General features: G+C 34.5%; 1 pseudogene; it reads left to right on the top strand.

Annotated features, from left to right (window-relative positions):
* The first annotated feature begins 44,953 nt into the window (after positions 1-44,953).
* LOC131148106 (G-type lectin S-receptor-like serine/threonine-protein kinase At2g19130) lies at positions 44,954-55,821 on the top strand (annotated as a pseudogene).
* The last annotated feature ends 16,268 nt before the right edge of the window (positions 55,822-72,089 follow it).

The raw sequence follows: 72,089 nt of genomic DNA, 5'->3' as shown, positions 1-72,089 counted from the left end.
CGGAGGAGATGGCTCGACGGATGTAGATGGTGGAAATGGAGAACGCGCAATTGAAAGAAACGGTCTCCACCTTTCAAGCCCAGCTGCAAGCCATGATGAATAGGCAAGCACAGTTTGAGAAATGATGCTCCAATCTCGACTAGATGATGCGGGTGGCTGCTCTGATTAGAATGTATGTATGGTAGTTATAACTTAACATACTACTTGTGCGAAAGTATTTTATGATTTTGTTTGTGTTATAATATAGCGAATTTTTCAATGATTATTGAATACTCATACTAGCTTCTCCAAAAGAGCTTTATACGTTATTCTAACTTGGACACTAAAAACCATTAAGCTAAGTGTTAGGGGGTGATAGTAATGGGATAAATTTTTTTCTTTGGGGGGGGGGGGGGAGATAGCATTACATGTATTATTTAGGAAAAGTACAAATTCAGGGAAGAACTAAAGTCTCATATTTGGGGCAATTTTTTATATTATGTAGTTATAGATAGTTTGCATGAATACTACAAAAAATTAATATTACAAACAGATATGACTTGAGAAAATTACTATAATAAACAAAAAATAACACGTAAACGTTTTATGTGAGAATGATAGATGTCTGTCACATCCAATAGTAATGTATGTGTGTGTGTGTGTAAATATATATATATATATAGAGAGAGAGAGAGGGAGGGGGAGAGAGAGAGAGAGAGAGAGAGAGGCACATATATTTTCAATTCAAGTTTAATCTATCCATTAAATTCAATGACATGACACTTATATTTTCAATTAAAGTTTATAATTAATTGTTTTTTCATTGAATAATATTTTTTTTTTTATCTTTGTTGTTTCAGAAAGTCCCATCAGTGTTACACTTTTTGGATGCATCATCCTTGTGAAAGCATCCTCCTTGTGGATGTGCCTATGCATCCTCTCTACGGATTCAACCTCCTTTTGGATGCATCCTCCTTGTGGATGCATCTTCGTTTTTGATGCAGTTTGAACAAATAGTCATTTTGGATGTGTGCTCCTTTTAAATGCATCTTCCTTATGGATCCATCTTGCTTTTGGATGTTGTTATTTCTAATTACTTGATATGGTTGCATAATGCGTACATGATTTTTTTTTATTTATTGTTATCATAGTTGTATATCTTGTTTAGTTGGGAAATTTTCAAATGATAGATATTCATCTTGTACGGATGATAGCTTTACTTGTTGGATATCCTGAATTTAATGGATAGATTATATGTTGTGAATTTTTGATTGCTACATGATTGCATGTTAGTCTAGAATGTCTCCTACATGGCGGATGCAGTTGATGTGTATTGTAAGCTAGTAGTGGATATAAGTTCTCATGTGCCTTAAAATGAATTATAAATGACTTATTTGAACATATCAGGTTCAGGTTTTATGAGAAAAGGTCTAATTTACAGACAACATGCTACCGAAATTTCGTTAAAATTCCCCCCCCCCCCCCCCAAAAAAAGAACCATGTACAACAATAATTATGATAAAATGAATGTTAAAATATTTTTGAAAGGATGAGTGAAAGTTAGGAATTATAAGAAATGAGGTAATATAAGCTTAATTCATTTAAGAAACATTCATTTATATATTTTTGGTCCAATGAGCCTAAAGCATTCATTGTCGAGCGTAAATCATTGAAAATATTAGAAACACTTGGCTAAGGATTTGAAAATTTGAAAAAGGCATAAGTTGAATATATACATAACTCAGAGGGAGCATCATCTTCATAATTCTTTAAATTAAATGCTCTCATCATCTCATAACGTTCATGTCCAAATGCCTAGATGAATACCAATACTACACTGAACTCAATACTATCCACTGTTCTCTACTATTTATATTCTGAATTTAATGGATAGATTATATGTTGTAAATTGTTGATTGCTATATAATTGCATGCTAGTCTAGAATACCTCCTGCATGGCGGATGCAGTTGATTTGTATTGCATGCTAGTAGTAGATATAGGTTCTTGTGTGTCTTAAACTGAATTATAAATGACTTATTTGAACATATCAGGTACTAGTTTTATGAGAAAATGCCCACTTTACAGACAGCATGTTGCTGAAATTTTGTTAAAATTTTCCCAAAAAAAAAAGAACCATGTACAACAATAATTATGATAAAATAAATGTTAAAATATTTTTGAAAGAATGATTGAAAGTTAGGAATCATAAGAAATGAGGCAATGTAGGCTTAGTTCATTTAAAGAAATATTCATTTATATATTTTTGGTCCAATAAGCCTAAAGCATTCATTGCCAAGCGAAAATCATTAAAATTATTAGAAACACTTGGCTAAGGATTTGAAAATTTGAAAAAGGCATAAGTTGAATATATACATAACTCAGAGGGAGCATCATCTTCATAATTCTTTAAATTAAATGCTCTCATCATCTCATAACATTCATGTCCAAATGCCTAGATGAATACCAATACTACACTGTACTCAATACTATACACTATTCTCTGCTATTTATATTCTGAATTTAATGGATAGATTATATGTTGTGAATTGTTGATTGCTACATGATTGCATGCTAGGCTAGAATGCCTCATGCATGGCGGATGCAGTTGATGTGTATTGCATACTGGTAGTGGATATAGGTTCTCGTGTGCTTTAAACTGAATTATAAATGACTTATTTGAACATATCAGGTACAAGTTTTATGGGAAAATATCCAATTTACAGACAGCTTGCTGCCGAAATTTCGTTAAAATTTTTCCAAAAAAAAAACCATGTACAGCAATAATTATGATAAAATGAATGTTAAAGTAATAACGATTGTATTTAGATCTCCATCATTCCTAATTAAAATATTACGCAAATAAGGTCAAATTCTAAGTTGGATTCATCTAACAAGTGGATAGGTAAATGTAATCTACATATCTTTCAATGATTTTATTTGTATTTATTTAGTTTTACTTTTTAATTGAGAGGAAAAAGTCTAGTGTCACAGCAAGAGAGTGGTTGAAGCAGGTGGGGAGCACTCTACTTCCTATATATATATACTCTTCTCCTGCCATGTGTGCCAATGATGGTTACAACCTGTGCATTATAACCTTACTCTTGTTTATATGTACGTTACAAAAGATTGGAGTCATTCTAAGCATTTTCTTTGCAACGAAATTACTAGAAAACTTTATATGTATGTTATTTTGTATGTATATATATAAATATGCACGCGTGGATTATCATTTTCTCCTAAATTATGAGTAACTTATTCTTTCATTTCCTTTCATTTTTCTCAATTCCCTTCAAAACTTTTCAAAATGCATCTATCTAAAAGGAGGAGCATGTAATGAAACATGACTCCTATTTTAAGTCCTCTCCTATTTTAAATCCTCTGCAAAAACTGTTTTATTTTTTAGGATGGCAAACTGATTAAGAAGAATACAAATTAAATAATTAATTAATGAAATTTTTAAAGACGTAATTAAAACCTACTCGTAAGCACCTAAGCTTATAAAAAAGGGCAACAAATGACTCAAATATTAGACATAAATTTATTTAATTGGAGATTAGGATAGAAGGACAGACTAACCTCATGTCCTAAGAAATTAATCAACTATTAGAAAGGTCTTAAACACCATCATAGAAAAAAATTATAAAATAATTTTCATGACTAAACATGCCTAAAAGACTTTAAACACTATCACAAAAAAAAAAAAAAAAAAGACAAAACAACCTCCATAACTAAATGTGTCTCAATCTTAAAATAATAATTACACGTATGGTTAATGACCATTATCAAATTCTCGGTGGCTGATTCAGCTGCTTTGGCATTTTATATTATTGGTGTTCTCTTCAGTTTTTCTATTGATTTGTTGGCTGCTTACAGTCACTTATTGCCTTGTTGGTTTCGTGTTTTGGGTCTTTATGAACTTTTATATTCTCAAGCCTCTGACTTGAGCTTTGGTTATTAATGAATTCACTCAGTTTTACCTTTCAAAAAATTAAAAGGTAATTACACATAATATATATAAGTAGTTGCAAGTATAGTTGTGTGTGTATCTTCTCATGGTTATTCAAAGACCTTTTCATCCCTTCGACTTTATAAACTACCTTTCATGTATACAACTCAATGGAAATATGTGAAATCAGTGTTTAGCTTTTAATACTAACATTATTTTTTTCAATATTGATATTACTACCATACAAATTGTGTAATATACATGATTATGAAATCTTTGCGAATTTGTTATATCATATAATTATTTTTCCTGATTATACAATGCAAAGATCCTTAAGCTAATGAGTTTTTCCCAACACTAGATTTATCAAATAAAAATTTGTGGGAAAACTCTTGCTTGACTCCCCAAAAATAATATCAAATAAATGACCAAACAAATGGGAGTATGGGCAAACTATATTAATCAATACCACAATATAACACTCTCATAAGGATAGGATGTATCAAGAGAATGAAGGTTTGAGAGTATATGGTAGTATTACAGGCAAAATAGGATTTTGAGATTGAGAGGATTTTTACTAATTATTTTTGCTAATCTCATACTAATTATTCCAAATGAGTGGGTATATATAGACTTCCCCTAAAATATAACCGTTAGGGACACAAGTGGAATTATAAAAGTTGTAATACTATTTAATCAAATTAACCTCGTTTAAAAAAGTTAATCGCGGTAAAAAATTCGGAGCAACTCGAGAGTGCTGGTCGACTGAAGTTCTTGAGGTTCAGTCAACAGGGGATTAAATGACCTAGAAGTTCAGTCGACCGGACTTGAAAGTCCGAAGGAGATTTTCCATTTTTGTGAGGTTTGATCGACCAGGATGTTGAGTTTCCATACGCTGGAACACGGTCAACTAGGGCATTGGTATACATTTTAGGCTCAGTCGACTAGGCAGTTAAAGTATTGACTCCTAGGGAGTTCGGTTGACTGGGAAAAAATGAACTGGCAAGTTCGGTCAACTAGGCTGTGGTCAATCTGTTGACCCGGACTAGGCTCGGTCAACCGGGGGCAAAATGAACGTGAGGTGCCGGTCAACCGAAGGTGCACATTTTGTGCATTTCAGTCCTTTTTAAGCATGCAATTGCCCTACTCGAATGACAAACATATATCTGTGCAATAGTGAGTGTCCTAGGGTCATTTCTAGGCCTTTTTCAAGACACCGAAAAAATTTAGTATCGGTCGACCGAAGGGTAATTCCTAAGGTCTTTCTATAGTCCGTGTGGGAACCTAAAGTCCAACTAAGGTATTTGAGCTTGTAGTCCCTACATGCATGATATATATTAAATGTTACAGACCTTTTTCTTCTAATTAAATATTATAGACTTGACTAATAATGAAATACAATAAAAATGATCTTTAGGGTCTTCAAGCTTTACTTCATGTGTCATTAGTGTATCTACTAATATAAACCTGTACATGAACTAGATAGCCATATTAAATACCTGAGTATTTGTCATAATCAAAATAGGGATATAACCTATAAGGTCAACATCATGCTTATGAACATTCATTCATGTTTCATATTTTAACATATGGTTTAACATCCTCAAATTTGTTTCATAATCCATATGTTGTTCAAAATGCATATTAGTTTTCACAATCATCATGTTTCAAAATACTCAAAATTCATATTTGCCACACAATTCATCTTTTCTTACAATATTCTCTCCCCCTTTGACATCATGTAAAAAGAATCGAGGGGTAGAAGCAAAAAGTCATAAGACAAGAAAAAAGTCATTACAAGCACAAAGAAAATAGAAGCATACAAACTAAGTGTTTTACATCAAAAGTACATGAAGAATCTAACTATCAGCATTATTAGCTTCTTCTTCACTTTTCTATTCCTCATTTTCTTCTTCTTCCTCAACACTATCCTCTTCTTCCTTATCTTTCTCTTCTTCATCACTTTTGTCACTCCCTTTCTTAGAGTCCTCGTCATCACTATGAGGGGCTGAGCTGGTGTCCATGGGATCACCACCTCGAGAGGAACTAACCTGATATTCCTTAATATAAGTGAGGTGCTGATCAAGTGAGGATACCTTCTCTTGAAGGCTTTGAAGTATTGTCCTCATATCCCGACTGAAGGATGAGAAGTCATTCTAAAAGGACATAATCCAGGAAGGTGTGTCTATAGGAGGACCCTGGTCATGTGCTGGAGGAGGAGGAGGAGCTACTACTGGTACTCATTGAGGTCTTCCTCCTTTGAAGTACCAACCTTGATCTCCTTTATGATAGCTCATTTGTTTCAAGGTGGTGGAGTTGAAGAGATCATAACATGTGCGTTTGATGAACAATTCAGATGGAGTAGAGATATTGAGCTGAGCAAAAATGAGGTTTAAGGCACCTCCATATGGAAGAGTTACCCTAGACACTTCTAACCTTGACCATATCCATTTCAAAATGAGACTTGACAGATCAAGCTTCTTTGCTTTAAGCAAACCAAAGGACAAAGCACGCAATGTAGGAAAAATGGTCAAAAGAGCTAGTCTTGGGTAGGATGTTGTATAAAACAATTTTGTGAAGGATTTGGGCTTTGAGATTTAGTCGTTTATACAACAGGGGATGTCCAAAATACACTGGTTCATTTTCCATAATTAGGGGTAAAAATGCTTCAGCGGTAAAATCTTGCTCTAAGACCCCAAGATTGAGAAAAAGTAGGGCATTCAAATTCTCCTGGAGTTATGTTCGGAATAGGAGCTAAGATTTGAGGGGTTGAAATAATTTTCTTACCTCGAACCTCTATTGATAAAATACCGTCACCAAAAACCATGTTGGAATAAAAAATTTTGATGAGATTGTGTTAGCCTTACAAGGCTTAAAATCTTTTTTGATGATAACAAATAAGATGAACTTAACATATTTGTTAAAGTGATGATGTTTTAGAATTGATTATAGCACAAAGTTCAAAAACTTCAATAGTTATAAAGGATCAAGACCATTAAAGCATTGAAGTACTTAAAGAGAAGCTCAAAGCAACACCAAAATGATCAAAGGATGAGGAATCTAAAGTTGACTAAAGCTAAAGTCCAAGGAAACTCAAAGTGACCATAGCATAGAAGACTTCAAGCTTAGAGTGTAGGGCTTTATGATATGCAATGTAAGTACTTCATATTAAAATACCATGAGAAAATATTTTAAAGCTCATTAGGGGTATTATGGACTTAGAGACCAAATTTTCAAAACCTCGGAAAATGTTTTATAAAGTAATTAAAGTAAAAGAGCAAGGAGTCTTTGAAAAATAAACTAAAAAAATTATTATTATTTTTTTTTGTCGAGACAACTAAAGGTTCAAAATAGATTTTGAAGAGGCAGTATACCTTCAGACGTCTGAACTGGATCCTCAAAAGACTGAAGTGTCACCTTAGACGTATGAAGAGAATCTTCAGACGGCTGACCCTGTATCAGTTCAAATTCTTCATAATTTTTGAACTGTTTAGACTGAAAAGCAAGGTGTAGTCCCAAGAGGGGGGTGAATTGGATTTTAGAATTTTCTTTTAATTCCTTTTAAGAATCCTTAAACTTCTTTTATTTCTTTTAATCAATTCTTGACTTGTTTTTTTTAATTTGTCAATCACACAAGAACTTAGTTTCTTTTATACAATCAACAACACAACTATGTAAACATCCAATCTTCAACCACAACACAAATGACCAAAAACAAGGTTCAATCAAACAACCAATTGATTTTCCAAGTATAAGTTAACTGTAGTATTATTTAGATTGATGAAAACTTGCAAGATTCAGCACTCTTTTGAATATAAACACAATCTACTTTAAACCATTCAACCACAATATATTCAATTAATATATTAGATTCAACTTTCAACTTTTGTTGTCAACCTTGAGTATAAATTTGAATCAAACCTTGTATATATGAAATCGTTTCTTCAATTCAATCCACAATTCAATTCCCAAACAACTCAGAATTTAAATAACCTCTTGGTTAAATTTTTCTTTTGGTGTTAACCAACCAACGTACTTCCTTTTGAGGTTTCAGCAAAAGTTTAATCAACCAATGTACTCCCTTTTGGTTTCCGCAATCCCAAATCAAAATTGATCCTTAAGTTTATTTAATTTCCAAATATACGTAGTATATATGATTAAGGAATTTAAATCATCCGCGCAATTTATATGTGCTGAAAAAAAAGAGTAAGGGAAAGAGAGAGTGAGACCAGAATTTTATGAGGTTCGACTTATACTCAGCTTACGTCATCGCCTTTTGCACACCACCAAAGGATTACTAAATTCAGTTCCTTTTCTGGGCGGAATAATACCGTTTACACACTCCTTCAGTAGGCTAGAGTTTGTCTCTCCAAATGATGTACCCTCATTCAGTCACTCCTTTACTTAGGCTAGACCTTGCCACTCTAAGCAATATCCCCTTGCTTAGTCAACAATCCGCACCTTGAACCATCCAAGAACTACACAAAGATATGAGGAAAATACTGCATACAAAGCACTCTCAAAGTAGAGTAGATTAGTACAATTTCAGCTCAAGGTACTTCAATAATTTAAATAACAAAGAAATAGAATTGAAGCTCAAGAGTAGAATTCACCAAGGATTCCTTTATGATTTGAAAAAATTCAGTATGCGAATTTTGGGTTGATATTTCAACAGAAATTCAGATGATCTTTCTTTAGCAAGAGTTTGAGCAATTCAAAACTTTGAAAGATGTTGGGAGATTTGATACCAGTGTGCTGTGTAACTGCTTGTGTAGCTTAAATTTTGAGATTAGGGAAATATTTATTGGCATTTTAGGATTAGGTTCCTTTTTTCCCAAGTGACTTTGAGTGTCCTCCAAGTTTTTACAACGTTCTTATTTGAAAAACCAATTTTTGAAATTTTCCCGTTGGAGTTTAAAAATTTAAAACTTGTGGAGTCAGTCAGCTGGACAAGCGACTGGGTAGAACAAATTCACAGGGTCAGCCAGCTGGACAGGCGGCTGACACCTTACCGTCTTTTCAAAAATTAATTCAAGAAATGGTCAATCGGCTGGAAAGACACAGTTCATTTTGGTTTAGTCGGCTGGGTGAATTTACCTTTGCTAAGTCAGTCGGCTGGACATATATTCTTTCTGTTATTTTTAGTTTTTCTCACATGTTTTGATCTTTCATAACATATTTTCTTGGGGTTTTAAAACAGGTCTCTAAGTCCGTAACGATACCCTAAAGAGCTTCAACAATATTTCAAAAGATATTTAAATATTAAAGCACTTACATAAAGACTTCTAAGCTTTTTGCCATTCTTGAACACTTCAAGTCTTCATGCTTTTGGTCTTTCTCTTCAAGCTTTGAGATACTTTAACATACTGAGCTTTTCATTGAGTTTCTCTTTATCTTCAAGCTTTAGTCTTTTGATACTTGATTAATTTGAGAAGCTTTCACTTGACTAGTCTTTAATTTCCAATCGAGCATCCATGACAAATGAGAGTGATGAGATATATATATATATATATATATATATATATATATATATATATATATATATATACCTGAATTAGAATCGCTCAATAACACATGTTAAACCATCTACATTTGTGATCATCAAAACAAGATTTAAAAACCTAGTTAGGCCAACAATCTCTCCCTTTTTGATGATGACAAATGAGAAGCAAAGATAAGCATACAACTCCCCTAACTATATGCATTCCTTAACATGTGCTCAAAGTTATAGATATCAATATGCTCAAGATCCTCAAGATTATAAATATGCCATTTTTTATAAATAATCCATACATCATAGATACACACATTACATAAATGTTTCATATATATCATTTATAAACATTCCATACATCACCATAAACATTCCATACATTTCATATATGTCATTTATAAACATTCCATACATCACCATAAACATTCCATACATCACCATATACATTCCATGCATCACCCATTACATTCATCACCCATTATCACCCATTACATACATCACCCATTATCATAAATGTTTCATATATAGTACTCAAACACTTCTATCTTTTCTTTTCACAAACTCTCCCCCTTTGGACATCAATCAAAAAGAAGAGGAAATAAACAAGTAATATGACCAAGCTAAGTGTTTCATCATTACATACCGAAATACAAGCAAAAAGTTACAAATATTAAATTTTCAAGGAACACATCACATCAGTTATCATCCGCTTCATCTTCTTCTTTTTCTCCCAATTCTTCATCTTCACCTTCTTCAGAACAATGTTCTTCTTCTGTGTTTTCCTCATCATTACCATCGCCATCTTTGGAGTCCTCTTCATTACTTCCAACATTACTATTAAGAGCCGAACAAATATCCATAGGATCAAAGGAACGGGAGGAACTAGCTAGATGTTTTTCAATACGATTCAAGCGGTCATCAAGAGAAGAATAATTCGCTTGAAAAGCGAAGAAGTTAGTTTGAAGGGTTTGGATTCCCATTTGCATGTTCTGGCTAATACTTGTGAATTGTTGATAAAATGGATCAAACCATGCAAGACCAGAAATAGGAGGAGGAGGTGGACGTGCTTGACCTCCGCTACCCTTGAGAATCCATCATCATCATATTTTTCATACCCCATTAATTTAAGAGTAGTAGAATTAAAAATATCGTTGTGGGTACGTTTGACAAAAATATTGGAGGATGAGGATATTTGTAGTTTGGCAAAGAGCATATTTAGGATTCCTCCGTACGACAGGGTAACTCTCCGTGCCTCTACTCGTGAGAGCATCCATTTGAGTATAAGACTCAGTAGATCTAGTTTCTTGCCTTTAAGAAAGCACCAGAGAACAAAGCAATCAGCATATAATATATAAGCATGGGATCCTGCTTGAGGGAGGATATTATACGTGATGATCTTTTGCAGAATTTGTGCCTAAAGATTCAAGTTCTTATATAATGAAGGACTTTCAAAAGAAACAGTTGTGTGATCTAGTACCAATGGAAGAAATTCTTTTGGAGTGAAGTCTTGTTCGTAAATCCAAGATGTGCCAAAATTAGGACATTCAAACTCACCATTAGGAATTCAGAAAATTTTTGCAAGAGATTCCGGAGTAAGAGATATGGATTTTCCCATAATAATTGTGGAAAGCCCATGTGCTTCTTTAACAAGATTTTCATAGAAAATTTTGATAAGGATCAGAAAATGTCCCTCAGCTTGAAATAGTACAAAATTTTTCCAACCTAGGGCTTCAAACAACAAAATGATATACGGGAAATTAGCGGTTCCGTCATGCTTAAATTATTATGGTAGAAGCTCTTGGAGTGTAGGGCCACAAGCCATTTCTCAATAGCCGGATCTTCAGAGTGGTGAGTCGAAATGGAAGCCTTCTTATGTCCAACTGATTTCTTCATTGGCATTTTGAAGTTCTTTAGTGGAAGAATGAAGATAGAAGGGATGAATTTCGTAGAGGGAAGATGGGATTTTGTGGTTTTTGGAGGAGAATAGGCTGAGGAGAGGAAGAGGTCAAAGGTAAGGAAGAGGGGAAACCTTAAGTTAGTTGGCTGACAACTCGAATGACTCGGGTTTTTATAAATAAAGTTAGGATTTTTCCGTTAGTCAGTCGGCTGACTGCATTCTATTTCTGAAATCAGAGCTCAATTAGTCGGCTAGGTTTCGGGCCAGTCGACTAACTATGCAATGAGCTCTATTCTCTTCATATTTTATTTTTCTTTTGATTTCAGTTAAGCATCCAAAATTCATGTATTCTAATGCTTTCTATTTTATGCCTTGTATGCTTCATTTATTGTTTTGAGGCCAAAAATGTCATTTTGAATTTGCTATAATAAGCTCTTTAAACTCGTCTTTTAATTTTTCTATTTCAACTAGTTCGTTTGTTGATAATGAATTAAGTTGCTTTCTCAGTTTTTAAAGGGGAATGACATAATCCATGGAGTTTTTTGTTTATAAACTAGTCTTTTATCTTGGTACCCATACTTTATTGGGTTCGGTAGGTTTCACAAGGGATGTTTCTTTTACTCTCCATATTTGTTTAGTTTTCACACCCTTTCTCTTAAATGGACATTCAAATTTTATATGCCTTTTTTTCTTACATTGATAGCATATGGTGTTAGTGCAGGCATTAGTAGATGTGCTAGCATAATCTTTGGATTCTTTCGAAAAATAACCCATGTAAAGATTCTTTTTCTTTTTGTTTTCAACCCCATTAAATCCAATGCCTTCTTTGTTTAAGGTCATCCTTTGTGAGCCTATCATTTTGTCAAAGTTTGCCTTTCCTTTAGTGAAGTTATAAATGATCTTTTCTTTATCCTCAATTTTATTTTTGAGATCATTTATCTCTCTATCTTTCTTGTTATCAACCTTCTTAAGTGATTTCTTTGATTCTTGAGATAATTTTATGATTTTATCATCTAATTCATAAATATATATATATATCTTTCTCATATTCTATAGAGGAAAGGGATCGAAGGTCTTCTATCATCTTTTCATTTTTGCTTTCAAGTTTCTTGATTTTTAAATCCTTTTCATTTTCAATAAGATTTTTAGATTCTAACTCCTTTGTTATAGCTTCATTCTTACTTTCTATTTTCTTGATTCTTGAATCCTTTTCTCTTTCAGCAGTTCTAAGGAATTCTAATTCTTTCATTATACCTTCATTCTTATTTTTCAATGAAGTATTTTGTTTAGTTACTTTGATTAGCATCTTATAGACTTTGAATAAATCATTTTGAAGATCATCGTAAGATGGCATACACTCATCATTGGATTCATCTCTACAAGAATTATTTAAAGATTTAGATAAGGAGCTTTCCTCATCGTCCCAAGCCATAAAGCACGTATAAGAAACCTCTTGGTCACTTGATTCATTTTCCGAACTACTTGTAGTCATGTTGTCCCAAGTAGTGGCTTTCATAGCCTTTTTATTTTTCTTCTTAGTCTCTTTCTTTAGTAATGGACATTCTGGTTTTATATGTCCAACTTTGTTACAATTATAACACGTAGGAGTTTTATTCTTTGATTTCTTGGTGCTAATATCTTCTTCTTCTAATTCGGAGTCTTGGTTTCTTCTTTTAAATTTGTTTTTCCTTCTAAGGATTTTTGCTAGCTTTTTAGATATAAAGGCTACTTCATCTTCATCCATCTCTTGTTCACTACTAGAGTTCTTTTTTGAGGCTTTGAAGGCTATTGTTTCTTGGGCTTTGGTTTTACCATTCCTTTCATTTATTGCCATTTCGTATGTGAGGGGAGAACCTATTAGCTCATCTAAAGAAGTATTTTTAAGGTTTCTTCCTTCAGTTATCACAGTAGCTTTTGATTCCCATATAGGTGGTAGCCCTCTAAGAATTTTCCTTATCATCTCATAAGTAGTGTAGGCTTTTCTTAGTACATTTAGGGAATTTATTATGTGAGTAAACCTAGTGAACATGCTAGTTATAGATTCATCTGAGTTCATCTTAAAAGCTTCATATTCACTTGTAAGCATATCAATCCTATTATCTCTTACATCTATAGTGTCTTCGTAAATGACTTCTAGCTTGTCCCATATTTCCTTAGCCGTTTTGCAAACCATTACTCTATTAAAGACATTGGCATCTAAAGTACAATATAAAGCATTTATAGCACTTGAATTGATTTGAAGCATTTTATAGTCTGTATCAGTCATATCATTTTTCTCTTTTGGAATTTGTTTTCCATCTACTATCTTTGTAGGAATTAGGTCTCCATCCATAACTACTTCTCATGCTTTCCAATCCATGTGTTGGAGATAGATTTGCATTCTCTTTTTCCAAAAAGTGTAGTTCAAACCACAAAAGATAGGAGGCCTAGTTGAAGATTTTCCCTCTACAAAGGGAGCTACACCTAAGTGTGCCATTAGAACTTTCTATAACTACTTGCTAGAATTTGTTAAAACTTGGCTCTGATACCAATTGAAAAGCAAGGTGTAGTCCCAAAGGGGGGGGGGTGAATTGGATTTTAAAATTTTCTTTAAATTCCTTTTAAGAATCCTTAAACTTCTTTTATTTCTTTTAATCAATTCTTGACTTGTTTGTTTAATTTTTCAATCACACAAGAACTTAGTTTCTTTTATACAATCAACAACACAACTATATGTAAACATCCAATCTTCAACCACAACACAAATGACCAAAAAAAAGGTTTAGTCAAACAACCGATTGATTTTCCAAGTATAAGTTAACTGCAACACTATTTAGATTGATGAAAGCTTGCAAGATTCAGCACCCTTTTGAATATAAACACAATCCACTTTAAACCACTCAACCACAATATATTCAATCAATATATTAGATTCAACTTTTAGCTTTTTTTGTCAACCCTAGGTATAAATTTGAATCAAGCCCTATATATATGAAATTGTTTCTTCAATTCAATCCACAATTCAATTCCCAAACAACTCAGAATTTAAATAACCTCTTGGTTAAATTTTTCTTTGGGTGTTAACCAACCAACGTACTTCCTTTTGAGGTTTCCGCAAAAGTTTAATCAACCAACGTACTCCCTTTCAGTTTCCGCAATCCCAAATCAAAATTGAACCTTAAGTTTATTTAATTTCCAAATATACTTAGTATATATGATTAAGGAATTTAAAGCATCCACACAATTTATATGTGCTGAAAATAAAGAGTAAGGGAAAGAGAGAGTGAGACCAAAATTTTATGAGGTTCGACTTATACCCAGCCTACGTCATCGCCTTTGGCACACCACCAAAGGATTACTAAATTCAGTTCCTTTTCTGGGCGGAATAATACCGTTTACACACTCCTTCAGTAGGCTAGAGTTTGTCTCTCCAAATGATGTACCCTCATTCGGTCACTCCTTTACTTAGGCTAGACCTTGCCACTCTAAGAAATATCCCCTTGCTTAGTCAACAATCCGCACCTTGAACCGTCCAAGAACTACACAAAGATATGAGGAAAATACTGCATACAAAGCACTCTCAAAGTAGAGTAGATTAGTACAATTTCAGCTCTAGGTACTTCAACAATTTAAATACCAAAGAAATAGAATTGAAGCTTAAGAGTAGAATTCACCAATGATTCCTTTATGATTTGAAAAAATTCAGTATGAGAATTTTGGGTTGATATTTCAACAGAAATTCAGATGATCTTTCTTTAGCAAGAGTTTGAGCAATTCAAAACTTTGAAAGATGTTTGGAGATTTGATACCAGTGTGCTGTGTAATTGCTTGTGTAGCTTAAATTTTGAGATTAGGGAAATATTTATTGGCATTTTAGGATTAGGTTCCTTTTTTCCCAAGTGACTTTGAGTGTCCTCCAAGTTTTTACAACGTTCTTATTTGAAAAACCAATTTTTGAAATTTTCCCGTTGGAGTTTAAAAATTTAAAACTTGTGGAGTCAGTCGGTTAGACAGGCAATTGGGTAGAACAAATTCACAGGGTCAGCCAGCTGGACAGGCGGCTGACACCTTACCGTCTTTTCAAAAATTAATTCAAGAAATGGTCAATCGGCTGGAAAGACACAGTTCATTTTGGTTCAGTCGGCTGGGTGAATTTACCTTTGCTAAGTCAGTTGACTGGACATAGATTCTTTCTGTTATTTTTAGTTTTGCTCACATGTTTTGATCTTTCATAACATATTTTCTTGGGGTTTTAAAACAGGTCTCTAAGTCCATAACGATACCCTAAAGAGCTTCAACAATATTTCAAAAGATATTTAAATATTAAAGCACTTACATAAAGACTTCTAAGCTTTTTGCCATTCTTGAACACTTCAAGTCTTCATGCTTTTGGTCTTTCTCTTCAAGCTTTGAGATACTTTAACATACTGAGCTTTTCATTGAGTTTCTCTTTATCTTCAAGCTTTAGTCTTTTGATACTTGATTAATTTGAGATGCTTTCACTTGACTTGTGTTTAATTTCGAATCGAGCATCCATGAAAAATTTCCAATCGAGCATCCATGACATATGAGAGTGATGAGATATATGCGTACATACCTGAATTAAAATCACTCAACAACACATGTTAAACCATCTACATTTGTTATCATCAAAACAAGATTGAAAAACCAAGTTAGGCTAACATAGACGACTAAACCTAAAGGCCCAAACGACTGTACATTGTTAATGGCCATATTTTTTTTAAATATTTTGATTTCAAATTTAAACTTCTTGCACCCTAATCTTTCGATAACCTTGGGGGACACTCCAAGTAAACTTGGGCAGCATGAATGAGAGTATTTCTAAGACTATAAATACATGGTTTATGAAAATCAAACTTACCAAGAATTGAATAATCTCTCAAAGCTCTCTCTCTCTCTCTCTCTCTCTCTCTCTCTCTCTCTCTCTCTCTCTCTCTCTCTCTCTCTCTCTCTCTCTCTCTCTCTCTCTCTCTCTCAGAGAACTCTCTTACTACTACTTTATGCTCTGAATTGCTAGGAATTAAGTAAGTGATTTCTGATTTTATTACAACTTCTTTGAGGCAAACAAACTAAGTTCTTGATTCTATTCAAGAGAAGGAAATTGGTGATAATTTCTTGAGCTTCAATCTAAATTATTTTGATATTTTACATTGAAGTATATAGTGTTGAACTTGTACTAACCTGCTCTTGTTTGAGAGTGTTTCTTGTATACATCTATTTGTTGATTCTCTTGTAGATTGACAATTCCAAGGTTTGTTTGGATCATTGTACCGAGCGTGGGGTATCACTTGGAGAGGTGCAACTCTAACCTATTGAAGGAGTGACCGAGTGAGGGGTATCACTTGGAGAGGCGGTCTCTAGCTTACTGAATTAGTGTGTAATGGTTTTATTCTACTCGGAAAGGAATTGTTTTAGTGAATCCTTTGGTGGTTTTCTAAAGGCGAGGACGTAGGCTGGGGATAAGCTGAACCTCGTCAAAACCCGGTGTCACTCTCTTTCTCTTTACTCTCTTTAATTTTCAGCATACATATAAACTATGTGGATGTTTTAAATTCTTAATAATAAATACTATAAAGTTTGGAAATTAAATAAATTGAAGTTTAAAATGTTTTGGGGCTTTCGAAAAATGAAAGGGAGTACATTGGTTGCTCAATACTTTGCGAAAACCGTAACGAAGTACGTTGATTGGTTAACACCCAAAGACTCTTTAACTAAAAGTTTATTTAAATTCTAAACTTTTGGAAAGAATGTTGGATTTTATATTGCACTTCATTTTGAGAAAGTAAATCCATTAATACAGGGTTTTACATTAGCAAACTTACATTACCAATCTTTACTTTAAGGGCTTGAATCAAATTTTTATACATAGGGCTACAAACAAACAAAAGCTGAATTCTTGTAAAAAGTTGAATCTTATATCTTGGTTTGGATATTGTGGTTGATTGGATAGTTGGTTGGTTACTTGATTGATTAAATAATTGTGTGGTTGTGAATTGTATAAAGACTTAAGTATTGAATAAATCAACAAGAAGTCAAGAATTCATTAAAAGAAGTAAAAGAGGTTAAGGATTCTTAAAAGGAATTAAAAGAAAATTTTTTAAACCCAATTCACCCCCCTCTTGGGACTACACCTTTGTTTTCAATTATTAGAGTGGGGTTATAGAAAATCTTAATTATTAGCTATACAGAGATCTTAGTGGCTCATATAGGCGTAACTCCCTTTGGAGAGGGTCAATCCTCAACTAGGCCTCATATATTTTTTTGGTTTAAACAATACATTTTGGAAACAACGCATGAGAATCTATCTACAAACCATGGATTGGAAAGCTTGGAAGGTTGTCACACATGGTGACTTAATTCCTACTAAAATAGTAGATGGCAAGGAAATACCCAAAAAAAAGAAAAAAGAATGGACCGACAATGATCATAGGATGTTACAAGTAAATTCAAGTGCTATGAATGCATTGTGTTGTGCCCTTGATATGAATGAATTCAATAGGGCCATGACTTGCAAATCAGCCAAAGAGATTTAGGATAAATTAGAAGTAACTTATGAAGGTATTGATGTAAGGGACAGTCGAATCGATATGTTCACTAGAGAGTATGAAGCTTTTAGGATGAACCCGGAAGAATCAATCACTAGCATGTATACAAGGTTTACCCACATAGTAAACTCCCTAAATGCATTAGGAAAAACATACACCACCTATGAAATGATCTGAAAAATACTTAGAGGGTTGCCACCTATATGGGAACCAAAAGCCTGTGCAATAACTGAAGAAAGAAATTTGAAAAATACCTCCTTAGATGAACTTATAGGTTCTCTCCTTACATATGAAATAATAATGAATGAAAGAAGTGGAAAAACTAAAATCCAAGAATCTACAGCCTTCAAAGCTTCAAAAGAAAACTTTAGTAGTGAAGATGAAGAGGATGAACGAGCCTTCATATCTAAGAAACTAGCAAGAATACTAAGAAGGAAAAATAAATTGAAAAGAAGACTCCAAAACTTGGAATCAGATGAAAAAGAAACCAATACAAAGAAATCAAAGAATAAAATCCCCACATGTTATAATTGCAAGAAGGATTGACACATAAAATCAAAATGTCCATTACTTAAGAAAGATTCTAAGAAGAAAAAGAAAAAGACAATGAAAGCCACTACTTGGGACAATATGAGTACAAGTAGTTTCAATAATGAATCAAGTGATCAAGAGGTTGCTTGCTATATGGCTTGGGACTATGACGAAAGTACCTTGTCCAAATCCTTAAATAGTTTTTGTAGTGATTCATCTAATGAATCCAATGATGAAAGCATGCCATCTTATGAAGAACTTCAAAATGATTTATTCAAGGTGCATAAGATGTTAGTTAATGTGACTAAACATATCATTGAAAAACAAGAATGAAGGAGTGATGAAAGAGTTAGAATCCCTTAAACTTGTGGAAATAGAAAAAATTCAAAAATTAAGAAAATAGAAAATAAGAATGAAACTGTGATAAAAGAGTTAGAATCTAAAAATCTTGTTCAAAAAGAAAAATATTTGAAAATCAAGAGATTAGAAAGCAAGAATGAAAAGTTGATGAAAGAACTAGAAGACTTAAGATCCCAATCCTCTATTGAAAATGAGAAAGATCTATATATTTCTGAATTAGAGAATAAAATCAGCAAAATATCTCAAAAATCAAGAAAAAGGGAAAAAGCATAAAAAAATTTAGAAATTTATGATCTAAAGAACGAAATTGAGGATCAAGCCAAAATCATTTACAATTTCATTAAAGGAAAAAAAAGTTTTGATAAAATGATTGGCTCACAAAGAATGTCTTTAAACAAAGAAGGCATAGGATTCAATGGAATTGAAAATAAAAAGAAAAAGAATCTTTACATGGGATACTTTACAAAAGCATCAAAAGACTATGCTAGCACCTCCTCAAATGCCTACACACATACCACATGTTTTCTATGTAAGAAAAATGGGCATGTTAAGTTCGAATGTCCATTAAAGAGGAAAGGTGTGAAAACAAAACAAGTTTGGAGAATTAAAGAAGCATCACTTGTTAAACCATCCGAACCCAAGAAAGTATGGATACCAAGATGAAATACTATATCCTTCAATTTCAATTGATATAAAATTTATGAAAAATCATACAAGGATAATGAACAAAACTGAAATAGAGAATAAAGATAAAATTATTCAAACTTATTAATGCTTATCTTATGGAAACTAATGAAAATTGTTGGTCTTAATCAATGAATGAATCATACAAGACTTAAATTAGAAAGTATTAAGATATATGGATGTTTATATGAAATCAAAAGAAAAGAACAATATAAGCAAAAGTGTAGTACAATATAATGATATATTCCATGCTTATATGATATGCTATATGCTACATGTGTATATCTTGAAATTGGTATCTTGAAATCTCTAAAGACAATGGAAATATTGATAATTTATGACTCTTTATATATTGAAAATTTGAGCATGAAGTTATTAAGCATAATTAAGAAGCATAAATTTTGATATGATATTGATATACGAATATGAAATTAATTCTTGTCCATGTATGTTTATGATGGATCACATGAATAAATTGAAAAATTGGCATCCATGAGCAGTGCATAATGTGACATTAGCATGACAAGCATAATAATATCCATGAGCATGTTATGACATTGATATGATATTGGTATTTGATATTAGTATCCATGAGCACATACATAATATGAATCAATGTTTGAAACATGAGATGATAATTTTAAAAAACATAATTGGTATCAAAACTAAATGTATTAAATTCAAGGGGAGTCATATGACTCATTGCTTATACTATGTTTTGTTTCTCCCTAATTTTTTAATTAATATCATGAATTATTTTTTAATTGGTATCATTAATTAATGAAATGGTCAATTAGTATTATTCTTTAAATGTTTAAATTGGTGTCGCAAATTCAAAAGTTCAATAGGTATCATGAATTAATGAAATTTTCAAAGAAGGATAATGTTGTTAGTAAAGATGTCACAACACATATATGAATTACAAATATGAAATTTTAAATTAGTATCATGACTATTTGATTATTGAAGCACACTACACATGCCATATTAAAAAATAATGAATTGAATATGTACATATGCTTGATATGCATGTTTGATGTTCATATGCTCAAAATGAGATATTATTTGAACTTAATCATTTTTGATATCTTACTCTTTTTGATTGATGTCAAAAGGGGGAGAAGTTTTGAGCAAAAATTGAGCATGATATTACAATTTTTTGCATGATATATGCATCAAAAGGCGGAAAAGTATTTGATATTGAATGATCTCGAACTTGAACAATGTGATGAGCATGATATTATATGATATTGAAATTGGTATTGATATTGATCTTGATATTACAAATATTGTGAAGATGATGCTTATTGTAAGGGGGAGTCTTTTTAAAACTTACTCAATTTTTTACTCATTATTTGTCATAATCAAAAAGGGGGAGATTGTTGGCCTTACAATGCTTAAAATCTTGTTTTCATGATAACAAATAAGATGAACTTAACATATTTGTTAAAGTGATGATGTTTCAGAATTGCTTATAACACAAAGTTCAAAAGCTTCAATAGTTATAAAGGATCAAGACCATTAAAGACATTGAAGTACTTAAAGAGAAACTCAAAGCAACACCAAAATGATCAAAGGATAAAGAATCTAAAGCTGACTCAAGCTAAAGTCCAAGGAAACTCAAAGTGACCATTGCATGGAAGACTTCAAGCTTAGAGTGTAAGGCTTTAGGATATGCAATGTAAGTACTTCATATTAAAATACCATGAGAAAATATTTTGAAGCTCATTAGGGATATTATGGACTTAGAGACCTAATTTTCAAAACCCTGGAAAATGTTTTATAAAGTAATTAAATTAAAAGAGCAAGGAATCTTTGAAAGATAAATTGAAAAAAAACTAGAGCAAGAAGTCTTTGAAAGATAAATTGAAAAAAAAAAAAACTGTTTTTTTTGTCTTTCCAAGTGACTAAAGGTTCACATCAGACGTCTGAAGAATTTCCTCATATGGCTGAAGATTTTATTCAGACAGCTGAAACATTTCCAAAACAAATTCTGAAGAGGCAGTATACCTTCAAACGTCTAAACTGGATCCTCAGACGACTGAAGTGTCATCTCAGATGTCTGAATCTTTAGATGGTTGACCCTCTATCAGTTCAAATTCTTCAGAGTTTTTGAATTGTTCAGACGACTGAACCCGAAGGCCTAGACGGCTGAACGCAGTTAACGACTAGATTTTTTAAATATTCTGGTTTCAAATTTAAACTTCTTGCACCCTAATCTTTCTAAAACCTTGGGGGACACTCCAAGTAAACCTGGGCAGCATGAATGAAAGTATTTCTAATCCTATAAATACATGGTTTATGACAATGAAACTTACCAAGAATTGAATAATCCCTCAAAGTTCTCTCTCTCTCTCTCTCTCTCTCTCTCTCTCTCTCTCTCACAAAACTCTCTTGCTACTGCTTTGTGCTTTGAATTGCTGTGAATTACTGAGTGATTTTTGAGTTTATTACAACTTCTTTGAGGCAAAAAAAAACCAAGTTCTTGATTCTAGTCAAGAGAAGGAAACCGGTGATAAATTTCTTAAGCTTCAATCTAAATTATCTTGATATTTTACATTGAAGTATATAGTGCTGAACTTGTTCTAACTTGCTCTTATTTGAGAGTGTTTCTTGTACACTTCTATTTGTTGATTCTCTTGTAGATTGACGATTCCAAGGTTTGTTTGGATCGTTGTCCCGAGCGTGAGGTATCGTTTGGAGAGGTGCAACTCTAGCCTATTGAAAGAGTGAACGAATGAGGGGTGTCACTTGGAGAGGCAAGCTCTAGCTTACTGAAGGTGTGTGTAATGGTTTTATTCCACCTAGAAAGGAACTGGTTTAATGAATCCTTTGGCGGTTTGCCAAAGGCAATGACGTAGGCTAGGGATAGGCCAAATCTCATAAAAACTCGGTGTCACTCTCTTTCCCTTTACTCTTTTTAATTTCCAGCATACATATAAATTGCGTGGATGCTTTAAATTCGTAATCATAAATACTACAAAGTTTGGAAATTAAATAAATTGAAGTTTAAATTATTTTTGGGATAGCAGAAACCGAAAGGGAGTACGTTGGTTGATCAATACTTTGCGGGAAGTACGTTGATTGGTTAATACCCAAAGACTCTTTAACTGAAAGTTTATTTAAAGTCTAAGCTTCTGGAAAGAGTGTTGGATTTTATCCATTAATACAGGGCTTTATATTAGAAAACTTACATTATCAATCTTTACTTTAAAGGCTTGAATCAAATTCTTAAACATAGGGCTGCAAACAAACAAAAGCCGAATTCTTGTAAAAAGCTGAATCTTATATTTTGGTTTGGATATTGTGGTTGATTGGATAATTGGTTGGTTACTTGATTGATTAAATAATTGTGCGGTTGTGAATTGTATAAAGACTTAAGTATTGGATAAATCATCAAGAAGTCAAGAATTCTTTCAAAGAAGTAAAAGAGGTTAAGGATTCTTAAAAGGAATTAAAAGAAAAATTTTTAAACCCAATTCACCCCCCTTTTGGGACTACACCTTTGTTTTCAGATTGGGAAACATTCCTTTGGGTTGGTAAATTATGAAGTTCAGCCAACTTATATCCCTAAACATGGGGACAATTTCAGGAAATTCTTCATCAAAGAAAGATGTATCGATCACTTTACCCAGAGTAGGATCGATGGAATGGAGGGAAGCTTGATAGCAAAGCTTGGCTTGAGGTGCAACTAACCATCTTTCAATGTTGTTGCGATCTTTTCCAGTAGAAGTACCTTAGTTAGCCATTTTCTTTGTGTGAGGCATTGTGAAGATAAAAAACAAATGAAAACTCAGCTGGGAAACCTTAGAATCTATAGGGGATGATGTATGGTTGAGTTTGAAGCCTTGGATTCAAGAGGTTTGTGGTGAGGATTGAAAGAGACAGAGTGTGGGAGCTTTGGAGGAGTGATGGAATAGTGTTCAGAATCTTGAAGTTAGGGTTTTAAAGTGTTTAAATATATATAACCCGCGACTTTAGTATATATACTAAAGATTCAATTCAATCTTCTGAAGATTTTTAGAATCAAGAAACTAAACAAGTAGTAGCACCTCTATCGTCTGAGCCTTTAGTGCTATAGTGTTCAGTCGTCTGAGCTTTCAAGCTGAATCATCTAAAGTCCTCATCTTCTTAAATTTTCTCTTTTCTAAATTCTTCCCTCTTTTGCTTTATCAAATTATTTGGCTTCAAGCATCCTTTTAGTATTGCCTTTTGTGTCATATAGCTTCCTTGTTCTTAGAAGATAAGCCATGTTCAATTAAGGTTCTCTTGATTTGAGGCCACCAATGACATTTTGTGTTTTGTCAATTATCTCATAAGATTTTCTTTATTTCAACTTGTTCATTATCCTTGTATTGAATTGGATAGATTATGCGCCAAAACTGCGTAATTGGGCATCTTAACCCAGACACTACAGCTTATATTTTTAATTAAATGTCCAATTATATCTAATATTTTAACAAAATTCCAAATTTATCATTCTTGAGTTTTTTTGCACAATTTATGAATTTTTGGTAATTTTTTATTTCAAGAAAATTCCTAGTAATCCAAACCGGCACCTATTTGTGATTCGCACATAACGTTTCCGTTCGAGCTCTGATTGAGAGGATTCAAATTTTTGGAGAAAGAAGAAAGGATTATCTACAACTTCCGTGTTTTACATTTTGAGTGAAACGGGCTTCAAGAAGGTTAAATTTGGTTTTGAACGTGGAGAACAAAAGTGAAGAAAAAAAGAAAAATAAATAAAATTAGTTTTTTTTTTTAAGTGACCCAGCCATGGTAAGCTCCAAAACGGGTCAAGGGCAAAGACCCCCTCCCGTTATATCCTCACTTTTGGCCGTGCGCACAAGCACTTCTCTTCTTCTCCTTTCGCTTTTTTTTTTTTTTTTCCTTTCTTTTGGCTTGTCTTTGTTCTCTCTTCTACCTCCCTTTCTCTTAGCTCTCTCCCTCTCGGATCTCTCTCAATCTCCTCCTTCCTCTCAACCTCTGTCTCTCCCTCAGACTTTCTTGTTCTCCCTTTCTTTGTCCCTTTTCCCTCTACTCCCCCACTCTGTTTTTCAATTCTTCAGCCGGACTCCCTGCAACACCCAACCGTCAGCGACCGAGCAGCTCCACGGCTAGCCAGCAGAGTTGCAAAGCCCCCTGTCCCAATCGGCCATGACACACAGCAGGGAAGCTCCATCGACAACCGCTGCTCCACACCAGCAGTCGAGCCTCCACTCCACGAGCGCTTCACTTCCACACTAGACAGCAGGACTTCCAGCACTCCTCCACCCGAGCCTCCACTCCACAATGGCTTCACTCCCACACCACACTATAGTCATGGCCAGCAGCCTCCTTCAATTTCTTCTGCAGCCAAAGCCATAGAACAGAGCACAACCCTCTCCCTCTCTCTCTCTCTCTCTCTCTCTCTCTCTCTCTCTCTCTCTCTCTCTCTCTCTCTCTCTCTCTCTCTCTCTCTCTCTTTTTCTCTTCTTTCTTCCTTTCTTTTCTTTCTTTTATTTTCAATTGCAGCAGAATATTGCTTTTTACTTTATTTGGTTATTATTTAGAGTTTTGAAAAACTTATATGAATAAGTGTTAAGTGATGTTAATTTATTTTAGTTAAGTTTAATTTTTACTCATTTATGTTGCTTTTAATTAATGTTATTGTTAGATTTGAAGAATTTAGATTAGTTTATTTATCGTTCTCTTAATTTAAATTTGAAGAATTTAGATTAGTTTATTTATCGTTCCCTCAATTTATATTCCGGAAAAGCAAAAAAAGGTGTTCTTGTTTTAACGTTTTTTCCAAAAATCTCATCTTTTTGTTGAAATTCGGGTTAATTAGGGTCTATTTGATTAAAGGTCATGTTTTTATTGTGTTCTGTTATTGTTTAAGTCAACTGATAGTTTAAATTTTGGTTCAAGCTCTTATTTAGTTAAAGATTCGATTTTTATTGCGCGCGCGTGTGTTGGTTGAGCTTTCATTGTGTGTTTTAATTTCATGATCAAAGTTACCATTTTTAGTCAACGCATGTTTCGATGTTTCCTTGAGTAGATTAGGATTTTCATTCTTGCTCTTTAATTCAATGCATGTTAGTTTTAGGATTTTAATTTACGTGTTTATTTAATTGGTCAAAATAAGTCTCCATAATCTTGGAAACACCCGAATCTGAACTGAGTTCAGTAACTTTTTAGTTTCGATTGGAAAAACATGAAATTTGAAATTAAACGCAATCCCTGAGTAGACGATCTAGCCCTTGGGCTGAATATTACACGACAGAACTCCTATACTTAGGATAGCTTCCGAACTGCTTATTTTTCGAGTTAGTCAAGTTTTTGGTGTCGTTGCCGGGGAATGTCGGTCTTAGTCTCAAATTAGCGTTTTTCCTGTCATTTTTATAGTTTTATGAAAAAGAAAAAAAAATAAAAATAGAAAAAAAAAATTAAGTATTGAAAAAATAAAACACATAAATATGGCTCCACCTGCACCGTGCACGATAATAGATTTTTTGTAACTTGAATATGCAACTGCATCCTCTTCTACTGTTTTGCCTAATGAAGAACTTAATTTCATGATGCAGCGCAAAAGGATGTCATTGCTACTTAAGTTCTACGGAATAGAATCTGAGTGCCCTTATCAGCACTTAGTAGAGTTTGAATTAACTGGCAATATATTTTTCCCTCATGCTAGAAATGATGAATCTATTAGACTAAATTTATTTCTTACTACTTTGTAGGATAGGGCACAGATGTGATTTCAGCCCTTGAGACCTCACTCTATCACTAATTGGTCTAATATGGAGCGTGAATTTCTGCATGCATTTTGTTCCTTACAGAAAACTCAATTTTTGAAGGAACAAATTCTTAATTTTGTGTAATAGGATGACGAGACATTTCGGATTTGCTGGGAGCGATTTAAGGATCTGCTAAGTACTTTCTCACATCATGGGTTTGACTTATGGAGGTTAGTTGATTGTTTTTATACTGCTCTTACCCCTGATTGCAAGTACTTTATCCAGGTCATGTCTAATGGAGAGTCCGTCAGCAAGGATCCGTATCAGGTACTATCATTCTTTGACTACCTAACTGAATGTGTACCACAGTGGAATACATGATATGATCAAGCACCCATGACTGCACACCCTACCAGCACAATCGGTGGTGGAGATATATACGAGCCACCAAACTACCCAGATATTCCTCTGCCTCAATACCAACCACAATAGATCCCTCAGAGTTGTACGCCGTCATAATTTCTTGAGGATAGCATGACACAAATTGTGAACTCACCCCAGCAATTCATGTAGCTTCAGGCTACGACCAACGAAGAATTGCAGGACACCGTTAAAGTGATAAGCACGCAGTTGGACATCTTATAAAGAGAAGAATTGCTCGCGGAACCTCAGCCTAGTTCTCAAAAGTACTAGCAACCACAACAACAAATGCACGATGTTCTCTTTGAGACAGCAGAGACCGTCATTACTCTGAGAAGCGAGAAAGAGGTTCCTCAACTTGAGATGCTCATCACCAAACAACTAGTTGTCCCAGCACCAGAAGTTACGGCTAAACCATAAGAGGTTAAAGAAAAATAAGAGGAAAGGGGCCCAAAAGCAGAGCAGTTAGTTAATAAAGAGACTAATACTCATACAGAATACCAACCTTTGGTACCTCATACTTCGAGCTCGAAAACCATGGAACTGTCACTCCCGCCTGAATCAGATGCCAAAGAGCCCAACGTGGACGCAGACCTTTGTAGTGGTGAGATGATATGTACACCCCATAATGAGGGCAACCAGTCTAGTGAGAATCCCATTTTCAAGGAACCAGGTAAAACTTTTAATGTTAATGCTTCTAAAAAACTACAGGTAATTTCTCCAATAACTTTGCATCACACGTTAGTTTGTAAAGAAGCAAAATTCCTGAACACGATGTTGAATAAAGACCCTTTCTTGTCAACACACGAGGGTCAACCTGCACATATATTGTTTGGTATATTAACGCATATTAGTTCATTTGAGGCTGATTTTCGTGTAGATATGAATACTAATCGATTGTGGTGGCTCAAATTTAGAGACCCGCCAGTGCAATTTATAGAACTGCGGCCACCAGAAGAAATTCCTCCTGAGCCTCCGCCAAACAATTGTGATGTTTTCCTTTTCCTTCTTTTCTTTTTATTTTATCTTATTTTTGTTTTAGTTAATTTTCAGGTTTATTTTCTCTTCGTTTAGTTTTTATTTTCCATTACTTCGTCACTCAGGTAAGCCTTAACTTTCCCGTGCATAGTCTTTTCTATTTCCCCTATGCTTTCACATTGGAGACAATGTTCCACTTTAGTTGGGGGGGGGTGGGTGAGCATTCGCATGTTATACTGTGCACGTACACGTACCGAGGTTTATATTATAAAAATAAAAATAAAAAAAATTCAAAAAGAAAGAGAGAAGAAAGGAAGAGCACTAAGGAATTATATTGCATTATGTCATGCTTAACACTGCATATACCCTTCACATACTTGCATATAACTTGAGAATGACACACTTTAGTCAATCATATGTAGTTTCTCCTTATATGATTTTATGACTACATGAAGAATTGATTGGTAGTACATTCGTGTTAATTTGGCTATATAATTTCTTGTATTTATACGGCATCTCACAAGGTTGAATAAACACATTCACGTGATTCATTGCACTTAGGGTTTTCTGTGAGCACTAAGAGAACACCCGTGACGACTATGACACCTTGTGAGGTGTTGTTGAACCATTTATCGTTCTTTTGAGTTTTTGACGTTAGCTCAAAGTTCTCAAAGTTCATGAAACTGAACTTTCCTTTTTTTTTTTTTTTCTCGATATTCTTTATATACCAGTCTAAGTTTTGATTTACTAGCCTAGAGGTGACACCTAGTGGGGAGATAGAAACCTAGGTCTTGTAGCAACTTAGTTCATGGACCACTATTTCGAACTCAATTCCCACTGATGGTATGAAGATTACAAAAGATGTGTAAAGATTGTCCTAATTGCTGAAGAAAATACAGAAAATGAAGAATAAATAGAAGAAAGAATAAGCAATACACATGCGCATGAAATGAAATGCTAATGCCGGCTCCTCATAAATACAACAAAAATTCAAGGACACGACACATATTTTCCATGTATGAAGATTTTTCAACCAGATAATGCCTTAGATGTATTCGTGACAAGTTTGTGAATAAGTTGATCTAGGGTGGTCTCGGTTGGATAAAACAAGTAGGTGAGAAGATGCTAAGGTGAAGGACCCGATACCTTATAGATAGGTTAGATTCTTTCCAGACTAGTCCACTCCATATACTTAGCATTTGTTCCTTTTAATATGTGGGATGTTTGATCATGACCCTCCTCCTCACATATGATGAGTGAACCCATTTTCTTTGAGTGTTTTTGAGGGTGTACCAATTAGGCCAAGTCAAAGTGACTGTTCTGTAGGTGTCCACTGGTATCCTAAGTGTACTGAGTCACACACATTACACACACCTCGAGAGTTTACCTGTTTGTACACGGATTTATAAGACTGCATTAACTCTGAATTGAGCCACTAATTAACTTCATGTGAGTATACTGTTCTTAAATGACATATAAACAATGAAACTTGCATGAGTGATGTGCTTTGGAGTTGTGTGCATTGAATATGAATGAACCCGTGTGACATTCAGTTATATTCTTGTATGTGAAATGGTACTACTGTGTCACATGTGCATTAATTTCATGTTCACTTGAGTTCGTAGTTGTAGGCACCACCCTAAAATTTATTCACATCATTTGCTTGAGACTAACAAAACGTTAGTTAGGGGGTGTGATTACGTGCCAAAACTGCGAATTGGGCATCTTAACCTGGGCTTTATGGTTTATATTTTTAATTAAATGTCCAACTATGTCTAATATTTTAAAAAAGTTCCAAATTTATCATTCTTGAATTTTATTGCGCAATTTATGAATTTTTGGTAATTTTTTATCATAGGAAATTTCCCGAAAATCAAAATCGGTACCTGTTCGTGATTCACACATAACTTTTCCATTCGAGGTTTGATTGAAAGGATTCAAATTTCTAAAAAAAGAGTAAAGGATTATCTACAACTTTCGTGTTTTGAGTTTTGAGCAAATAGGGCTACAAGAAGGTCAAATTTGGCTGTGAACGTGGAGAACAAAAGTGAACAAAATAAATAAATAAATAAATTTAGTTTTTTTTATGTGACCCGATCATGCATGGCCGGGTCGGGTAAGCTCCAAAACGAGTCTAGGGCAAAGACCCCTCCCTTTATATCCTCCCTTTTGGCTGTGCGCATGAGCACTTCTCTTCTTCTCCTTTTTTTTTTTTTTCCTTTCTTTTGGCTTGTCTTTGTTCTCTCTTATACCTCCCTTTCTCTTAGCTCTCTCCCTCTCGGATCTCTCTCAATCTCCTCCTTCCTCTCAACCTCTGTCTCTCCCTTAGACTCTCTTGTTCTCCCTCTCTTTGTCCCTTTTCCCTCTACTCCCCCACTCTATTTTTCAATTCTTTAGCCGGACTCCCTACAACACCCAACCGTCAGCGACCGAGCAGCTCCACGGCTAGCCAGCAGAGTTGCAAAGCCCACTGTCCCAATCGGCCGTGACACACAGCAGGGAAGCTCCATCGACAATCGCTGCTCCATACCAGCAGTCGAGCCTCCACTCCATGAGCGCTTCACTCCCACACCAGACAACAGGACTTCCAGCACTCGTCCACTCGAGCCTCCACTCCACGACGGCTTCACTCCCACACCACACTGCAGTCATGCCCAGTAGCCTCCTTCAATTTCTCCCGCAGCTGAAGCCACAGAATGGAGCACAGCCCTCTCTCTCTCTCTCTCTCTCTCTCTTCTTTTCTTTTCTTTCTTTTATTTTCAATTGTAGCAGAATATTACTTTTTACTTTATTTGGTTATTATTTAGAGTTTTGAAAAACTTATATGAATAAGTGTTAAGTGATGTTAATTTATTTTAGTGAAGTTTAATTTTTACTCATTTATGTTGCTTTTAATTAATGTTATTGTTAGATTTGAAGAATTGAGAATAGTTTATTTATCGTTCTCTTAATTTAAATTTCGTAAAAGCAAAAAAAGGTGTTCTTGTTTTAACGTTTTTTTCCAAAAATCTCATCTTTTTTGTTGAAATTCGGGTTAATAAGGGTCTATTTGATTAAAGGTCATGTTTTTATTGTGTTCTGTTATTGTTTAAGTCAACTGATAGTTTAAATTTTGATCGAGCTCTTATTTAGTTAAAGATTTGATTTTTATTGCGCGCGCGTGTGTTGGTTGAGCTTTCATTGTGTGTTTTAATTCCATGATCAAAGTTACCATTTTTAGTCAACGCATGTTTCGATGTTTCCTTGAGTAGATTAGGATTTCCATTTTTGCTCTTTAATTCAATGCATGTTAGTTTTAGGATTTTAATTTACGTGTTTATTTAATTGGTCAAAATAAGTCTCCACAATCTTAGAAAACACTCGAATCTGAACTGAGTTCAGTAACTTTTTAGTTTTGATTGGAAAAACATGAAATTTGAAATTAAATGCAATCCCTGAGTAGACAATCTAGCCCTTGGGCTGAATATTACACGATAGAACTCCTATACTTGGGATAGCTTCCGAACTGCTCATTTTTCGAGTGAGTCATGGATTAAGTAGCTTTCTTATTTTTTAAAAGGGAATGACTAATCGTAATATCTTTGGAGTCCTTAGTTTGTGAACTAGGCTTTTTATCTAGGTACCCATACTTTATTGGTTCCGGATGATTTAGAAGAAGGTAATTCTTTTATTCTCCAAACTTGTCTAATTTTCGTATCTTTCCTCTTTAATGGACATTCGAACTTAATGTGTCCTTTCTTCTTATATAGAAAACATGTAATGTGAGTATAAGCATTAGAGGAGGTGCCAGCATAGTCTTTGGAGGCTTTTGTAAAGTACGCCATATAGAGGTTCTTTTTCGTTGTATTTTCAACTCCATTGAACCCTATGTCTTCTTTATTCAAAGACATTTGTTGTGCACCAATCATTCTATCAAAGTTCTCTTTTCCTCTTGTGAAATTGTAAATTATTTTATCTTGATCCTTATTTTTCTTCTTAAGATCACTGATTCTTGAGTCTAAAGTATTTTTAACCTTTTCTTGCAGCTTTTCTTGGTTTTGAGACGTCTTGGAAATTTTATTTTCTAGTTCAGAAATATATAAGTCTTTTTCATTATCCATAGAAATTTTGGATTTTAAATTTTCTAGTTCTTTTATCACCTTCTCATTCTTGCTTTCTAGTCTATTGATTTTTAAATCTCTTTCTCTTTCAGTAAGTCTTAGAGATTTCAACTCTTTCATTACACCTTCATTCTTGTTTTTCAATGATGTGTATCGTTTAGTTATATTAACTAGAATCTTATGCACCTTGAATAGTTCCTTTTGAAGTTCTTCATAAGAAGACATACTCTCATCACTAGATTCATTAGATGAATTACTACTACAATCATTAAATGATTTGGATAAGGAGCTTTATCCTTCATTATCATCCCATGCCATATAGCAAGCAACCTCTTGGTCACAAAAACTCGACTCACTCGAAAAATAAGCAGCTCGAAAGCTATCCCAAGTATAGGAGTTCTGTCGTGTAATATTAAGCCCACGGGCTAGATCGTCTCCTCAGGGAATGCGTTTAATCTCAGATTTTACATTCTTCTAATCAAAATTAAATTGCACTGAACTCAGTTCAGATTCGGGGTTTTTCAAGATTTTGGGGATTTAAACAAAAACTTAAATTAAAGTCCTAAAACTAACATGCTTCAATTTAAAGAGTAAGGATGGAAACTCTAATCTACCTAAGGAAACATCAAACCATGCGCTAATTAAAAATGGTAACATTAATCATGGAATTAAAGCACGTAATGGAAAATCAATCACACACACGCACGCAATAAAAATCAAATCTTTTACATTAACCAAAAATTATGAACCAAAATCACAAATTAAATGCAGACAAAATGCTGAATTTTTAACATGAGCCAAGAATTCAAACCCAAAGATCAAAATACAACAAAAACCTAAATTTAACGAACACACTAAAACTTTTCCTTGTTCTTTTTTTTTTTTTGTATTTTAATTTTTTTTTCAAGAAACCGGACTAAACCTTAATCAATAATAATAACAATAATAATAATAATAATAATAATAATAATAATAATAATAATAATAATAATAATAATAATAATAATAAAATTAAAAGAAATAACTCAAACAAATAAAAAAAATAAGTATAAATCTAATGCTAATATCAATTGAGAAGAGAAAGAAAGTAAATAGAATTTAATACTAATCATCCAAAGATTCAAAACTTAAAAACATGAATAGAAATTTTACTAAAATTTAACAATAACTAATTAAAAACAAGAGTAAATAAAGAGAAAAGGAAAGAAGAGAGAGAGAGAGAGAGAGAGAGAGAGAGAGAGAGAGAGAGAGAGAGAGAGAGAGAGAGAGAGAGCAAGAGCAGAGAAAGGAAGCCATGGCAGTTGCAGGAGTGGTCTGCTGCTTTGGTGGTCTTCAATGGCAGCAGGAAACTACAGCAGCTATGCTATTAGCAGTGGCTGTGATGGAGGGCTCAGAGAGTTGGTAATCTGCTGTAGGGGCTGAGTAGTAGTGGTGGCCGAGAGGGGCTGATGTGTTGCAATTGGAACAGAGGAGCTCCACGGCTGCTGCAGGACCTGGAGGATGGCCGTGGCTAAAATCCGTGGAAGAGCTGAGCAGCTGTCAGGCTGGAGGCAGTGCTGGAGAGGAAGATTAAGAGAGCAAGTGGGAGAGACAGAGGAGAGAGAGAGCTTAGAGAGAGGGAGAAGAAGAGATTAGCTGGGAAAAAAAAGAGTGAGAGGAAGAATACGTAGGAGAAAATAAAACAGAGAATGCAAAGACAAGAAGAAGAAAAGAAAAAAGAAAGAAAAGAGAGTGGGAGAGATGGTGCGCAGGGCATGGCAGGGAAAGAGAAGAAGAGAAGAATAAATAGAGATTGGGGAAGAAAGCCCTAGACCTGGATAGGAGACCCGACCCGGCAACTTGACCCAATTGGAGTTGACCCGAATTGCTATATTTTTTTCATTTTTTTCATTCTCTGTTCGTTGCAAATTTGACTCTTCTGGAGCCTATATATCACAAAAGTCAAAACATAAAAGTTGTAGATGATCCTTTCCTCTTTCTCAAAAAATTTGAATCGTCTCAATCAGAGCTTGGATGGAAAAGTTATGCATGAAATACGAACAGGTGTGGGTTTTGGTTCCTGAGAATTTTCCTGCGACAAAAAAAATACCAAAACTTCATAAATAATGCAATAAAGTTAAAGAATGATAATTTTGGCACTTTGTTAAAATATTGAACAAATTTGGACATTTAATTAAAAATATAAACCGTAAAGCTTGGGTTAAACGTCCAATTACGCAATTTCGGCGCGTAATCACACCCCCCAACTAACGTTTTGCTAGTCTCTAGCAAATGACGTGAATGAATCTCAGGGTGGTATCTACAACTACATACTCCAGTAATCATGAAATCAATGCACATGTGGCAATATTATACCATTTCACATACAAGAACATAACTGAATTTCACACAAGCTCGTTCATATTCAATGCACACGACTCCAAAACACATCACCCATGCAAGTTTCATCGTTTATATGTGATTTGAAAGTAGTATACTCACATGAAGTTAATCAGTGGCACATTCAGAGTTAATGCAATCATATAAGTTCAAGTATAAACAGGGGTAAGAAAGTAACCCTCGAGGTGTGGTGTGATGTGTGTGAAATTCAGTACACTAGGGACGCCAGTGGACAACCTTACAGAACGCTATCATTTTTATGTGTCCAAAGGATTTCCAACTATAACTTTCAAACCATCTCCGTGCCTACGTTATTAAGGAAAATAATTTTTTTGAGTTGATTTGAATATTTGATTAGCATCTTTGAAACCCTAATCTAGCATTGATATTTGATATATCTTGCATAAAAAAAATAACGTGTTTAAACACTCTTAAGCATACGTGTGATTATATCTTGTTCAGTGTTGCTTGCACAAAAATCATATGACAGAGCTTACACTAGCTATATTGTTGATGTGTGGTTGATTGATTACTTTTGGAATATATTTTCTTAATTAAGAAGCATAATCATTGTACCCTGTTTGTATTATGAAAATATTGTTGTATTTCAGGCGTGGCCTGAAGGGACGGTAATCTAGTTCGGTAAGGATTGTATGTAAAGGTTGAGGTCAGCCCTATGCTAATTGACTTGGTTGTTTAGGTGCCGCTCCACCTATTAAGTGAGCTTATAGTGGTAATTCTTGTGTTTGTTAGCTAAGGCGGGGACATAGACGGTTTGTCGATCTCGATAATATTTCTAGGTGTCATCTCTATTTACTAATTTGTCATGCATGCTTAGCTAAATTATTTGTATAGTTTAATTTCCACTGTATATTTATGTTGATTTACTTACCTGCACTAGATTGACCCTAAGCTTGTGTAATACTGCTGTTAAGGGATTAACCTATGGTATAAAATTTGAAAATACCAATGCACCCCCCCCCCTTTCTTAGGATTACGGTAAAGGTAATAGATTAGATAAGTTATTTATTGAAAATACTATGGAAAAAAATTCAGGAATCAGTGATAAATCAATTGAAGAAAATAAAGTTGAAAGTGAGGTTATTGAACTACCTAGGGATTGGAAATTCATTAGGAACTATCCTTTCGATCAAATTATAGGTGAATCTTCACGTGGTGTAGCCACCCGATCTTTCTTAAGAAACCTAGTAAGTCATTTTGCAATTTTATCCCAAGAAGAACCAAAAAATATTAAGGAAGTCATAGAGGATGATTTTTGGGTAATGTCTACGTAGGAAGTGCTTAACCAATTTGAAAAAATCAAAGTGAGGACCTTAGTTCTTAGGTACGATAATCATACTATTATTAGAACTAAATGGGTCTATAGAAATTAAAAGGATGAAAATGGGGAAGTCACTAGAAATAAAGTTAGGCTAGTTGCCCAGGGGTATAATCAGGAAGAAAGGATGGATTTTGAGGAAACCTATGCTCCTGTAGCTAGAATGAAAGTCATTCGTATGTTGCTTGCTTATGTCGCTTTTAAGAACTTTAAATTATATCAAATGGATGTTAAAAGCACATTTCTAAATGGCTATATTAATGAAGAAGTGTATGTAGAATAACCTCCCAGTTTTGAAAATCATAAATATCCTAATCATGTATACCGATTGTCCAAAGCCTTATACGGATTGAAACAAGCTCCTAAAGCTTGGTATGAGAGGCTTAATGGTTTTCTAGTAGAAAATGGGTTTAACCGTGGCAAAATTGACACTACACTTTTCATCAAATCTAAAAATGATGATATGCTCCTTGTTCAATATATGTTGATATTATTTTTGGAGCAACTAATGATGATTTGTGTAATGAGTTTTCCAAATGCATGCAAAGTGAATTCAAAATGAGCATGATGGGTGAACTGAGTTTTTTCTTAATACTTCAAATTAAACATGCTAAACATGGAACCTTTATATGCCTAAATATGTTATAGACTTACCAAAGAAATTTAATATGGAAGATGGTAAAATTCTTAGTACTACTACGATTTCTTCCACCAAACTTGATAAAGATAAGCAAGAAATCCATATTCATGTGAAATAATATCATGGCATGATTGGTAGCCTCCAATACCTCACTACTAGTCGTCCTGATATCATGTTTAGAATGTGTATATGTGCTAGATTTTAGGCTGCTCCTAAGGAGTCTCATCTATTAACTATGAAAAAAAAAAAAATACTTAGGTACCTTGTTGGAACTATAAAATTAGGTTTATGGTACCCTAAGCATACGACATTTGAGATTGTGAGTTATACTGATGCTGACTTTGCCGGTAATAAGGTCGATAGGAAGAGTACTAGTGGCACTTGCCACAACTTAGGACAATCTCTTATTTCTTGGTTCTTCAAGAATTTGAACTTAGTTGCCTTATCCACAGCCAAAGAAGAATATATTGCAGCTGGAAGTTGTTGTGCCCAAACACTTTATATGAAACAACAACTTATGGATTTTGGATTGCACTATGATACGGTTCCAATTAAAAGTGATAATATTAGTGCAATTAATATTTATAAAAATCCTATCTCACACTCACAAACCAAACATATTGAGATTAGGCCCCTAATGAGTAGTGGGCTGATTATTTGACCAAACCCCTTCGGAAGATAAATTCATACAGATTAGATGAGAACTAGGTCTAATGCATAGTAGAGATACCTCCTAGATTTTTGATAGAGTGTAGAAACTTAGGGGGAGCTTATTAACATAAAAAACATACGACTTTGAAATTTAAATCTATCATTGCATTATACTTTATGAGTTTGTATGTGATTTTGCAAATGTATAGCTATCAAATCTCTTACATGTTTGATAGGTATATTTATGTTTTCCATCTTGATCATACTGAACTATTTGAGTTGGTAGTTGTGGATAACTTGTTAATTTAAAACTCAATCAAGTCATTTATGTAGAGGTATTTTTAGAAAAATGCTTTATTTTCAAATGGCATGCTGCCGAAATTTTCCAATATTATCGTGTATTTAAATGATTCATACTCAATGCCTTGCCTATGTTCTTTATGTTTATCATAGCCCTTTTTCTGTTGCCAAAAGGGGGAGAAGAGGCAAAATTGGGTTTTTTTTTTTTTAAATGCTTAAACTTTAAAATCTTTAACTTTCTTACTATGCATAGTGTCAGGGGAAGCTTTTCAAGGCTGTACCCACTTTTGCATTATGTATTTGTCATCATCAAAAAGGGAGAGAATATTGAGCTAATAGGTCATACACTGTTTTGATTATGACAAAAACTGTGGTATTTAATGTTTGATGAGTTTGTGTGCATGATTAATTAGAGATTTCAATATGGTGCACATGGACTTGAAGAGGATAAAGACCTTAAATTTTTTTTTTGTTTTAATTTAATTATATTTTATTCGGGTCTATAATAATTAAAAGTCAATGGTCTGTAATAATTAATGCATTGCATATATGATAGGATAGATAAACTCAAAGGCCTTAAACTAACCTTATGACCCACAATTCTGCATGAAAAAGTTCCCTATTGTCTTAGAATTAATTATTATGTGATTAGGGACGATTTCATAAAAGTAATTGGACCGAAATCCACAATGTTGGCATGTTCAGTCGACCAAACTCCAATACACAAGGCACTTCGGTCGACCGAACCTTCCCAGGGTCAATTGTTTGACCCTTTGGTCGACCGACCTTAAAATGTACTCCAATGCCCTGGTCATTCGAACTAGCACATAGGGAGATCCCAACTATCTGGTTGATCAAACTTTTAGTAGAAAATTGACTTAGTCGACCGAACACCCAAGTTCGGTTAACTGGCCTCAAGCCTGGTCAATCGAACCTCGAAGGCTTTAAAATTGCCTTAAGCCTGGTCGACCATCTTCTTAGTTCAAATTCATCCTCGTCGACTGAACTAAGCACCCCAGTCGACTGAACCATAAAAATGGTCGATCAACCCTCTTGAGTTGCTCGGATTTTACCGAGGTTAAAATAAAGTTAATTTTCTTCAATGGTTTTAAAAAAAATTAATAATACCTTACATATCCCCAACGGTTATAATTTTAACATTCTCTATATAGAGGGGTTCATTTGCATGGATTAGCATGAGATTAGCAAAAACGATTAGCAATTTTTCTCTGAAATCCAAAAATTCCATTTCTCATATTCAAGCTTCCTAGATTCATTCTTACTCATTCCTATTACTAAAATAACTTAGTAAGAGTGCTCTTGTGTTCATCTCATTAAGCTTACACTCTCATCTGCTTGTGTTGATTGAGATTCTACCTTATTTTGAGAGTAAGCATTAAGTTTTTCTAGGAGAATTCGTTTATAAGTCTTCCATAGGAAAACCTCTTTGAGCTTGTGAGTTTTGCATAATCATTGCAATACTCGAAAGTTCATATTATATTTTTTTTGTGAAATAAGTTTTTACAAACTGATTTCAAATATCTTTTATGGTGCATTTTAAGAAAAAATATTTGTTGAAGATATTTGGAATGTGCTTGTGATCTTTGTTACTGCTTTTTTAATTAGCATTATCACTTTGATACAAAGATCCTCACATATACACTCTCACGTACTGATTGCTATACTTGCATTACTTTTGAGAGTAGACATTAAAATGAAATAAAACTTATCATATCTTATCATTCAATAGTGTGTTGATTATATTGGTACAAATTTGCTTGATTGAGAAGCATATTGATTGTACGCAAATTTTTATTGTGAATCTATCGTATTCCAAGCGTGGCCTAAAGGGGTGATAATCTAGCCCAAAATGATTGTATAGGTTAAGGTCAGACCCGTTAATTGACCTAGTTGTTTTAGGTGTTGCTCCACCTATTAAGTGAGCCCTTAGTGTAATCCTTGTGCTTGCGAGCCAAGGCAGGGACATAGGCAGTTTGTCGAACCTCAATAACATTTATGGTGTCATCTCTATTTACTGCTTTATTCACTACAAAAAAAAAAAAAAAAAACTGGTTTTTAGTGATGAAACTATTCGTGATGGATCAACAGTCACTAATACAACACTATTAATGACGGATTTGAAACCGTCACTAATAATTTCGTTACTAAAACCAAGAAAAAAATCGCGGGAAAACATTTTTCACGCAGAAATTATCGTGGGAAAATATTAGCAATGACTTTTGCAATATTAGTGACGAATTAAGTCCGTCACTAAAAGACTCTTACTAGTGACGAATATTTTAAAAAAATTTATTTCAGAGTATTAGTGACGAATTTGAAGATTTGTCACTATGTGACAGATCTGGGAACTGTCATTAATACTTCTTTTATTTAAAAAAAATTTTAAAAAATTATTTCAAAGTATTAATGACAAATTTAAAGATTCGTCACTATTAGACCATTATTAGTGATGGATTTGGGAACTGTCACTAATTTCTCTTTAATTTAAAAAAAATAAAATAAATTTATTTCAGAGTATTAGTGATGAATTTAAGGATTCGTCATTTTTAAACCTTATTAGTGACGGATTTGAGAACCGTCATTAATACCTCTTTTATTTAAAAGAAAATAAAAAAAAATTTCAGAGTATTTATGACAAATTTAAAGATTCATCACTATTAGACCATTATTAGTGACAAATTTGGGAATCGTCACTAATACCTCTTTTATTTAAAAAAAATAAAAAAAAAATTTCAAAGTATTAGTGACGAATTTGAAGATTCGTTACTATTAGCCATTAGTGACAGATTTGGGTACCATCACTAATACCTCTTTTATTTAAAAAAAATTAAAAAAATTTATTTCAAAGTATTGATGGATGGTATTATGTTATATAAATTGTATATTGAACTACTAGAATACATGCTTGTGTTGAACGCCAACTACATGGTTGATGCAATACATTGTGAATTACATGCTGGTAGTGGATTTAGGTTCTCACATGCTTAAACTCACTGGTATCTACATGATACGTATTATTATGATTTGTTTGCTTGAACCTATCAATTTTAAGTGTAGGAATTTTTTAGGAAATGACCAATTTACAGACGGCATACTACCGAAATTTCGATAAAATTTTTTCAAAATAAAATCATGTACAAAGAAACGTATGCATGATCAGTAAAAACTTAAAGTCATTTTAACTTGTGCCTCACATGTGTTGATATTCATAAGAAAAGAGGCGATCTTAGGCTTATCATTCAAAATCTAAAACACTTGGCTAAGAACAACAATGTATAGAATACAGTGAAAGGTCAAGAACTAAATGTCATATAAATAAGTGAAAGTCACTTATGGAAATTAAAACCCATTAAAGAATCACAACTCAAAACCTCCTGTATATTGAAAACTTTTATAGTCAAACTCAAGTTAGCAAATTAAATCGTAAGGACCAAAGACAAGCTTAAAAATCTCCAACAAAGTAAAAGCAATCTTAAAACCTTCTAAACTAGGATTCCACTACTATCACTGGATAGAAGAAAAACAAACCATAATCCATTTCCTCAATCTATAACCAAAGTTTTTTATGTCCATAATTGAATCCAAGAAACCCCAACTCAATCAATCAAAAGCCTTCTGACAATCTAAGTAACAACTTCATGCACAACCCAAGCTACGTCAAGAATGCTTGAGTAGCAACCTTCTAAACAAAGCTAAAAAACCTTAGTTGAATTGTGTTTTAACGTTTTCCTCGTAATATTTTCTTCATATATGGTATTATGTTATATGAATTGTATATTGAACTAATGGAATACATGCTTGTGTTGAACGCCAACTGCATGGCTAATGCAGTACATTGTGAATTACATGCTGGTAGTGGATTTAGGTTCTCGCATGCTCAAACTCACTGGTATCTGCATGATGCGTGTTATTGTGATTTTTTGCTTGAATCTATCAAGTTTTAAAGTAGGAATTTTTTGGGAAATTTCAAATTTACAGACAACGTGCTGCCAAAATTTCAATAAAGTTTTTCCAGAATAAAACCATGTACAAAGAAACGTATGCATGACCAGTAAAAACTTAAAGTCATTCTAACTCGCGCCCCTCACATGTTGATATTCGTAAGAAAAGAAACGATCTTAGGCTTATCATTTAAAACTTAAAACACTTGGCTAAAAACAACAATGTATAGAATACAATGAAAGGTCAAGAACTAAATGTCATATAAGTAATTAAGTGAAAGCCACTTATGAATATTAAAACTCATTAAAGAATCACAACTCGAAACCTCCTATATATTTACATATTGTTTCAAAGATAAATTAGTAATACACTCTTGCACTTGATTGATTATTGACATTACCTAGAGTGCTATTACACATTATTTGCACTGAACTTATAGTTCCTACCTGGTTTATATGCATTGGTTAATATAGATACAAATCTACTTCTTGGATAAACATATATCTTTGTACACAAAAGTTGTATTGAATATCTGTTGTATTCTAGGCGTGGCCTGAGGGGGTGTTGATCAAACCCGTAAGAATCGGTAAGGCCTTCTCCACCCCGTAAGGAGAGTGTGTAAAGGTTGAGGACGACCCTACTTTAATTTGACCTAGTTGCATGTAAACGGTGCCGCTCCACCCATTAAGTGAGCAATAGTGGTAATCCTCGGACTTACGAGTTGAGGTGGGGACATAGGTACAATTGGCCGAACATCGATGACATATCATGTATGCCCAGTTTTATATTTCCACAATTTATATTCCTACACATGTATGATATTGAGTGAATGTTGCGCATGATTCAATTTCCGCATCTTTCATTTATCTGCACATTTAGGTTTATGAGTATATAGACAGATCATAAGTTGAGTACTCTTGTTGCTAATTTGGACATACCTAAGAATAAATTTTAAATACCCAATTCCCCCCCCCCCCCCTTCTTGGGAATACACAAATTCTAACATAATTTTTATTACATATTCACCTTCAATTTCTTAAGTCATATTACTTTTCCATTGAAAGTGTCTACAGGCATTATGTTAGGTTCAAAGGTTACCTATTTGCACTATGAACATTCAAGTGCTACAAATCTTCAAACTTAAAAAATAAGCAACCACTATACTCCACTAAATCCAAGCACCATAGTCCACTAAATCCAAGCACCAATTTTGCAACATTAAAAATGTGGATATGAAGACTAAGCTATAATCGCATCTTCATCCTGCTTCCACAATGTATTATTTTGGATAACCACAATTTCATGAATGTATATTTAATTTCAAGAAAACTTTCCTAGAATTCATCAATTAGCCTCTCCCATAAAATTTTCAAATATATTTTAGCTGACTATCTTTATTTAGAACAAAAGTATATAGCATGTCTTATCTAATCTAGATGATTATAATTGCAAGAGAAATAGACCCATTAGAAGATATAATCGATGTACAAACGTCTAGTTAGCAAAATAATTAAATCTCAAGGAAATATATTTTAAATTTCTACTTCAAGGCGCTACAATTTGCATGTTACATAAAACCTATATTCATCCAAGTGTAATGTGCTCGCACTACAATGCATGAATTTCAATTTGTAAAGCATATAAATTTGAATTGTGATAGATTCATTTAATCAAACCTAATTTGTTTCCTACCATAATAGTGAAACTTTAATTTACTTTTAGTAATAACATGAGCATTCAACTGGGATAGCATTTGGTTCACAATTGGAATTGAAAACGGAATGTAAGAATCCTCTCTCATGTTTGGTTTGGTACAGAATCGAAATTATATTATAGTGTTTGGTATACGTAGACATAAGAATTATAAATCAGTCTGGTATAAAAATTTGTTTAATTAGTCTAATATGAAATTATAATATTATAAAAATATAATTTTAATTTAATATTTTTTTATTAAGTTATATAATAACTATTTTCTATAATAAATTTATTTTAATAATCTTGTACTTGACTATACTTTGCATATTATATTTTAACATATTTTTTGTTATTATTAAATGTAAATAAAAATTTCAAATATTATAACATTGTAACAAAATTTATTATTCAAAATAAAATAATAATATAATAAAAGAACCACCATAGTATTACATTTGATTAGACAATAGTATTTTATTCTTTTGCTTATTCTATCATTATTAATATTTACAATTATATATTTGCGTCATGATATTATCAATTAATTCTTATCTTATGTTAAGGTCATATATAATAATACAATAAATAAATACAATAATATTTTAACATTTAATGCTATTCTATTAGTTTTTATATGTGATAATCTTATTATGTATAGCAAAAATTATTAATAATGATGGTTTAATACTTATATCAAAGTATATTATTATATTTTAAATATTAACAATGATATCATAATATCATCATTATTTTTAAAATTTTATGTAATATATATTATACTATATTATATGAAATATTATATTATAATATGTAGGGGCGTTCAGCCAGATTGTCTCAAGTGATAAGAGCGACTTGGAACTTCGGTGACCCCAATATCACGGGTTTGATTCCTCCTTGAGAGTTTATCTCGGTGAATTATTTGAGGTGTGTCAATGAGCGGGCGGTTTTCACCCTCTTGGATTTTGTGCCACACATTAATGTCCAAAGTGGTGCGATGGTTGTTGGAATCTTCAAGTTATCAAAAAAATAAAAATGTAGGGGTGCATGTATGTATGTATGTATGTATATGCATTATAATGAATTGACCAATAAATATTGTGCTTTTGGGAATCAAGATTTGTTTTCAAGGTATTTCCAAGGTAAGCATCAAGATTTGAAAAGTAGGCAAAGGAGGGAATCTTATTTTCGCATGGAATGAGAATTGAAATGAGATTACGGTAAAACAAAAGCTACGAATGAAAATCAACCATTTTGATTCCTATTTCAATTCTGATTTCAATTCCTATTGTTGATTCCTAATTACCAAATACCACGCAGGTTCATTTTGCTATATAATTTTGGGTAAAAAAATCTTATAATATTGTAAGTTGATGTGTAATTGATGAACTAAACTTTGAAATATGCTAAACTTTGAAATATGAAATTTATAGGTCCAAATAGATGTTGGAATGCTAAAAAGACAAGGGAGGTGTTGTCAAATTTTTGACACTAAGGCTATATTTAAACTTAATTAATTAAGCAGTTAGAATTTGAAAAGAAGTAAACATTTGTATTGTCTACCTAATCACATGTTCTTAAAGTAAATTTTTTTTTTCTAGAAAATGAATTACTTTAATTAGTTTAAAAATAACTTTTTATCAAATCATATTCTATACATCGCACAATATCTCCATTAGCATTAGAGTCTCTCTTAGAAGAAATTTACTCTTAAGAAATGAGAAAAAAGAAATACTTTTGGAAGAACACGTTTTGTTTATAGCACGGAACCTACCAGATATTTTTTGAACTTTATAATTTAGAAAAATACGGAATTGAAATTTTTGGTAAGAAAAAAATTTAATATCCAATAATTTTACTTAAAATTTAATTATAAAATCATATTTCCGCATAGCATAAGTTTTAACTAGTATAGTCAGTAAAATAGAAGTCAATACTACTGATGTGCCCACGGACGGACGACAAATCTTGCATGCATGTTAATGACTTGCCTGAAGCTCCACTTTCCCTCAAGCTCAACTCCAATATGACACTGAAGGAGTAGAAGGTAGGCGGCTGCTTCATTAAATGATTCTTCTGTGTTGACCCCTTCCTGCAATTTGGCTTTTAGGACGAGTCCTAGATGTGTCCACCTTCCTGCTTTTCCACATCATCATTACTCCCTTCACCTTCTTGCTTTTTCACGTACTTATTACTCTCTACCTCTATCCCTCTCTCTCTCTCTCTCTCTCTCTCTCTCTCTCTCTCTCTCTCTCTCTGTACGTGCGTTTCTCATATCATATATTTCCCTAAAATTTCATACTTCAAACATTTCCTTTTGTGCTGTGAAATCATGGGTGACGAAAGTATTTCCTGCTTCATGCTTTATGTTCTCCTGCTCTGCACATCTCTGAAGACCCATTTCTCTTTTGGAGCCGATGACATTTCTCTCGGCAACTCATTGTCTGGCGACCAGACCATAGTCTGTACTGGTGGAGAATTTGAGCTGGGCTTCTTCAATCCAGGTAATTCTTCAAACTTCTATGTAGGCATCTGGTACAAGAAAATTTCTTTACATACTGTAGTATGGGTGGCAAACAGAGACAAGCCTCTCTTTGATAAATACTCCTCGGAGCTGAGGATCTTGGATGGTAATTTAGTTCTTTTAAATGGGTCTAAAAACCAAGTATGGTCTACAAATTTAGATTCCAATACTTTAAATTCTACTGAAGCGGTTCTTTTGGATAACAGAAATTTTGTTCTGAGAGATGGGCCAAATTCGTCTACAACAATATGGCAAAGCTTCCATTTCCCGATAGATACATGGCTTCCAGGTTCGAAGCTTGGACTGGATAAGCGCAACAATAGGACACAGCTCCTTACTTCGTGGAAAAATTCGAATGATCCTGGTACTGGAATCTTCACTCTTGAACATGACCTGGATGTGTCAGATCAGTATATAATAGTGCGGAATATGACCAAGCAGTATTGTGTTGGGGGATAATCCTGGAGCGACAATCACACACAAAGAAAAATCAAGCACATCCACATTGAAACACCGGATTTACGTGGTTCGGTCCAACCTGACCTACGTCCACGAAGCACACACCACTGCACTATACTAGGAGAAATAAATACAAGAAGGAGCCACTGCTCAACTCTCTCTGTCTCTCTCTTCTCTCTCTCTCTTACTGCAACTCTCTGCATACAACCTCTCTGCACTCACTACACACAACACACTCACACCTCACTGCAACACACTCTGCGCATGCACACTGCAACACTCATAATTTTTTGCAACCCACACACAGTTACATATATATAAACACAAGGGGGAGCAAAATTCAAAGGTGGTGGCTGCAGTTTCAGTAAAGTCTGCAGAGTAGGTGGTCGCCAGTCTTCAACGTCCAAGTTGGTGGCTGGGCTGGTGCGGCTGTCGATGACTCCACACCGACAATCTCAACAATCTCCCACTTAGAGACGGAGATCCACACCGACAATCTCAACAATCTCCCACTTAGAGACGGAGACAGCATCTCAACTAGTGTATAGGCAAATGATGTGCTTATGTCTGTCTTCAAGCATGAAGACCAACTGAAGTTGAGCACAACTTCAGTTTCTCTCTAGTCACCACCTTCCTGTCTGTTAGATTTCTACGGACTAATCTGATGGCTGTCATCTTCACAACTGGTGTAAAAATGCTGGTGTAGTCAATCCCTTCCTTCTGCTCAAAGCCTTTAACTACCAACTGAGGCTTTTATCTTCTGGAGTCGTCATGCTCCTCCTTGATTTTATACACCTGCTTGTTGTGAAGGGCCTTCTTACCTTTGGGCAACTCATCTAGTTCCCACATTATGTTGGAGGTGAGGGACTTTATCTCGTCCTTCATCGCAAACTCCCACTTGCTTGCATCTGCCACCTGACATGCTTCATCATAGCATTTGGGCTCTCCTCCATCTATAAGAAGTAAGTAATTTATATACCTTCCGTCTGGTACATGAGGGCGAGTAGCTCTCCTAAGCTCCGGAGCTGGAATAGGATACGGTGGTGCGACGATCTACTCTAGTGGTTCCTCTACCTGAGGATTCTCGGCATTTTGCTGTTGTGTCTCAACACACTTCTTTGGGGCACGGGTGTTTATCTGGAAACTGACCCTCTTCTGTTTCCCGACTATATAATCCTCACACATGTCAATCTGCACTGACTATATACCACTCAATTTCTCTTTGAGTGCATCATCCTGAGTTCCTTCTCGCTCATGTGACCAAGTCGTTGGTGCCAGATATTGCTGTCATCATTTCTTGCAACAACTGAAATAGACATGGAGGCACTGGAGGTTAGAAAAAGTGTTCCGCTTTTCTTACCTCGTGCAATCGTAAGTACACCCTTTGAAACTTTACATTCATCGCCAATGAATTTCGTCGTGTGTCCCTCATCTGCCAACTGACCAACTGAGATCAAATTCTTTCTCAGGTCTAGAATATGTCTGACATCCTTTAGCTTCCATACTGACCCGTTTAGATTGATCTTCACAACTCCCTTTCCGGTTACGTCGCAAGGTTGATCGTTGCCAATGAACACCTTACCGAAATCACCTATGTGTACTCCTCTAGGCAATCTCTGCAGCAAGTGGCATAAAATGAGGCTCCGGAGTCTAAGACCCAAGACTGCTGCTTGCTTTCAAAAGAGCAGATCAACATCTCATCATTTTCAGAAGCAATATTTGCTTCGATCTTTGCCCTTGTCTCGAATTCTTTCTTCTAACTCCTGCACTAGTTCTTGTAATGACCAGTCTTTCCACAGTTCTAGCACTCAATAACTTTTGTGCTCTGGGAACCTGTGTCCTGAGTACCTCTGGGATTTCTAGATTTAGACCGTCTAGGCCTAGATCTGCCTCGGTTGTTTGATTGTCCATGCCTGTTTCCTTTGCTTCGACTCTACATGTTCAAGGCTGAACTCGAAGTGAAGCCATGATTCGACTGCATTCTTATTTGCTCTGTCAAAATCATGCTGACGACTTCATCGTACATAAGCTTCGATTTTCCTGCGGAGCTACTGATGGCAGTAACAACACCATTCCAACTTTTAGGCAACTGACTAGGAATCAATAGGGCCCGAATCTTATTATCAAACGTTATCCCGACTTAGGCGAGTTGATCAGACAACTCATTGAAGTTTTAAAAAGTTTGCTGACTCTCACCCGTAGACATGCTCATTGTAAATAGTCTTTTCATGAGGTGTACCTTATTTACGGCTGAAGGCTGCTCATACATATTAGAGAGCGCATCCATCATAGACTTGGTAGATGTTATATGCTTGATATTGAACACCACAAATTTTGACAACGTCATTCTAATGGCTCTAAGGGCTTTTTGGTCAAGCAACTCCCACTCGCTCTCCTTCATGGATTCTGGTTTATCCATCAGTGGTAAGTGCAACTCCTTACCAAACAAATAGTCTTGGATTTGTATTTTCCAGAAACCGAAGTTCGTGCCATCAAACATCTCGATCTAGGAGCTTTTTTTGTTCGACATCTCAATTCATCGATCTAGAGATGGAATTAGGTTGGATTCGGAACAGCCAAAAAAATTAGAAATGGCTTAAGTCACTCGAAAAATGGACCCAAAATGGCTTCGAAAAGCCGGGTCAAACTTTTGGTCAAACCTTGTCAACTTTAACGAAATATTCTTCTCACGGAAGGAATATTCCCTGACGGTGTTATTAACACCGTTAACTGCACCATCTACTGACGTGGCACGTAGGGCCCACTGCTGAGGTGGTATTGTGGTCTCACTTACTGGCGAGTGACTGTGGGGCCCACTTGATAAGGTGGCACGGGACCGGACTGATGTGGCAGCTGTCTCGACTACTGACGTGGCTGCTTGCTGGCCGCTTACTCAGTGCCACGTGGCGGATGGCTAGGCGCTGACTTGGCGCGGGTCCCGTCTAACGTGCGCTAACATGGACGAGTGACGTGGCACTGACATCACTCGTCTTCAACCTCCATCCGTTCTCCAGTGTGTGGCTGCGTGTGCGGGAACCAGTCGAGTCTCTGCTGGCGCATGAAGGCACATCTGGGCGCATGGAAACATCCCCTCTAGGTTGGCGGTGCGTGCAAAGTCTACTGAGCTCCATTCGAGCTCCGGTTATAGTCGTTGGCTTCGTCTCGACGAGAGGAGTTCGATGGTGCCCTCAAAATTAAATTTTGAGCTTCTGGAATTGCAGGCAAAAAGTTGCAAAGAATGTGAATTGGCATGCCTAAGAAACTACTCTTGCACTGCCTATGCCCATCACAATGGTGGGTGCTCCATCTGGATTGAAGACTTGTTAAATCTGCAGCAATTTTCAAAAGATGACAATAATGGAAAAACTCTCTTTGTTAGAGTTGCCCCATCTGAATTCCCTGCTCATAGTGGAAGTAAGGAAGAAGTTGCCGGTATAGTTGTGGGTTTGGCTATAGTTGTATTGGCACTCTTTAGTCTTGTTTTGGTCTTGTGCCTTTGGAGGAGGAGGAGATCGGATCAACAAAAGACGTAGAGGGGTCATTGGTGGTATTTCGGTACACGGACCTACTAGCTGCGACAAAAAATTTCTCGAAAAAATTGGGGGGAGGAGGTTACGGGTCTGTTTTCAAAGGGATAATGCCTGATTTTACTATTGTATCTGTGAAGAAGCTTGAAAGCATCAACCAAGGAGAGAGCAATTCCGAACAGAAGTCAGCATAATTGGGACCATCCAACATATTAATCTAGTCCGGCTTCAGGGATTTTGCTCTGAAGGCACTAAGAAGTTGTTGGCCTATGACTACATGCCAAATGGGTCACTAGATTCTCATCTCTTTCATAAGAAAGATTCATCCAAAGCATTGAGCTGGAACATAAGGTTCCAGATTGCAGTGGGGACAGCAAGAGGACTACTTTATCTGCACGAGAAGTGCAGGAACTGCATATTACACTGCGACATAAAGCCTGAAAAACATTCTTTTAGATGCTGGGTTCTATCCTAAAGTGGCAGATTTTGGCATTGCAAAGCTGTTGATTGGGAGTTCATCCATGTCTTGGCGACTGTTAGAGGCACGAGAGGCTATCTTGCGCCAAAATGGTTTTTAGGTGTGGCAATTATAGCCAAGGCCGATGTTTACAGTTATGGAATGATGCTTTTCAAACTGATATCTGGAAGACGAAACACTCAGCCACCCGAAAATGGAAATCACAAGTTCTTCCCCCTTTTGGCTGCAACCAAAATAGCTGAAGGCAACGACATCCTTAGCCTACTAGACCATAAGTTGGATGGAAACGTATATGCAGAAGAGCTAGAAAGAGTTCTTAAAGTTGCTTGCTGGTGCATCCAAGATGATGAAACTCATAGGCCATCGATGAGTCAGGTGGTTCAAATTCTTGAAGGGATTTTGGATGTATTACAGATTGATATAGATTGATATAAAATAGATTAACTATGTGGATATTTTTCACTGGTTTATAACTGAGTTAATTTTAGTTATATTCTACTCTGTATAAATACAAGCACTCATTTGTAATTCAAGATATTAAAAGAATGTAGTCTTATTTCTTTCTTAATCTACTTTCTGTTTCATGGTATCAGAGCCTGCATTCCACCATTCTTGTCAAATGCAGAGAACACCGTGTGAAGAACATCCATAGTGACAGCATATTGCATATTCTTAATCAAAGCAAATAGTACATTACTCCCTTGATTGCAGTTTGATTTACAGGAAGATAAGGATTTGTATAAGTATCAAGAATACTCTGTTTCTTGTTTTATACTTTCATTTCTACATTCAGCATGGATAATATTCCAAACTGCTATCACCTTCAAAATGGTGATTTGCCAGGAACAGTTCTGGTGTCAAATATCCTCACTGGGGACAATTATCATACATGGAGGAAGTCCATGATTATGGCGTTCAAAGCAAAGAATAAAATTAGTTTCGTGGATGGATCGATTTCTCAACTGAGCTTCACAGATGAATAGTATGAATTCTGGGAAAGATGCAACAATATGGTGTCTTCTTGGTTGATAAATTCTGTTTCAAAGGAGATTAAGCGCAGCATAATATGTGCAAAAATAGTGAGAGATATGTGGCTGGATTTAAAGAATCGATTTACTCAAGGTAATGGTCCAAGAATTTATCAATTGCAAAAAGATTTATCAAATTTGGTTCAAGCAGATTTGTCTGTACGAGATTACTATACAAGATTCAAGTCTTTGTGGGATGAATTGTCGGATTATAATCAGATTCCTACATGTTCATGTGGAGCTTTACAAAAATGCAATTGTGGTGCAATAAAGGTATTACTGAGTTATCAAGATCGACAGCATGTAATACAGTTTTTGATGGGTTTAAATTATTTATTTTCTCATATCAGAGGACAAATTCTAATGTTGGATCCAATGCTAGACATAAATAAAGTTTTTTCTTTAATGATGCAAGAAGAAAAACAAAGGGAAATCAGCAAGAACAATTTGGTTGATACTGTTGCATTCATGAGCAAAAGGCAAGATACAAACTCAGATATGAAGAAATTTAATTCTGGAAAACAGCAAACAAGAAGAGAAAAATTGTATTGCACTCACTGTGGCATGAATAATCATACGATGGATAAATGCTATAGGATTCATGGTTATCCTCTTGGATTCAAGAAAAATTCTAGCCGAAAAAAAAGGAAAGTTTCAAGCATTTGCAAATCAAGTTTCGGGTCAATTTTTGAATAGTCCTTTTGAGAACTTTAATCAATTGCCTTTCTCTCAAGAAGATTATCAAAAATTGTTATCTTTAATTCACTCACAACCTAATGATAATACCAATCATAAAGCAGTAAATGTTGTTTCTAAATCTGCTGCTCATTCCACTCAAGGTATATCATCTAATCCAAGTATTTCCTTAAGTGCATCAATTTACACTTTAATATCCCATAATACTTGGATTGTAGACACCAGAGCCACAGATCATATTATTCATTCCATTGACATGTTTACTTCCATTCCAAAGATTCTAAACATCTCCATAACATTGCCAAATGGTGATAACATACCTGTTACCCATATTGGTGTGGTTCGGATATCATAAACTTTAATTCTTAAAGATGTACTTTGTGTATGATCTTTCTCATACAATTTACTTTCTTACTTCAACACAAAAATGCTCATTCATTTTTTCATCTGATTATTGTTTCATTCAAGAGCATACCCCAGGGAAGATGATTGGGATAGTTAGAAGAAAAGCTGGTTTATACATATTGCAGAAATCAGATGCTAATAATGATGAGATTCAACCTAAATCGAGTCTTATCAATTCTATAACAAACTCTAAAGTTTGGCATAGAAGATTAGGACATCCTTCCATGTCTAGATTGTTCTTCCTTTCCAAAAATGTAATTGATATCAATTTTACAAATAAAATTTCTGATCATTGTACTGTTTGTACATTAGTAAAACAGAAGAGACTTCCTTTCCAAGTTCATACATATAATGAAAGTTCTATTTTTCATATTATTCATTGTGATATATGGGGACCATTCTCAGTTTCAACCCATAATGGATCCAGATTTTTTCTTACTATAGTTGATGATGATCATTCAAGATTTACAAGGGTTTATTTGATGAAAAACAAATCTAGAGTTAGAAACATATTGATTATGTTTTACAATTTAATTGAAACGCAATTTGGAAGAAAAATAAAATGCATAAGGAGTGATAATAGTCTAGAATTTAAAATGACTGATTTTTTTGCTTCAAAATGTATTATACATCAACTGTCATGCATATAAACACCTCAACAGAATTCTATAGTTGAGAGAAAACATCAACATTTGTTAAATGTAGCAAAAGCTTTAAGATTTCAATCAAATATTCCTTTAATTTTTTGGGGGGAATGTATACTAACTGCATGTCATCTTATAAATAGAATTCCATCTCTAGTTCTAAACAACAAATCTTCACATGAAGTTCTTTATAATTTAGTTCCATAATATAGTCATTTGAGAGTTTTTGGTTGTTTATGCTATGCATCAACCATTACTCATAACAGAAACAAATTTTCACCAAGGGCTAGAAAATGTATTTTTATAGGTTATCCTTTTGGCATAAGAGGATATAAGCTATATGACTTAGAACTAAAAAAAAAAAAAAAATTGTTTCTAGAGATGTAGTTTTTCATGAATCAATATTCCCTTTTCTTTTACAAAATGACTCATCAACTACTAATTCAGATCTGGATATTACTTTATAGATTTTTCATTCAAAATCAGATAATATTGTTCTTCCAAAATCAATTCCTGATTCCATTGAAAATCCTATATCTTTTCCATCTATTAATACACCACATCGACCAGCAAATTCTATCAACACAGAGACCACAAAAATTCCATCTCTAAGTGATCAAAATCATTTTCCTTCTCTTAGAAGATCAACTAGAATGCACAAAGCACCTGAATATCTGCAAAATTATTACTACAACTTAGCTACTTCTGCTTCTAAATCATCTCTTATAGCTTCTGCAATTAACTCAGGTAATAAATATAACATTTCTAATGTTTTGTCGTACTCAAAACTGTCTAAATCGCATAAAACTTTTTCCGTTGCAATTTCCTCTAAAATAGAACCAAGTTTTTATCATCAAGCTGTCAGGCATTCTCATTGGAGAGGTGCCATGTCTATGGAATTATCTGCATTAGAATCAAACAATACTTGGATCTTAACATCACTTGCTCCTGATAAAAATCCTATAGGTTGTAAGTGGGTGTATAAAATAAAATACAATTCAGATGTTTTTATTGAGAGACATAAAGCAAGACTTGTAGCCAAAGGGTATACTCAAAAAGAAGGCCTAGATTTTTTTGAAACTTTCTCACCTGTTGCAAAAATGGTAACTATTCAATGTGTTCTATCACTGGCTGCTATACATAATTGGTATCTTTTTCACTTAGATATCAATAATGCCTTTTTATATGGAGATTTAGATGAAGAAGTATTCATGACAGCACCTCCTGGTTATCTTCCTAAGGGGGACACAAGGGTATGTAAATTACAAAGACCCCTTTATGGCTTGAAGCAAGCATCTAGGCAATGGAATTCTAAATTCAAATTTGTCCTATTTGATATTGGCTTCTCACAGTCAAAAATAGATTATTCATTGTTTACCAAAAGGGAAGGAACTTCGTTCGTGGCATTATTACTTTATGTGGATGATATACTACTTACTAGCAATGATTTGAAAGCTATTGAAGCTGTCAAAACAGCTTTAACAGTTCAGTTCAAATTAAAAGATTTGGGTCTAGCTAAATTTTTTCTTGGAATGGAAATTGCAAGATCACAAAAAGGTATTTCTTTATCTCAAAGAAAGTATACTCTAGAATTGATTGCTGATTTTGGTTTACTTGCTGCTAAACCTATTTTATTTCCTATGGATACTCATGTCTAACTATTAAAAGATGAGGGAGCAGTGATTGATGATATTTCTGGTTATAGAAGATTAATTGGGAGGTTACTTTATCTTACTCATACTAGACCAGAAATCACCTTTGCAGTCCATCATTTGAGTCAAATTCTGGATTGTCCTCAATTGCCACATCTTTAAGCAGCAATGAGAATTTTGAGATATTTGAAGTTAGCTCCTGGAAAAGGCCTATTTTTTTCAAGTTCTTCAGACATTCATATCAAAGGTTTTTCGGATTCAGATTGGGCTAGTTGTCCATACACACGAAGATCAATTAATGGATATTTTGTGTTCATTAGTGAATAATTAATATCTTGCAAATCAAAGATACAACACACGGTTTCAAGATCATCAGCAGAGGCAGAATATAGATCAATGGCTTTTATCGTTTGTCAGATAATATGGATTAAAGCATTACTTAATGATTTACATTAGCCACACAGTCAACCAGCACTACTGCTTTGTGATAATAAGGTAGCATTCCAAATTGCAGCTAACCCAATTTATCATGAACGCAACAAACACATCGAAATAGATTGCCATTTAGTGCGTGAAAAAATTCAAGAAGGCTTATTAACTATTCTTCATGTTAATTATGCTCACCAAATAGCATATTTAATGACAAAGCCGCTCGAACCTAAGCCATTTGATATGCTGTTGTCCAAGATGAATATGCATAATATATACATATCATCTTGAGGGGGACTATTACAGATTGATATAGATTGATATTAAATAGATTAACTATGTGGATATTTTTCATTGGTTTATAACTAAGTTAGTTAGTTTTAGTTACATTCTACTCTGTATAAATACAGAGCATTCATTTGTAATTCAAGATATTAAAAGAATGCAGTTTTATTTCTTTCTTAATCTACTTTCTGTTTTAGGATGTTGAGCAATCAAAGATCCCAAGATCTCTCCAAATGCTTGTCGAGAACTCAGAGCACATAGATTTCTTTGCCGAGTCATCTTCAAGCCAAAGTGTGCAAGAAAGTTGCGATGCCTCAGCTGCTTCCTCTTATGCCAAGTACGTCACTGGCATTGAGTTTTGAAGAACGACACTTGAAAATGTGCACCACCTTGGAATTTGGTCAAAGTTCATAATTCTTGTTTTTCTATCAGTAGTGTGACGATTTGCTATTTCTGTGTAATAAGTTTAATGCTTTTGTCTTTTATTTTTTGTTATATTAGTTTGTATTTAGGTTCCGTAAAATTACGATTTTTTCCTTAGGTATTTGTATATATATCTACTGTTCTATTTCCTATTAACAATAATAATGAAAATTGTATTTTTCATTTCTTGATATGGTATCAGAGCCAAATCATGGCGGGAGCCTGCACGCGTTTTGATTCTTTTTCAATTCTCTTTCTTCGATTCTCCACTTTCCCTTTTTTTTCTTTTTGATCATGGCAAAAATTCTTCTGTTCATGAAACTCTACCTACAAGTTCCGCTGCAAATGTCGAATCTGATCCACACAGCCCCTATTTTCTCACCAATGTCAACAATCTTGGAGTTCTATTAGTGAACGAGAAACTAAGCAACAACAACTACCATTCATGGTCTCAATCGATGTTTCTATATCTGAAGGCACGCAATAATCTTGGTTTCATTGATGGATCACTTTCTATTCTAGTGAAAGATGATCCTTTGTTTTCTTCCTGGAGCAAATGCGATACTGTCATATTGTCTTGGCTTCTCAATTCCTTGTCATCAAAAATTGCTCAGAGTGTTATATATGTTGATTCTTCCAGAGCAATGTGACTTGAGCTGAAAGAACGATCCTCGCAAGGCAATGGACCTCAGATTTTTGAGTTACAATATGCTATTTCTGCCTTGCACCAAAATCAAAGTGATGTGAGCACTTATTTTACAAATTTAAAGGTGTTATGGGATGAACTTTTGAACTATCAACCTCTGCCAGTTTGTTATTGTCATGGATGCACATGTAATTTATCTACTATTCTTGCTCAATATCATCATCAGTCCTATCTTATGACGTTTCTTATGGGGTTTAATGATTTTTTTGATAATATGCAAATTTTGATGATGGATTCTTTGCCTTATATTAATAAGGCTTTTTCTCTTGTTATACAAGAAGAGAGACAACAAGGCATTAGTCATCACAATGCTTCTTTTTCTATTGAATTAGTTGCCTTAGCAACAAAATCTGAGGCTTCTTTTAAGAATTTTAACGAAAATGCTCGCTCAAGATTAATTTGTAGTCATTGTGACATTGCTGGACATATTGTTGATAAGTGTTACAAGTTGCATGGTTGTCCTCCTAACTATAAGTTTAAAGACAGAACCAAGGTTGGATATGCTTTTGTAAATTCAGCTTAACAAGTTTTTGTTGCTGATGATAAGTCATCTCTTAGTACATATCAATATCAACAATTACTAGCTCTCCTCGAGCCACAAGCACCCTCCACTCATATTCCTTCAACCAATATGGCTTTACTACCAAATTTCTCAAGTAATATCACTTCATTTTTTCTTGTTGCACATTGACTCCTTCCACTTGGATAATTAACAGTGGTGCTTCAGATCACATGGTTCATTCTCCAAGTTTTTATACTAATCCACCAACATCAGTATCATATTTAGTAAAATTACCAAATGGTACTTGTGCTAATGTCACACATATTGGTGATATTGTTCTCAGTCCTACTATCCTCCTAAAAAATGTGCTCTGTGTTCCTACTTTTTCTTTCAATTTGATTTCAATCAACAAGATTACTTCTACTTTAAATTGTCGCTTAATTGTTCAAGCTAACAAGTGTTTTCTGTACAACCTTGCAACATGGAAGATGTTTGGGACTAGTGAATTGCAAGATGGCTTGTACAAACTGACTTCTTCAAATTCTTCTTTTGCTTTGCACAATAAATCTTCTATTACTTGTGTTTTTGTTCAGTCAAATGAAGCCTTTTAGCATTTTAGATTAGGACATCCTTTTTTTTCTAGGTTACAACTTTTGAATAAACATATTCCTCATTTGTCTTCTAAATATGTCACATGTACTACCTGTCCTAATGCTAAACAAAAATGATTGTCCTTTCCTATTAGCAATAATAAATCTAATATTCCTTTTCATTTAATTCATTGTGATATATAAGGACCTATGTCAATTCCTAAAAAAGAAGGTTTCAGGTATTTTCTTTCTATAGTGGATGACTTTTCTAGAGCTACTTGGATTTTTTTAATGAAATCAAAATCAAAAGTTAGTACTTTGTTGTAATCTTTTTTTGTTCATATAAAAACTCAATTTTCTACAAAAATTAGGATGTCAGGTCAGATAATGGACCTGAATTTGCTTTAAAATTATTCTTGGCTTCCAAAGGGGTCTTTCATCAATTGAGTTGTGTTGCTACTCCACAACAAAATTTTGTTATGGAAAGAAAACACCAACATATTCTTAATGTGGCACGATCTTTGCTTTGTCATGCTAAGGTTCCTATATGTTTTTTAGGGGACAATGTTCTTACAGATGTTTACCTCATTAACAAAACTCCAAGTCCTATTCTTCTTAATAAGAGTCCTTTTGAACTCTTATATAATAAGCCTCCTTCTTATTCTCATCTTCGAGTATTTGGATGCTTGTGCTTTGGTTCTACACTTTCTCATCATCGAATCAAGTTCTCTTCTAGAGCTGTGAGTTTTTCTTGAATATCCTTCTGGTGTTAAAGGCTATAAATTGTTCAATTTAGAAACTCAGGTTTGCTACATTTCTAGAGATGTGGTATTTCATGAAAATGTGTTTCCTTTTTACAAGTCTTCCTCCATATCTTTTCCTTCTTCAGATATTTCTTTTTCTCCATCTTTTTCTTCTATTTCTTTACCCACAATAGCTCGAGATTCTAAATTTTTTGTTTCTTTACTTGCCCCGGCTTCTGATTTTTCTCCTACTTCATCTACATCTAATTCATTCATTCAAACCATCCTTCAGCTTCCCTTCCTCAGGTTGATCATCCTAGAAGATCAGCTCGTGTTAGACTATCTGTTGACCTTATAGGTCACATCCGGTTTTGATTATAACAAATACTCATTATATCTAATGGGTGTTTGAGAATATGTACAGGAACCTAAATTGTCAAGATCAAGATGTACATAGAAAAAGTGAAGAGTCAAGACCCAAATCATTTTATGTTGGAATATATAATTCATTCATGCAATTGGTCTGTAATAGTAATTAGGACTTTTGCTTGTAATAATCACACACCCCACATGTATGGTCTAATAGGTAAGCTCAGACTGAAATATAATTGAAACAACACCTAGAAATGACCTTAGGACACTCACCATTGCACTTGTATGTGTTAGGCACTTAAATAGGGTGATTGTGTAATGAAAAAGGACCGAATTGAACAATATGTGCACCTTCGGTCGACCGACCTATACAGGTCATTTTTCCCTTGGTCGATCAAACCCGATCTAGGTCAACCGATTGACCACTGTCCGGTCAACCGAGCTTCTAAAGCTTATTTGACCCCGGTCGATCGAACCCCCTTGAAGTCAATAGTTTAACTTTCTGGTCGACCGAGCAAAATTTGTATTGCACCAATCTGGTTGACCGAGTTCCCACGTGTGGTAGTCAAACGGTCTCATCGACCAACTAGTCTAGTTCATTCTGGTCCTAGTCGACTGAATCTTTCTAATTTGGAAAAATCACCTTAGACATACCTTTCCAGTCGACCGACCTAGGCAGTTTATTTTTGGCCAAGTCTACCGAACCATATGAACTTGGGTCAACCTAAAGTGTTCTGGTCGACCGGTGCTCTCGGGTTGCCCTACATTTTTACCATGGTTAACTATTTTTTAACAAGGTTAAAATTACTAAATGTCATTAAAACTTTTATAATAATCCCAACCTTGTCCCCAACGTTTATAATTCATGGGGTGTCTATATATACCCCTTCATTTGGGAAAATTAGTAAGAAGATTAGCAAACCAAATTAAAAATTCTCTCTTAAGTCAAAATTTTCTACTACTCATTTTCTTACTCCAACCACTCATATTTACCCTCTTCGATTGCTTAAATCCTCTGTAAGTTGATTGAGTATTTGTTTTAAATAAGTTTGCTCTCCCATCCTTGGTTGATTGATTCAATTTTTACAAGAGCTAAACCAAAGTGTTCTTAGGGGGCTTTGCAAATAAGTCGTACCTAAGAAGACTTGTATTGAACTTCCGAGTATTGCATTTTTGTTGCAATAGCTTAGGAAGTTTTTATTTGCTTTTGGGTTGCAAAAACTTTTTCAAAAACATTCTCAAATATCTTGGGTGATTCATTTTGATATATTGTAGAAAAGATATTTGTTTATGTGAAATTAGTCTTTGTTGCAATATTCATTGACTTACATATCATTTTGCTGAATACAAAAATTAAATATCTTTTGTAAACCAAGCATATACATTATTTGACATCTAAGTGATTGAGATATCCTGCTGATTGATATACTTGAGACTTGCTTGATATCTTTGTGTGAACACGTTGGTTGAACATCTAGTAATACAAAGATTGCTTGTTGACACTCTCATGCGTTCATTACATTGATAGCAAATATATTTTGAGAGTTGAAATATTAGACCACACTAAGCATACATATTAAATCATTTTGTGGTGTATGTGACTGAGTGTATTTGGGTACATATCTGTGTTACACGAAAGCACAATCACTGTACCTATATTATTCGATTGTGAAATTTGAATGTTTCCAGGTGTGGCCTGAGGGGGCGGTAATCCAGCCCGGTAAAGATTGGTTGTAAAGGTTGAGGTCAGTCCTATGCTAATTGACCTAGTTTGTTTAGGTGTTGCTCTACCTATTTAAGTGAGCAACTATAGTTATAAACCTTGTGCTTGTTAGTCAAGGCGGGGACATAGGCAATTGGCCGAACCTCGATAACATTTCTGTGTGTCACCTTTACTTTATTGCTTTCTGGTGCATGTGTGTTTGATTAAAATGCTTCATTTACTTTCTGGTATACATTTACATTACTTGCACTAGATTGACCATAGGGTTGTGAATATACTGGTGTTAGAATATTTACCTAGGGATTAAATTTTAAAAATACCAATTTACCCCCCTCCTTTTGGAATCACGGTAAAGCTAACAATTGGTATTAGAGCCACATAGCATAGACTAGCTATTATTTTGTAAAAAGATCACCTATGGCTCATAGCTCCGTGACCCCTTTCCCTGAGGGACCATATTCCACACAACCTCCTATTTTTAGTGGTGTTAATTACACCTTCTGGAAACATAGGATGTGCATCTACCTTCATAATACTAATTAGAAGATGTGGAGGATTGTCTCTAAGGGAAACTATGTCCCTATGAAAACTGAGGGTGCAACTAGGGTTCCTAAGACTGAGGATGAGTATGGTGATGATGATATGAAAGTTGTTAGCCTAAATGCCACTACTATGAATATTTTGTACTGTAGTCTTGATGTAAATGAATTTAACAAAATTATGGCATGTTCTACGGCAAAAGATGAATGTAGGTGAGTCCATTTAGAGCATGTACACTAGATTCACACACATCATAATCTCACTTCTTGCATTAGGAAAGACCTACCCCACATATGAGATGATTAGGAAGATCCTTAGAGGCTTACCTCCTATTTGGGAAGCCAAGGTTATGGCCATTGCTGAGGGTAGAGACCTTAAGGCCATGACCCTAGATGAATTGATAGGTTCCCTGGTCACTTATGAATTAACCATAAATGAGAGACCTAATGAGCATAATAGGGCTAAGAAAGTGACTGCATGAAAAGCTTCCACTAACACATCTAGTGAGTGCAATGAATCTAACATTGATGATGAAATGACCATGCTAACCAGAAAATTCAGCAGATTCTTCAGAAAGAATAGGAAGTCGTATAAAAAATAAAGAGAGTCTATTATTGAGAAGCGAGAGTCCAGAAAAAGAAAAGAAAAATCAAATGCTCCTACGTACTATAACTGCAACAAGGTCTGGCACATAAAACTAGATTGCCCATTGCTGAAAAAGGGGGCAAAGAAAAAGAAGAAATTCATGAAAGCTCGGACATCATGGGACAAACTTAGCAAGAGCGACTTAGAATCAAACCACAGTGACTTAGAGGTCGCTAATTTGTGCTTGATGGCACACGAGGATGAGGTATCTTCTTCTAGCTCATTGTCTTCATATTATTCATATGATGATTGTGATTCTGATGGCATGCCCACATTTAGAGAGTTACAATTTGAATATATTCTTGTATCTAAACTATTAGGCAAAATGACCAAAGAAAAGAATGACTTGAAAAAGAAATGTGAAAATTGGTCAAAGTTGTTCAATATTGCAAAAATCTCTCATGCTTCCATTTTAAAAGAAAAAAATGCTACTATTGTTAAGCTTGAGAGAAAATTAGAGGATAGCACCAAAATCATTTTTAAATTGACCGAGGGCAAAAAAAATTTTGAAAGTCTACTTGGTTCCAAAAGAAACTCCTTAAGCAAAGAGGGTCTTGGTTTTAATGGTGTTGAAAATATTAGACGACCTGATCTTTACTTAGGACATTTTACACATGAGTCAAAGTCTCATATCCCTCATAAAAATCCTAAGTGTAGAGTAAGATGTTTTAAATGTAAACAAATTGGTCATATTCAATTTGATTGTCCACTTAAGAATAAGCATACTAGAATTAGGAAAGTATGGGTAGTTAAGGGAGATTCGGCTACTAACCCCCGTGGACCCAATAAAATTGAGGGACCAGCATCAATTATTTTGCAGGTTTGCCTAAGATCGTCCTCCTCCAAGGACCAATGGTACCTGGATAGCGGATGCTCACGGCACATGATCGGCGACAAGGGAAAATTCACTTCAATTGTTCCCAATGATGGATGCTATCTGACATTTGGCAACAATGCAAAAGAACGCGTCATCGGGGTAGGTAAGGTTGATAAGGATTCCTCTCTTACTATTGATAATGTTTTATTGGTTGATGAGCTGAAACATAATCTACTTAACATAGTCAGTTGTGTGACATAGGATATAAAGTATCTTTTGAAAATGACAAATACATAGTAGAAAATAAATCAGATCAACAAGTGCTTTCTATTGCCGATCGTCATGAAAATGTTTACACTACTTCTCTTGATAACTTAGTTTCACAACAAGTGACATGTTTTTCTACTATAAATGAAACTAGTTGGTTATGGCATCGGCGCTTAGGATATGCTAGCATGGATTTATTGTCTAAACTTGTTAGAAAATAATTAGTTAAAGGCTTGCCTACGATGTCTTTTGTGAAGGATAAAATTTGTGATGCATGTCAAATGGGTAAACAAACCAAATCTAATTTTAAGAAAAAGAAATTCATATCTACTACTAGGCCACTTGAGATGCTTCACTTAGATTTGTTTAGACCTAATTCTGTGCAAAATCTTGGTGGTAAATCTTATGCTTTTGTATAATATTTTGGTATAGAGAAGGGAACAAAGAGGTAGATGCCTTGGCTCGACAAGGTGCTATAGGGAGGAATAGTTTGTTTACAAATAGTAGTCAACTCCCTAGAGTTAGCAATGATTTGTATAAATTGGAGAAGATGGGTACAGCTTATATAAGGTATGTTTAGCTGATTTCCTTTTGGTTTTAGCTTATACTTTATGTTGTTTATCTTTTGTTTTGTTTGGTTGCGTGAGGTTTGTTTTGTAGGTTCTGTTTTTTTTTTTTTTGTTTGGACTTGTAACCCGGTTTTTGGCTGGATGTTGGTGTTGTTCTTTGGGAGGTTTTTAACGTGTTGTCTTTTGTTATCTCCCATTGATTGTCTTGTAACCATGGTATTCCTCCGCCAAAAGTGAGGGGTTATTAATAAATAAATGGAGGTTTCACCCTTCTTTAAAAAAAAAAAAAAATTCTTATGCTTTTGTAATTGTGGATGATTTTTCTAGATTCACATCGGTGTTGTTTCTTACGCATAAAAATAAATCATGTGAACAGCTCACCAAAATTTGTTGGAGAAATCAGAATGAAAAAGGATATAAGATAACTCATATAAGAAGTGATAGAGACGCTGAATTCAAAAATGAGAGCATAGAAAAATATTATGACTTAAAGAGCATATCACATAACTTTTCTACACCTAGGACACCTCAACAAAATGGTGTGGCAGAAAGAAAGAATATGTCACTGCAAGAAATGGGTAGAATTATGTTGAATGAACATAACTTATCTAAATATTATTGGGCCGAGGCAATTAATACTGCGTGTTATGTTATGAATAGGGTGTTGATTAGACCGTCAATAAATAAAACCCTTTATGAATTGTGGAACAACCATAAACCTAATATTTCTTATTTTCATGTGTTTAGTTTTAAATGCTTTGTGCTTAGGGATAATGAACACTTAGGAAAATTTGACTCTAAATCTGATGAAGGTATCTTCCTAGGTTATGCATTTAATTGTAAAGCATATAGGGTTTTTCAATAAAAGAACACTGACTGTCATTGAATCTATTCATGGTTTGTTTGATGAATCTAATCTATTTTCTAAGAAAGATGATGAAGATGATATTGATATTAAAAAATGCTTAGATAAATTATCTATTGAAAACAATGCAAGTAAAAACCCAGAAGAAAATGAAAAATCATCTGAAGATAACGAAAATCAGGAGTTACCTAGAGATTGAAAATCCATTAGAAATCATCCTATAGTTCAAATCATAGGTGAACCATCCCGTAGTGTAGCCACAAGATCCTCCTTAAGAAATCTAGTGAGTCATTCTACTTTCTCATCCCAAGAAGAATCTAAAAATATTAAAGAAGCTATAGAGGATGAGTCTTGGGTGATGTCCATGCAAGAAGAACTTAATCAATTTGAAAGAAGCAAGGTGTGGACTCTAGTTCCTATGCCTAATGATCACACAATTATCAGAACTAAATGGGTATATAGAAATAAGAAAGATGAGAATGAGGTAGTAACTAGGAATAAGGTTAGACTAGTTGCCTAAGGGTATAACCAGTAGGAAGGGATTGACTTTGATGAAACATATGCTCCTGTTGCTAAATTAGAAGCCATTCGCATGCTACTTGCTTTTACCGTCTCTAAAAATTTTAAATTGTTTCAAATGGATGTTAAAAATGCTTTTCTAAATGGCTATATTAATGAAAAAGTATATGTAGAACAACCACCTGGTTTTGAAAATCATAAATATTCAAATCATGTTTACCGATTGTCTAAGACCTTGTATGGATTGAAACAAGCTCCTAGAGTTTGGTATGAGAGACTTAGTGGTTTTCTATTGGAAAATGGGTTTACTCGTGGCAAGATTGACACTACACTCTTCATCAAATCCAAAAATGATGATATGCTTCTTGTTCAAATTTATGTGGACGATATCATTTTTAGAGCAACGAATGATGAGTTGTGTAATGAGTTTGTCAAATGCATGAAAAATGAATTTGAAATGAGCATGATGGGTGAACTTAGTTTCTTTTTAGGACTACAAATTGAACAAGCTAATCATGGAACTTTCATATGCCAATCTAAATATATCAGGGACTTGCTAAAGAACCTTAAAATTGAAGATTGTAAAATTCTTGGTACACCTATGAATTCTTCCATTAAGCTTGATAAAGATGAGCAAGAAATTCATGTTGACATAAAATTGTATCGTGGCATGATTGGAAGTCTCCTATATCTCACTACTGGTAGGCCTGAAATTATGTTTAGTATGTGTATGTGTGCTAGGTTTCAGGCTACCCCTAAGGAATCTCATCTAAAAGCTGTTAAACAAATCCTTAGGTATCTAGTTTGGACTATAGAGTTAGGCTTGTGGTACCCTAAGCATACTACCTTTGAGATTGTTAGTTATATTGATGCTGACTTTGCCAGTAGTAAAGTTGACAGAAAAAGTACCAGTGGCACTTGTCATTATTTAGGACAAAGTCTTGTTTCTTGGTTCTCCAATAAATAAAACTTAGTTGCCTTTATCCACTGTCAAAGCTGAATATATTGTGGCTAGAAGTTTTTGTGCCCAAACTCATTATATGAAACAAAAACTTGTGGATTTTGGATTGCACTATGATACAATACCGATTAAATGTGATAATACTAGTGCAATTAACATCTCTAAAAATCTTATCTCACATTCATGAACTAAACACATTGAAATTAGACATCATTTCCTTCGTGATCATGGGCAAAAAGGAGATGTGGCTCTTGAGTTTGTATACACTAATGAACAGTGGGCATATATATTTACTAAACCCCTTCCCGAGGATAGGTTCATACAAATTAGATGTGAATTGGGCTTAATGCACAGTAGAGAAGCTTCTTAGATGATTCATAATTTGCATAAATTTAGGGGGAGCTCTTAAGTGAAATTTAACAAGTCTTGGCAACTAATATGATTGTTGATTTGTCTTCTTGCCTTAGACTTTGTGAATGTTGATTATTGCTTGTGTGCACATGTCTTATATCTATAGCATGATCATATTGGATGTAATGAATATTGCTTTTTACTTGTGATTTACAACTCTTTTTGTCCACTTCATGATGATATTGAAATTTATATTTGATTGTTGGATCATACTGAACTATTTGAGTAGTTGTGGATAAACTGTTAGGATATATAAATTCAAACAAATTACAATTTATACAAAATTTATTTTGGAAAATCCAATTTATAAATGACACTCTACCGAAATTTTTAAAAATCTTTCCAAAATTTCTAAAGTATAGATGTAACACTTACCCATTGCCTAGAGTTTTAACTCTTATAGCCCTTTTTGCTGTTGCCAAAAGGGGGAGATGGAGAGGGGCAAAAATAATTTTGTAAAGTAATTTAATTTGGTTAAAATAAATTGGATGCATATTGATAGGGGGAGCCTTCTTATGCTTATTCCCATATTTTTACCAATTGTATTTGTCATCATCAAAAAATGGGAGAATGTTGACCTTATAGGTCACGCCCGATTTTGATTATGACAAATACTCATTATATATAATGGGTGTTTGAGAGTATATGCAGGAACCTAAATTGTCAAAATCAAGATGCGCATAAAAAAAGTGAAGAGTCAAGACCAAAATCATTTTATGTTGTAATATATAATTCATTCATGTAATTGGTCTTTAATAGTAATTAGGACTTTTTCTTGTAATAATCACACACCCCACATGCATGGTCTAATAGGTAAGCTCAAACTGAAATATAGAAAAGACCTTAGGACACTTACCATTGCACTTGTATGTGTTAGGCACTTAAATAGGGTAATTGTGTAATGAAACAGGATCGAATTGCACAATATGTGCACCTTCGGTTGGCTGACTTGTACAAGTCATTTTTCCCCTGGTCGACCGAACCCAATCTGGGTCAATAGGTTGACCATTGTCCGGTCGACCGAGCTTCTGAAGCTCATTTGACCCTAATCAACCAATCCCCTTTGAAGTCAACAGTTTGACTTCCTGGTCGACCAAGCAAAATTTGCATTGCACCAACCTGGTCGACCGAGTTCTCATTTGTGGGAGTCCAATGGTCTGGTCGACCGACCAGTCTAGTTCATTCTAGTCCTGGTCAACCAAACCTCGCTAATTTGGAAAATTTGCCTTTAACATACCTTTCCGGTCGACCGACCTAGGCCGTTCATTTTTCGCCTAATCGATCGAACCATATGAACTTGGGTTGACCGAAAGTGTTCTGGTCGACCAGTGCTCTCGGATTGCCCTGCATTTTTACCGTGGTTAACTATTTTTTAATAGGGTTAAAATTACTAAATGTCATTAAACTCTTCTAATAATCCCAACATTGTCCCCAACAGTTATAATTCATGGGGTGTCTATATATACCCCTTCATTTGGGAAAATTAGTAAGAAGATTAGCAAAATAAATTAAAAATTCTCTCTCAAGTCAAAATTTTTTACCACTCATTTTCTTACTCCTATCACTCATACTTACCCTCCTCGATTGCTTAAATCCTCTGTAAGTTCATTGAGTGTTTGTTTTAAATAGGTTTACTCACCCATCCTTGGTTGATTGATTTGATTTTTATGAGAGCTAAACCGAAGTGTTCTTAGGGGGCTTTGTTAATAAGTCTCACCTAAGAAGACTTGTATTGAACTTCTGAGTATTGCATTTTCGTTGCAATAGCTTAGGAAGTTTGTATTTGCTTTTGGGTTGCAAAATTTTTTAAAAAAACATTCTCAAATATCTTAGGTGATTCATTTTGATATATTGTAGAAAAGATATTTGTTTATGTGAAATTAATCTTTGTTGCAGTATTCATTGATTTATATATCATTTTTTTGAATATAAAGATTAAGTATCTTTTGCAAACCAAGCATATACATTATTTGACATCTACGTGATTGAGATATCCTCCTGATTGATATACTTGAGACTTGCTTGATATCTTTATGTGAACACGTTGGTTGAACATCTTGTGATACAAAGATTGCTTGTTGACACTTTCACGCACTCGTTACATTGATAGCAAATATATTTTTAGAGTTGAAATATTAGACCACACTGAGCATACATATTAAATCATTTTGTGGTGTATGTTACTGAGAGCATTTGGGTACATATCTGCTTTACATGAAAGCACAATTATTATACCAATATTGTTTGATTGTGAAATCTGAGTGTTTTCAGGCGTGGCCTGAGGGGGCGGTAATCGAGACCGGTAAGGATTGGTTGTAAAGGTTGAGGTCAGCCTTACGCTAATTGACCTAGCTTGTTTAAGCACCGCTCCACCTGTTTAAGTGAGCAACTATAGTGGTAATCCTTGTGCTTGCTAGCCAAAGCGGGGACGTAGGCAATTGGCCAAATCTCGATAACATTTATGTGTGTCACCTTTACTTTACCACTTTCTCGTGCATGTGTTTGATTAAATTGCTCCATTTACGTTCTGGTATACATTTACATTACCTACACTAGATTGACCATAGGGTTGTGAATATATTGGTGCTAGAATATTTACTTAGGGATTAAATTTTAAAAATACCAATTCACCCCCCGCCCTCTTGGATCACGGTAAAGCTAACACTATCCTCCTAGAAGATCAGCTTGTGTTAGACATCCTCCTACGTATCTTGGGTCTTATCACTATCAGTAGGCCATGTTACATTTTCCTGGTTCCCCTTTTTCATAGAATGCTGAGCTTTCTTTTCATAATACTTCTTATCCTCTCCATTCTGATCTTTTATGACAAATTATCTAATTCTCATAAACATTTTGTTCTAATCACTTCTATTTTTTTTAAGCGAAAGACTTTTTATCAAACTATTTCTTATCCTAAATGGATGACTACTATGCAAGAAGAAATTTTAGCCTTGGAACAAAGTCATACATGGGACTTACTTTCTTTACCAGTTGGAAAACATCTCGTCGGCTGCAAATAGGTTTATAAACTGAAGTTAAATTTAGATGGCAGTGTTGAGAGATGTAAGGCTCACCTGGTTGCTAAAGGGTACATTCAATTAGAGGGGTTTGATTATCATAAGACCTTTAGTCCTTGTTGACCTTATAGGTCACACCCGATTTTGATTAATGACAAATACTCATTGTATCTAATGGGTGCTTGAGGCTTTGTGTAGGAAGTTAAATTGTCAAGATCAAGATGCACGTATAGTAAATGAAGCTTGAAGACCAATTTATATTTATGATTGTATTATACGTTTCTCCTGCGTAATTGGTCTACAATAGTTAGTTAGGGTCTTTGGTTTGTAATAAGCACACACACATCACATGCATGGTCAAATATGTAAGCTCAAAATGAAAATAACCTTAGAAAGACCTTAGGGATTACCTACACCGAATTTTTTCAGTGTCTTCAAAAAAGGACCTGAAAGAGACCCTAGGACACACACCTTTGCACTCATATATGTTAGGCACTTGAATATGGTGTTTATGAATCAAAATAGGACCAAAATGCACACTTTGTGCACTTTCAGTCGACCGCCCATGCAGTTCATTTTGCCCTAGTCGACATAATCCGGTCTGCGTCAACCGGTTGACCACAACCCGATTGACCGAACCGTTATATTTCATTTGACCTCGATCGACCGAACCTCCTAGGAGTCAACTTTTTTACTACCTGGTCGACCGAGCACAAAATGAACTTCAACACTATGGTCAATTGAGGGTCCTTAGGAGAAGTCCGAATGGTTTGGTCGACTGAATCACCTAGTTCAAATATCCCTGGTCGACCAAACTGTGCTAGTTGGGAAAATTGCCTCTCCCAGTCAACCGACCCTGAAGTTCAAATATGGTCTGGTCGACCGAGCCATATAAACTTCGGTCGACCGAAAGTGTTTTGGTCGACTGGATCTCTCGGGTTGCTGTGAATTTTTTACCATGGTTAATATTTTAAAACAGGGTTAAAATGGCTAATACATCATTAAACTTTTCTAATAATACCAGCCTTGTCCCTAACGGTAAAAATTCTTATGGTGTCTATAAGTACCCCTTCATTTGGGAAAATTAGCAAGCTGATTAGCAAAACAAAATAAAAAATTTTCTCTCAAGAAAAAATACTCTCTTCTATTCCTATTGCTCATACTCTCACTCAATTCACTCAAACTCGCCTTCTTCAAGTTTCCATATCCTCTATAAGTGTGTTTAGTTTTTATAGAAAGAGGTTTGCTTTCTCATTGTTGTGAGATTGAATCGATTTTTACGAGAGCAAAATCTAAGTGTTCTTAGGGGGTTTTGCTCATAAGTTTATCCTAAGAAGACTTGTATTGAACTTTTGAGTGTTGCATTTTCATTGCGATAACTTAGGAAGTTTGTATCTATTTTGGGTTGCCAAAATTTTTCAAAACTTGCTTAAATATCTTATAGGATTTACATTGACATATTTGTGAAGAGATTTAGTGTTTGTGATATTAATCTTTGTTGCAAAATTTATTCAAGTATACATCATTTGCTGAATACAAAGATTGCATATCTTTTGCAAACCAAGCATATACATTATTTGCGTGATTGACATATTTTGCTCTTTGGAATATTTGATACTTGAGTGATATCTTTGTTTGAGCACCCTAATTGAGAACATCTTGAAAGACAAAGATTGATTGTTGACACTCTCACGTACTCATCAGACTAATAGAAAATACATTTGAGAGTTAAACTATTTAGACCACACTGAGCTTACGTATTAAATCATTTGTGGTATATGTGATTGAACGCATTTTGGTACATATCTGCTTTAATTGAAAGCACTTTTATCTGTACAATTTGAATATAAATCTGAGTGATTCTAGGCGTGGCCTGAGGGGACGGTAATCTAGTTTGGTAAGAATTGTTGTAACGGTTGAGGTCAGCCCTTTGAATTGGCCTAGTTTGTATAGGTGTCGCTCCACCCATTTAAGTGAGCAAGTTATAGTGGTAATCCTTGTGCTTGTTAGCTAAGGCAGCGACATAGGCAATTAGCCGAACCTTGATAACATCTCTGTGTGTCACGCTCACTTTACTGTTTTCTTGTGCATGTGGTGTGGATTAAATTGCTTTATTTAAATTCTAGTATATTTACATTGCTTGCACTAGTTTGACCATAGGGTTATGAAGATACTGGTGTTAGAATACTTAACTAGGGATTAAATTTTAAAAATATCAATTTACCCCTCTTTTAGGATCACGGTAAAGCTAGCAATTGGCATCAAAGCCATGTAGCATAGACTAGTTGTTATTTTACAAAAGATCACATACGACTCATAGCTCCGTGACCCTTTTTTCTTGAGGGACCATCTTCCACACGACCTCCTGTTTTCAGTAGTGTTAATTACACCTTTTGGAAATAGAGGATGCGCATCTACCTTCAGAATACTGAATGGACGGTGTGGAGGATTGTCTCTAAAGGAAACTATGTTCCTATGAAAACTGAGGGTGCAGCTAGGGTTCCTTAGATTGAGGATGAATATGATGATGATGATATGAAAGTTGTTAGTCTTAATGCCAATGCCATGAATATTTTATACTGTAGTCTTGATGTAAATGAGTTTAACAGGATTATGGCATGTTTTACTGCAAAAGAAATATGGGATAAGTTAGAGGTCACATATGAGGGTACTAGAGACGTGAAGGACAGTAGGATAGATATGTTGACCAGTGAGTATGAGGCATTTAGGATGAATGTAGGTGAATCCATTCAGAGCATGTACACCAGATTCACACACATCATAAACTCACTGCATGCATTAGGAAAGACCTATTCCATATATGAGATGATTAAGAAGACCTTTAGAGGCTTACCTCCTTTTTGGCAAGCCAAGGCTACATCCATTGCTGAGAGTAGAGACCTTAAGGCTAAGACCTTAGATGAATTGATAGGTTCCCTGATCACATATGAATTCTTCATAAATAAAAGACTTAATAAGCATAATAGGGCTAAGAAAGTGACTGTACTGAAAGCATCTAATAACACATCTAGTGAGTACAGTGAGCCTGACACTGATGATGAAATGGCCATGCTGACCAGAAAATTCAGTAGATTTTTCAGGAAGAAGAGGAAGCCCTATAAAAAAATATAGAGAGTCTACTAATGAGAAGGGAGAGTCCAGTAAAAGAAAAGAAAAATCAAATATTCCTACGTGCTATAACTGCAACAAGGTGGGGCACATCAAACTTGACTACCCATTACTAAAAAAAGGAGGCTAAGAAAAAGAAGAAAGCCATGAAGGTCGGGACTTCATGGGACAAACTTAGTAGCAGCGACTCATAATCAGATCACAGTGACTCAAAGATCGCTAATATGTTCTTGATGGCACACGAGGATGAGGTATTGTCTTCTAGTTCATTATCTTCATATTGTTCATGTGATGATTGTGATTCTAATTGCATGCCTACATTTAGAGAGTTACAGTTTGAATATATTCAGGTTTCTAAGTTGTTAGGAAAAATGACCAAAGAAAATAATGATTTGAAAAAGAAATGTGAAAATTAGTCAAAGTTGTTTAATATGGCAAAAATTGCTCATGCTTCTATTTTAAAACAAAAAGATGCTACTATTGTTGAGCTTGAGAGGAAATTGGAGGATAGCTCCAAAATCGTTTTTAAATTCATTTAGGGC

This window comes from Malania oleifera, chromosome 2, assembly GCF_029873635.1.
Source record: "Malania oleifera isolate guangnan ecotype guangnan chromosome 2, ASM2987363v1, whole genome shotgun sequence".
In the NCBI taxonomy this organism is placed as follows: domain Eukaryota; kingdom Viridiplantae; phylum Streptophyta; class Magnoliopsida; order Santalales; family Ximeniaceae; genus Malania; species Malania oleifera.
The sequence above is the reverse complement of the archived record's forward strand: the minus strand, read 5'-3'. Positions and strand labels throughout refer to the sequence as shown.